This window comes from Erithacus rubecula, assembly GCF_903797595.1.
Source record: "Erithacus rubecula genome assembly, chromosome: 2".
NCBI classification, from domain to species: Eukaryota; Metazoa; Chordata; class Aves; order Passeriformes; family Muscicapidae; genus Erithacus; species Erithacus rubecula.
The window spans coordinates 5,615,660-5,686,133 of record NC_136685.1 but is presented as its reverse complement, the minus strand read 5'-3'; the positions used below and the strand labels follow the sequence as shown (position 1 = coordinate 5,686,133).

At 49.0% G+C, this 70,474-nt stretch overlaps 1 protein-coding gene across 2 annotated transcripts; it reads left to right on the top strand.

The window, feature by feature from the left end:
* Positions 1 to 21,929: 21,929 nt before the first annotated feature.
* Positions 21,930 to 55,823, top strand: TNFRSF21 (TNF receptor superfamily member 21). 2 transcript variants are annotated; one of them, XM_079328922.1, is made up of 7 exons: positions 21,930 to 22,217; positions 27,804 to 28,458; positions 30,132 to 30,614; positions 45,022 to 45,287; positions 51,622 to 51,675; positions 54,210 to 54,429; positions 55,309 to 55,823. In XM_079328922.1, the coding sequence occupies exons 1-7, from the start codon at positions 22,164 to 22,166 to the stop codon at positions 55,536 to 55,538; spliced, it is 1,962 nt and encodes a 653-aa protein (XP_079185048.1). In that variant the 5' UTR covers positions 21,930 to 22,163; the 3' UTR covers positions 55,539 to 55,823. The 2 variants fall into 2 exon arrangements, with proteins under 2 accessions (XP_079185048.1, XP_079185047.1); XM_079328921.1 differs by lacking the exon at positions 21,930 to 22,217 and adding an exon at positions 22,761 to 23,185.
* Positions 55,824 to 70,474: the final 14,651 nt, after the last annotated feature.

Below are 70,474 nucleotides of genomic sequence, written 5' to 3'. Positions count from 1 at the left end.
CACACACAGGTGTGGGTAAGGTCTTCACCCAGGGTTAGGGGACAAAGGGCTGATGGCCTTCATGGGCTAAGCTGCACACCCAAACTGCCACAACAGGTGTAAAACTATATTGGGGTACAAACTGAAAGAGGGGAAATTTAGGTTAGATAGAAGAAAGGAATTTTTTACTGTGAGGGTGGTGACACACTGGAACAGGTTCCCCAGGGGGGTTGCAGATGCTCCAACCCTGGAAGAGCTTAAGATGAGGCTGGATGAAACTTGAAGCAACCAGGTCTTGTGAGAGGTCTCCCTGTCCATAGCAGGAGGTTGGAATTAGATGATCTGTAAGGTCCTTTCCAACCCAAAACACTCTGTGATTCTGTTATATACCATACAGAGGATAAGAAGTGTGGTCCTGCCCATCTGTACCAAACTTGTCAGCTACAATTGCAGAGGTGTTCTGTTCCTGGCAGAGACCATCCATCACTCAAATTAAGGCTCTGAGCAGCAGCTCCATGATAAAGGATGGGTATTATTAACTCCAAAGCTCCTGTGTCTGAAAGGTAAAATAATTCACCAGCCTGTTCCTGTTGACTTGGTGTGCCTGGGCCAGGGAGCATCCTAGAACCAGGAGCTATCTGCATCTCAGCACAAACTGCCACCACCATCATCATCATCATCATCATCACTAGTATTATCATTATTGTAACTCCTCTGTGCCTGGCTGCAGTTTTCCTCCCTAGAAAGGGCAGATCACTAAAGCATTGGAGGAACAGCACACAGAGCAAGCACAGCTGGAGGAGCTGGGAGAGCACTTCTGTGCAAAAATGATTCCCATTTTCCAGAGAGAAGCTTTGCTTCCAAGTGGCAGCTGGATCTCATAAGACAAAACCAAGGAGCTGGGGCTGCTGATGTGCTGCATGGAGCTGGAGCATCTCACCACTGCAAGCCAGAGGTTCCAAGGAGGGCTCAGCACAGAGGGATGCCTGTGCCTGCAGGCTGCTCTGCACATTTCCAGCCCAGCCCATTGAAGGATACCTCACTCCTTATGTCAACTTGTTCCTTCATGTGTTTTCTTTCCTAGGTGGCATTTCAGGAAATACATAAACGTCACCAGTGTGTTAAATGAAAGACAGATGAAATACAATGAAAGGCTCATAAAAATGAAATGTGTGTATGCCTCAGCCTCTCTTTTTCCACTCACATTTTTCTTCCTTTTAATCTACAGTGGAGCAGCTACAGTAGGAGCAAAACCAGCAGGAGGGAACTGGCCAGACAGCAGGTGAGGAATGGGGCATGTCAAGTAATTTCCCTAAGCCCAGAAAGTCCATGGGTTAAAGTGGTGAAATGTGTCAGTGCCAGCATGACCCTGGAATGAGGTGTGTTTAATCAGAGCAGCAGACACAAGCTGTCCCCTCTCCTCCAGGGCAGGGTTTGCAGGGGCTGGCTATTCCTGCAGCTCCTCACCCCAGCCCCACACACCTCCTGCTCTCCAGGGAATCCCAAGGGACAGCATCCCCCAGCTCCTTGTGGAACAAGGGATGGCAGTGATGCTGGGTATGTCTGTCATGTGTTTATCCAGGAGCAGGGATGCTGGATGTGTCTGCCATGTGTTTATCCAGGGGCAGGGATGCTGGATGTGTCTGTCATGTGTTTATCCAGGGGCAGGGATGCTGTGGCCATCACTCCCAGTGCTGTCCCACTGCTTTCCAGGTCACTAGGAGCAAACCCACAAAGGATTGTGTGCCAGGCTGGGGCTGCTTAAAATCCCTTAAAAGGGATGCTGTAGAGCAATATCAGCTCTAATACTGGTGATTTTAATTATCCCACAACTCCTTGTAGTGCCTTGAGTCACAGCATTTATTTGGTGTCAATGAGGGGAAATGTTCACAGGCGCTGGGTGCCCAAAGAAGTTGTGAATGCCCCACCCCTGATAGTGCTCAAGGCCAGGCTGGATGGGACTTGGAGCAACCTGGGATAGTGGGAGGTGTCCCTGCCCATGGCAAGGGTTTGGAACTGGATGTTCTTGAAGGTCCCTTCCAACCCAAACCATCCTGGGATTATATCAATAACACACTTTGGGCTTTCCTGGGTGAGGCATCTGCAGTACCAGGAGATGCTGTGATGGGGTTGTATTGGGTTGGCATGGTCAGGTTTTGGCTGTGGGAGAGCTACAGGAGTGGTTTTTGTGAGAAGCTCTCAGAAGCTTCCCCCATGTCCAGCAGAGCCAATCCCTGGACCGACCTGCTGCTGGCTAAAGCCAGGCCAACTAGAAACAGTGGTAGTGCCTCTGTGATAACAGATTTAAGAAGAAGAAAAAGAAAAAATATTGGGCAGGTGTAATTGCAGCCAGAGAAGAGTAGAGAATGTGTGAGAGGAACAGCTCTGCAAACACCCAGGTCAGTGGAGGAGGAGGAGCAGGAGCTGCTCCAGGTGCTGGAGCTGAGATTCCCCTGCAGCCCCTGGTGAGGAGCATGGAGAGGCAGCTGTGCCCCTGCAGGTCATGGGGATCCAGGGGGATGCAGAGATCCACCCACAACCCATAGGGATCCAGGGGGATGCAGAGATCCATCCACAGCCCTTGGGGATCCAGGGGGATGCAGAGATCCACCCACAGCCCATGGGGATCCAGGGGGATGCAGATCCCCCCCCAGCCCCTGGGGAGCCCTCACTGAAGCAGGTGGATGCCCAGGAAGAGGCTGTGACCCCGTGGGAAGCCTGTGCTGGAGCAGGTCCTGGCAGGGAGCTGTGGAGACAGAAAACAGTGCTGGAGCAGGTTTCCTGGTAGGACTTGTGACCCTGTGGAGTTCCAGGCTGGAGCAGCCTGTTCCTGAGGGACTGCACCCTGTGGAAGGGTGACCACAGGTTGTGGAGAACTCTTTCCCATGGCATGGATCATGCTGGAGAAGTTCCTGGAGAGCTGTGTCCCAGGGAGGGACCCCAGGTGCAGCAGGGGGTGACTCCTGTCCCTGAGCCATGGAGAGGCCATGGGTGATGAGCTGACCATAGCCCTCACTCCCTGTCTCCCTGAGATGCTGGGGAGAAGAGCTGGGAAAGAGGGAGACATGGGGGGGAAGGTATTTTTAAGGTCCGATTTTCACTTCTCATTATCCCGCTCTGATTTTGTTATTAATAAATTCAATTAATATCTCTAATTTAAGTCTGTTTAGCCTGTGATGGTGTGTGGTGAGTGCTCTCCCTGTCCTTATCTCCACCCAAGAACCCTTTGTTGCATTTTCCTTCCTCTGTCCAGCTGCAGAGAGGGAAGATAGAGAGGCTTTGATGAGTGCCTGGCATCCAGCCAGCATCAACCCACAGCACCCACAACCTTAGCTGGCTGCTATTTGCTATTTGAAATTTGAAATTTGAAATTTGAAAATTAAACCCACAAACACAATGCACAGCAGATATTTAGCGTTTAGGTGATGTGTAATAATGCAGAGCTCTGTGTGTGCCTGGGGATGTTAGAGGGGGGGTCTGTAGCTTTGATTTCCCAGACCATATGTTACCCCAGATTTGCCAGGGAGTGTGCAGAGATGGACACACTTAGAGGACAGTGTTTATTCCCTGAGACCTCATCTCACCCTGCAGTATTATGTCTGATAATCCCAGAGTGATAATGGGAGTGATTTTTGCTTCATCACCTTCTTTGCTTCAGCCTTGCTGGCAGGGGAGTGGCTCTGTCACATCCTGACCAGAGCAAAGCAGGAACTCTTCTGTTCCCAATCATAGCCATGGAAACAATTTTCTAGGGTTTTTTTTTTATTTATTTCATTTTCATCTCTTCAGCCTGAGGTTGTTCTTACTGCAACGAGTCACTGGGTGCAAATATAAGAGACAATACTTGGCTAAATGCACAGAGGAGCACAAAGAAGCACTAAAATGTAACAAAAATCAATATATTTACACTAGATTTCATTTATGGTGATTTCAAGCTGTTCATCAAGCCAAAGCTGGTTTTTGCACTTTGTACATGAACATTTTATAAAATCAACATGTACAGCCTACAAGCAAATGTATGTGAGCATATTCTTGTGTCCCCACAATTTACTGCCTTCCTGGAATTATCCCTCTGTGAGTCCAGAACAGCTGTCAGCTTCATACTTCTAATAAATCCACCAAACATCCAGCCTTGTATGCAGAACTGGTGTAATTTTTTTTTTGTTTTTTTGGGTTTTTTTTGTTTTTTTGTTTTTGTTTTTTTTTTGTTTAAATTGGACAGAATACAGACAGAGGAAAGAATTTGTTATCAGCAATCAAAAATGAGAGTGTTTTTTCACACACGGGTGTGTGAAAAGCCAGAAGGCAAAGTGGAGATGGGAATCTGGTGCCTTGGAAAGTCTGCAAGCAGTTTTATGTGTCAGTCATATTTTACTGTCTTGTCCACTGTGTCATGAATCTCTGCCTGTATTTGCATGTAAAAATGTCCCAGCTTAATTATTAGCTATTAATTATATGCTGGATTCAAGCAAGAATTACCATAATGTGCCACAGCATCCATAAATACAAGGTCCAAGAGGGGCAGAATGGCCTTTTGTTTCCCTCTGCAGAATTATATGCATGACCCAGTTTTTTTCTAATACTGCAGTGGCAGGAGAGACATAGCATTGTTTGTTCCACACAAAATGGGGAGGGGGGAAGGGCTCTATTTTGAAATGTACAGTAAATAAACTCTTGCATTGCAGAATAAGAGCAGAGAAAGGATGCTTGAGTCTCTTGCTCCAGCCAGCAACAATTGCAGAGACATCTCACAGTTCATTATAATACCTCTCTGAGCAGTCTGAGGCCAATCTCAGAATCCAATTTTCATTTTAAACACCCCTCTACTACATGCTGGGTCTCCTATTTGCAATTCAGGTTGGCTTACCCTGCTGGTTTGGGTGGAGACCTGTGAGCCCCAGCCCCTGGTGCCTGTGGAGTTTGGAGGGGCTTGGGGCTCACTGGGTGGCAGTGGAAAGGAAGAGGGCTCAGTGCTGAGGCTTGGGACACCAGAGCTGGGAGATACATGATCCTTATCCCCAAACACCTTATTCTTCACACTGTGTGGTCACTGGGATGAGCAATGAGAGAAAAGGCAGCCAGTTCTGGCTGGGAGTGAAGATTCTGGTGGCTGAATTTTCACTGCTGAGAACTCCCCACCCTGGGCAGAGGTTCATAATTACAGGAGATGGGGCAGGATCCAGTTTTCTTGGAGAAATTACAGTGCTGGTCTAAACGTGACCCAACAAAGGGAAAAGGGCAATGCAGTGATTATCAACTTCCCCCAGGAGTCTGGGAGATAAATAAATACACGGTGAATTCTTAAAACACAGTCACCATGATGACATAATGCACAGAGAATGCGCAGCACAGAAACCTACTGCTGTCCTTATGGATGTCAGGAAAATTAATCCACAAACACCAGAGGCTTATGTCCAAAAAGGAGACAGAGGAGTCCTGAATAAAGGGAGAGGCCATGGGGCATTCCACAGGGATCTCTCGAATTTTTGGAGGACACAGCCTCCTTTTATCCTATTTTCCCAGCTACTTTTCCCTCTCTCTTTCCCCTCAGGCTGAGGTACTCGAGAGGTGCAGATTTCCCAAACACCTGACACCTGAGATTCCCCTCTAATGTATAACCCTCCATTTTAATTTTTAATTCTCACAGAATTCATGGTTTTTCCCCATCACTTCTTTCATCTTCCAATATCCAGTTTCATTTATCAGCAAACCCACAGCTTGTTTGTAAAGGCAAATATATTTTCCCATTCATCAATCAGTGGAATCCATCCCATTGTTCCTTTTATCTCTCAGTGCTAGTCTTATCTACCAGCAGATCCACAGCTCGTTTGTAAAGACAAATCTGACATTCCTCTCAAGGAGAAAATCTGGGAAGAGCAGAGCAAAGGAAAGCAGTCCCAGAAGGGCACAGAGCAGGACTTGGGATGTGGCCATGGCAGGAGAGCTGAGGAGCAGGAGGCAGGAGAGGTTTCTCCAGTGAAACTGGGGGACATTGTTTTAATTACCCACAACTGGAAATGAGACAGAATCCCAGTCCAGTGAGTCCCTTGGATGCTGGGATGGACAAACAAAACATTCATCAGGCTCTGACCATGAGGAGCCAGCTGGGAGCTGAAGGGACAGTGACTTTGGGGAGAGCAATCACAGAGTGGCAGAATTAATCTTTCTCACAAACAGGGAGATGCAAGAGCAGGGGTAGAGGGATGCTGAACCCAAACTAGGTGACTTTGGCACTCGTGGGGAACCTGTGGATATTCCTGGGGGAGAAGGAGAGCCAGCAGAGCAGGGAAAAGCCCTAAAGACACTGGGTGGTTTATCCTGCCAGGAGGAAAGCTGAAAACATGAACTCTGAGCCCAACACCAGGGGCCCTGGTGCACATCAGGGCAGAGGGAGGTGGGACTGGGGAGCTCTTTGTGTATTTACATCAAAAACTGCCCCATTGCCCATTGTGGAACCACACAGGAAGGCCTGAATGAGTTTCAGTGAACAAGGGTGGGAAGGCAACAGGAGGATCTGTAAATACATCAGGACAAGAAAGAAAAAGAAAGAAAGAAAGAGAGAAAGAAAGAGAGAGAGAAAGAGAGAAAGAGAGAAAGAGAGAAAGAGAGAAAGAGAGAAAGAGAGAAAGAGAGAAAGAGAGAAAGAGAGAAAGAGAGAAAGAAAGAAAGAGAAAGAGAGAAAGAGAGAAAGAGAGAGAGAAAGAGAAAGAGAAAAAGAGAGAGAGGAATAGAGAGAAAGAGCGGAAGAGAAAAGGAAGACAGAAAGAAAGAAAGAAAGAAAGAAAGAAAGAAAGAAAGAAAGAAAGAAAGAAAGAAAGAAAGAAAGAAAGAAAGAAAGAAAGAAAGAAAGAAAGAAAGAAAGAAAGAAAGAAAGAAAGAAAGAAAGAAAGAAAGAAAGAAAGAAAGAGAGATGAACCAAAGAATGCTGTGTTGGCTCCTCATCATCAGTTGACTGACTGTAATTGCCAGTTAATCAAACCAAGGGGTGGGGCAGGAAGAAACCATCCAGAGATGGTTCAGGTGGGACAGAGGAGATGGAATGAGCACAAGCAGAGGATGACCCTGTGGGAGCTGAGCAGTGGAAGGAGTTGGGATGTTCTTCCCAGACACCCTGGGATGAGAAATACCCTATGGAGCAGAAACCAGCAGGCTCAATATCTCCATTTAAAGAGCAGGATTTATACACCAGGAGCCTAACTCCGAGTGTTGGAAAAGTCCCAGAACAAATTATTAAACAAACAGTTGATCCAAAGCCAGAGGAGAACACAGAAATAAGAAGAGAAGATGAATTTGTCAAAAATAAATTGCCCAAACCAGAGTAATGTTCAACTCGGGTTCTCTTGGGCAGCTGAAGTGTGCCATGATTTAGGCCAAGCCTTTGAAATAGTCCCATCTGACATTTCACCAATTCTCTTAAATTAAGGAAATATGAGGAAGCGAATTTAGGAAGAATTTAATAAAATGCACCTGGAGTCCCTGCAGATAGTTTTCAGTCACACAAGGAGCAAATTTTGAGCAGGGTCTTCCTGGATCAGGCATAAAGGTGACTCTATTCAGCATTTTTATTTACTGACTCAAGCAATGGCCCTGGGAACACTTTTCTAAAATATGCAGGTTGTACTGGATGTCAAGCACCTGGGAGGACTGGATGAGAATTCAAAATTACCTGGAAAAATTGGAGAAAAAGCCTGCCTTGAAAAAGATGAAATCCAGTAAATAACAGCAAAAACTGTGGCTCTGACAGGAGCAATATCAAACACACAGGACCCACCAGGGAGCTCTAACCCAGTGACAGTACAGCAGAAATGGGAGGGGGATGGCAATTCACAAAGGATGGGGATGAGAAACCTGCAGTTGGGAAAACACCAGGAGAAAGAAGCAAATCTCCTTCTTGGATGCAGTACTGGACTGCTGTGTGTAAGCCAGAGGAAGTAATTGCTCAGCTTGCCTCCGTGCTGATAAGGTCTCAGCTGGACCAAGTCTCTTATTTAGGGCATACTTTGGCAAAGATGTTAATTAATTAAATAAGATTAAGATACGAAAAAGTAGAAAGGTTGGAGGATTTAACTTTGTTTTGCCAGGAAGGGGAAGCTGTGATAAAAGGCTCCTGGATACAGCCAATTCTTACAAAGAGCAGGTATTCAAGTGTTGCAAGAGGAAATCACATTAAATTGCATCAGGGCAGGAGCTCCATCCCTGTTAACCCTTTATCTGCCTTTTCTGTCCCTTGTCCCCCAGCACACCCTCTTTGGGTGCAGCACATGGGGCTGAACACAGCAGCAGGAGGCACCTGGGGCCCCATTCCCCTTCTCCCTCCCCTGTGTCCCCTCCTCCAGGGTTCCTGGGCTCTGGCAGGGGCATCTTGGCTGGACTGCCTCCCCGAGATTTGAGCATTGCTGAGCATTGCTGAGCAGGGGAAAAGCAGCCATGGCTCTGCAGCAAATGCAGCAGGACAGGAGCTGCATTGTCCAGCTTAGGCAGCAGATAAAGTGTGTGTGTGGCCACCCTTGGAGTGGGTCTTCCAGCCCCTGCCTCAGCCCTTTGGACTCTAATCTGGTCTCAAGCTGCTGGATACGCATCAGTTGAAAATAAACCCAGCAATAATTAAAACACTGTGCAACGCTTTTCCCTTTGGGGAGTGTGTGTGTGTGTAGGGGGGGGGGGGGGGAATCTGTTTGTGTTTTTGGCCTGGTTTTCCTCATTTTCTGCCACAGAAAACAATTCTTCTTAATGATGACTGTTCCACATTCCCGCTCGTGTTCCTCGCTTTTGTTAATGGGAAGATTTAAATGCACCATTTAATGCCAACGTGGGCCAGTGAACTCATGGCTCCACTGGCACTCCCAGGCTGCCAGGAGGATGCACGATTCTGTGACAGGCAATTAAAAATCCCATTATGGGACTCGGGAATAAGGAGTAGATGATGTATTGAAACAAGGAACATGTTTAATTTATAAATCCAAGTTATTGCATGCTGTGAAGCGCTAGGGAGAGAAATGAATAAAGAAAGGACTTTGTAGAGCTGCTCTCTATTAAGTATTATAAACAGCAATATATGTCTGGCTGTCAGAGCCTCCTGGCAGCTCTGCATGCCAGGCAGCCCTCTGCCTCCCCTTCCCCCAGGGCAACTAATTTCTTGTATTTTCAAGTCCAATAAGAATTTTTGCTGCATTAGCCAAAAAAACTCATAGCTGCAACATCAGGGAGTGTGACACGAGCAACCTGGCCTGGGGGATGGGATGTAAAGTGGAATTGCACAGTTTCTCTATTAAAATTCAGCCATGGTAATTAAAATTTGATAATGAAGACCTGCTCAGCACCTCAAAACTGCAGGGATGAATTTCTCAGGCATGTGCACAGCATCACTCTCTTGGTAGCTGGGTGCCTGGCTGGGAGAATAGGCTGCCAGGGGCTCCCACACTTAATTTTTGGAGGGAAAGGGAGAGGTATATCACACAGATTGTACTAATAATTGCATGGATGGCCCCATCCTTCCAAGAAGGATTGATGCAGCAGGGTGCAGTCCTGTTGTAAACCCTCCCCTAGGATGGCAGCTGGGTTAGATTGAGGTCATGAAGTACCTGAGCCAAATTCTCCATCCAGATGGGAAGGCTGAGGCATCTCCATGCTCCCTACACATATGCTGCAGTTATCCTCTGAAGAGAAATAAATGCTTCTGGCCCCAGCAGCTCTGGGGACAGAGGGATCCTACGAGGGACACTAGCCTGAGATGACCCAGCTGCCTGATCCGAGGAAATCCCAGAGAGAAGTCAGGGAGACAGATAACAGGAGGGCAAGACATCCATCCAGGCATGTGGGATCCAGAGGGAGGGCTGGGAGAGGAAACGGCCCATTAGCAGTGTCTGGGGGAATCAAAGAGCCTTTGTGCACCGGGCTCTGCATGCAGCTTTCTCAGCCTCTTTGCAGCTCCTTGGGGACGCTGCTGCAGCCTCTCACCTCCTTACGTCAATGCATTTCCCAGCAGATTTCCCCATCTGTTTATCATCTCTGGTGGTGAAGGGTCTCATGGGGAGCTCTGCCTGCTCTGCATCTGCTCTTGTGACAGGCTCCATTCTGTCTGGGAGAGATGAATGAGCAGCCCTGGGGTGGGGAAGTCCTGGGAATAAATATTCTGGTCTGGGGAAGGGACCTTTCTATGGTGAGGGTGAGACCCTGCACTGCTGCTGTGGTAAGCTGGAGAAGAATGGGAGCCAAGGGGGTCTTTGTCTTTATCCCCAGAAAAGCAATGACATGTTCCTACATGTCTCACTTCCCATGAATGATGGAATGATTTAGGTTGGAAGAAAGTCTAAAGAACATCTTGTTCCACCCCCTCTGCCATGGGATGCCACCCACTGGACCAGGTTACTCCAAGCCCCATCCAGCCTGGGCTTGAACACTTCCAGGGATCTACAGCTTCTCTGGACAATCTGTGCTAGTACCTTACCACCCTCAGAGGGAAAAATTTCTTCTTAACATCTAGACTTGCTCTCTTCAATTATTGGGAGGCTCTCTAAGGTCTCCCCAGATCCTTCTCTTCTCCAGGCTGATCACCCCAAGTCTCCCAGTCTGTCTGCAAAGAAGCCCTTTGAGCTTCTTCATGGTCTCCTCTGGACCTGCCAACAAGTCCATGTGTTTCTTGTTCTGAGGACCCCAGATCTGGACACAGCACTCCAGATGGGGTCTCAGGAGGGCCTGTAAGGATCCTGTTCTCCCTGGATACTCTTCAGGGAAAAATATTATTCTGCCTTGTCTCCACCAAAGGCAATGCCCATCTCCTGACACACTTGTTGGCCAAAGGACACACACAGCAAAGGAAGGTGATTAACACATCTTGACAAACACGCCCAACACCAAACTGCCTGAAAGTTGGCTCCAAGGGGACCTTGGCACAAGGGGAAACAACCAGCAAGCCAAGACAGAGAAATATAAATGACACAAAGCTCAGCTGCCTGCAATGCACAAATGCCCTGGCTCAGAAGGGCTGTGTGAACAGAATGGGTGTTGAGGGACAACTCACCCAGGCAGCCAAAGGGACTCCCAGAGCCAGAAAGGAACATTTCCCCTTCTCTCCTGTCTGTACCATGGCCACTGGAGGACACAGAAGCCCCTGACTCCAGAGGGTTTTGCAATGGCATACTGGTGTGAAATGCCCTGTGTCCCCCAGTGTCCCCAAGTCCCTGCCTCATCACTGGCTGGTGCAGGAGGTTTTCTTGTGAGAGCAGTTCTGCTGTTCCTCATTATATTCCTGACCCACATTCCTGCCTGAACTTCCAGCCATCACAACACCCCAAATAAGCACATTCTCCCCTCTAAGAGTGTGGGTATGGTCTCCTAGAAGGGACTTTCCAAACCATTACAGAGTGAAAGTCCCTGTAACTTGGGCACGTCCACAAGACACTTAGTGGCTCCTCACTCTCTTCAACTAGATACTGCAAGGATATTTAAGGACTTCATCCAGGGCAAATGCTGAGTCCAGTGTCTAGGAAGGAATAACCCCCAGGCTACAGCACAGGCTGGGGGTGACTGGTGGAAGAGCAGCTGTGCAGAAAGGACATTGAGTCAGCAGTGCATCACCACAGCAAAGAAGGCAAACAGGCCCTCAGGCTGCATTAGGCAGAGCATTGCCAGCAGGTCAAGGAAGGCAATTCCACCCCTGTGCTCAGCCCTGCTGACACCATAGCTGGATATTGCAACAGTCTCCAGTGCAAGAGAGATGGGGACACATGGGAAAGAGTCCAGGGAAAGGCCATCAAAACAGTCAGAGCTCACACAGCCCTGTGGGGTCACACAGCCCGGGAGGGGAGGCTGGGCATGCAGGGCTGGAGAAGAGAAGCTCTGGTGTACCTGCAAGGAGGATGTGGAGATGATGAAGTCAAGCTGTACACTGAGGTACACAAGGGGAACACAACATGCACTGGACATAAGCTGAAGTCAGTGAGGTTAAGACTGGATATGAGAAAAAATGTTCCCACTGTGAGGAGGGCAGTTCAGCACTTTTACAGGATGTTCAGAAAGTCTGTGCTGCTTCAGAGGTTTCCAAGACCCAACTCAGTAAAGCCCTGAGCAACCTGGTCTGACCCCATAGCTGGCAGGATGAAGAGGTTGGGCCAGAGACCTCCTGCAGTCCCTTCCCACATGAGCTATCCTGTCATCCTACAGTGCCCAGGGCCATCCCATGTCCAAGACACACAGTGCATCTGTGGCTCAGCAGTGCCAAACACTGGCTTTCCTCTCTAGGAACAGCACTGGTAACTGCATCTCCTCCCCTGCTGCGGGACCTCCACCAAACCCACAGCTACCAGATGGCCAAGAGCTGCCTCCCCCTGCACCAGCAGGGAGAGGGGGAGCAGGGAGCCCCCAGGGCTCTCCCAGGCATCCCTAACCACAGCACATTGTTCTGGGCACCACACAATAACCCCCGACAGAGCAGGGCGTCGTGGGGGTGTGGGACCCTCAGTCACGTCCAGGAACAAAGCCCTGCAGGAGGGCAGGGGGCTGAGTGCCTGCTGTGGGGTGCAGGAGGGGACAGGAGGGGACAGGAGGGCAGCTGTCCTTCCTCTGTCCCAGGCAGAATTTGATTATCCAAATCCAGCGATCATAAAAGTCCCCCACTCATCTGGTAACAATAAGGAGCCAGGGAACAGCTTGTCCTCGCCTGGCACCACGTCACTCACCAGTGGTGTGCAGGCAGAGCACACCTCCCCATGCTCCTGATATCCCTGTGCTCCTGATCCTCCCCATGCTCCTCATCCTCATCCTTTCTCCTGATCCTCCCCATGCTCCTGATAATCCCTGTGCTCCTGATCCTCCCCATGCTCCTGATCCTCCCCATTCTCCTGATCCTCATCCATGCTCCCGATCTGTCTGGTCCCTGAGGGTCTCTTCAGGCGTGAGACCTCCCCAGAGTGGGTTTGCAGGTGGTCAGGAGTCTGGTTCTCTCGGAGGCATCGGCAAGAAAGCAGGCTGAGATTACCTTGTGTTGTTTCAGGGCTGTTTATTTATTTTATCTTTAAAAATGTTTCTGCCAGCCCAACACAGGTCTGCTCTGCAGGTCGACCATTGCAGAAGAACCCCTGGGCGGGCTGTGCCAAGGTCTTTATACTCTAAACTATGTATACAATATTTACAAATTTTCCCCAATGCCATGCAACCACTTTACAATGTCCAGTTCTTTCCCCATCCAGTCTGTGGTCTTCAGGGTGCAACTTCAACATGGAGGGCATGAAGAAGAAGGAGGAAGAAGCCCACCACACCCAGGATCCTCCATCTTGGCCACATGGCTCTTAATATAAACAATCCAAAAACCTACTTATACTACATTCTAATATTCTAATTTACACTCTACTTGTCATCATTTTCTGTGTCTCTCTCCTCAGCGTTGGCAAATTCTCCCAAGGAGCCAAATCCAGCCCCTGCAGCTCCTGGACAACACTCGGGGGTCTCAGAGGGGTCTGCCAGGGGGGTTTTTGCATCCCCAGAGGAGCCAGGGAGGTACCCTGGACTCCCAAACTGATCCTCCCCATGCTCCCTGCAGCTCCCTACAAAGGTTGCAGCAGGGTGGGGTCAGCCTCTTCTCCCAGGTAACTAACAAGGGGCTTAGCCTCAAGCTGCACCAGGGGTTGGACATCAGGAGGAGACTCCTCTTGGAAAGGGTTGTGAAACACTGGAATGCATTGCCCAGGGAGGAGCTGTTTAAGGAAAGACTGGACATGGCACTGGTCTGGTTGACAAGGTGGTGATAGATCATGGGTTGGACTCAATGATCTTAGAGATCTTTTCCAACCCAACTGATTCCATGAGTCTGACTCCTCTTCCACTCCTGCTTGAGCACAGGGTGAGCCTGATGATGGCAACTGAAGGTCTGTAAGTTCCTGGGTGAAACTCCTCACACTCTGTGACCTTTAGATCTGGGCTCAGCACAGCCAGCATCAGAAATTGTGCATAAAAAAATGGCTGTCCTTGGGTTTTGACGTTATTTAGTGAGTCTTGTTCTGAGAGAGGACAATATAGGGCTCCTGGTGAGGGCATCACTGATGGGTAATGGGTAGTGGGGATGGATGGATGGAAGAATAGCAGATGACTGGGAGAAATGCAGTCTGCAGCTTTAGATCACTGAACTGGCACAGTGGGAAGCTTCAGGATGAAGGCAGTAGCCAGTTTTCCTAGGGGCCATGGAAAAGCAAAGGGAAAGGGAAAGATGAACCTGCCTCTGTGTACTTTGGATGGGGTTGTTGTTTGCTGCTATATTATCTGCTTTCCTGTTTCCCTTGCCTCCCTTCCCTGCAGTGGAGCACTGTCCTGTTAAGTTTCTTTGTTCAGGAAGGATAGCTGGGGAGGGAAGCAGGGGAAGGATGCTGAGGCATGGTTTGAGAGGAGGGCAGAGGCAGACATGGAAGGCTTGTCAGGCAGGAGATCCCTTGAGTATCCAGGCTGGTTTGACTATATTTTCCAATGGCTCTGGCTAGAAATTAGTGATGTGTTTTTGAGGACCCTTAAAAATTAAGGGTTCCTTAATTGCTCTCTTGTGCTGCCAGAAAGGTTACATTTATTACAGAATTACCTCGGTTGCAGCATCCAGAACTTTTAGGGCTGTGCCCTGGCTCATTTTCAAGGACAATTTGCTCCACAGACACTTCAGGACTTGAAGAAAAGGTTTCCAAAGGTGAAATGGAAAAAACTGTGCTAAGAGCAGGAGTGTGGTAGCTACACAGCAGGAGTGTGCCCATCCCTCTGCTACCTCTAGCCAGGCTCATCCATAGCCAGGCTCATCCATCCCTGGCACTGGGATCCACCACCACAAGTACCCACAGTGATGGGGCAGGGCTCATTGTGAAAAGAGCTGCAAGCAAGGCCTGGTGCAACCCCAATGCCTCAAGGCACTTCCCAGCCACTACCATGTCTCAGCAGTCATTCCCAAACTGCTGTTGGGATTGTCCCAGGACCCTCTAGGAGCCTTGCCCAGTTCCCTCAGTCTCAGGCTTTTAACCCCAGTTGTCATTGTAACCCCAAATGACATCTCTGCTTCTCCTCTGACCCCGTGTGACTTTGTAATCAGCTCTGCTGCAGCATTTGTGTCCATGCTGAGTATCTTTCACCCACAGGCTGCCTGGAGCCATCCCTCACCCCCACCCTGTCACTCTCCCTGGCATCAGCTTTGGTGTTGCGCAGCCTCCACACACCCAGACTACTAATCTGGCACAAAAATAACTGAGTGAAAAAAGGGAACAGGTTTCTGCTAAGCCAGGGCTGAGTTACTGAGCACAAGAGCTAAGATAAAGGGAGGATGGGCTGGTAGCCTGCAGCTGCAGGAGAAAGGACAGGAATGAGACCTCTGTGTTGGCAAGCTCTTAGGCTGGTTCAAAGTGATGTGTTTAAATCATGGCTGAACGTGATTTGAGCTCAGGGTGTGGGATTTATTCTTCCTTCTCCCTCACATCCAGCTGGAATATAACTGGTGGCAAACAGAGCAGAAACAATCACAGAGAGGGTCTGAAAAACTGCCAGGGAAAAGAAAAACTGCCCAGTTTATAGGAAGGACCTGGAGGCTGGTGAGATGGAAGGGATGTGTCCTTCCCAGGAGCTGGCCTGTGACCTCTGCACTGCTTTACACATCCAGCCATTCTTTCCAGCAAGAGCCCCCACTAAGGATCCTCTCTCCCACAGTCATTTAGCACAGGGGCTAATTCTCAGTTTCCTGGAGGAGGATTTGCAGCCAGTAAAATGTGTGAAGGCAGGAGTGTGCCAGACTGCAGGGAGCTTCCTGCAGGCTCCTCTTGCCTCCTAAACTGGTGTGTAATGCAAGGCTGGAGCTCTCCTGCTGGAAATCTTGCTCCCTGGGTCTCCATCTCCTTGAAACCTTACCATGGCATAACCAGCTCTCAATACAAACCCCTGGGTTACTCTAACCAGTGATAAGTCTATAAATTAGTCCTTAAGCTAAGGGTGCTTATGTGATGATTAAGTGGCCTGAAGTAATTAAATCAGCCAAGCTTGGGCAAGGCTTTTAAAGAGCTGTGCTGGACTGCGGGAGCCCCGGGGCGATCAGAACACCTCGCTAGCTCCAGGTCACTTTGTGCCACCTCCAAGTCACTCCAGGTCACTTTGTCCCGCTCCCCTCGGAGCTGGGGACACCCAGGCAGTGCCCACAGTCACTCCAGGCTCTCCTGGCACATTTTCCGCCGCCGGCCGCTCCGCAGAAAGGGCTGAGCCAGGCGGGGAACACCCGGCGCTGCCGGGGCTGGGGTTGCACAAAGCCCGGTGATTCAGAGCCCCGGCATGTTCCCAGGCTCCGTCACCTGCCCACGCTCAGGCTGAATTCCCCGATGGTTTTCTCTGTGCCATCTGGGGCTTCAGCCTCCGATTCTTCCGAGCTGCTTGCCTCCTGAGCTGTCCCCATCCCGGCTCTCCTCTGTCCCCCTCATCATCCTCTGGGATGCAGGGGAGGCTTTGCCTTCTTTGGTCTGGGTCTCGCTTTTGGGGGGCACTAACCCACACAGAGGCAGCCCTTGCCCCTTTTCAAGGGCACTTGAGTTTTATGTGTGCTTTTATCGCCTGGTCAGGCACTATTTTAAGCTTTTTGCTGTCACCCTTAGCTGCCATGAATAACTCGGTATCCAATTTACATCAAATATGATGTGCAGGGACAGTAGAGCCCCATGTGAGCTACTTCACCCTCTGATCATCCTACCCCCATGAACACCAGCACCCTGGGGTCCCGTTTACAGCAGGGGAGCAGGAAAACAGCTTAAACTGTGGCTAAGATTATCTGTGACCACTCAGCAATGAGATCTGCCCTGCTGGGTGCCTCTGGCATGCAGACCACGGTCACTTGGGAGGTGACATTCTCCCAGGGCTCCAGATGAAGCCCCAAGGCTCAAGCACAGCTGGGCTTGAGCTCTTGTTTGAGCAAGGAAAGCAGTGTGCTGTGAGTGCAATGAAGCCTGCTGGGTTAGACTGGTGAGTCATTTGCTGGTTCCCCTCTGTACCAGGAGGATGTAGGCTAATCAGGCTGTGGCTGCCCGTGCCACTCCAGTGGTCCTGCAGGTGACACAAGGCACAAAGCTGGCAGCATCACGTGTGCTGGGTAACCTGAGACAGGAGGGATCCTGCATCCACAGCTGACATGAATAACAGATATTCAGGAGGGGTTGTTTGGTGTCTGTATTTGATGTTGAACCTGCAAGAGTGTATAGTCCTTCCTGGAAAGCAATTTACTTTGGAAAACTCATACTGAGCTTTGTAGTGCTCTCTAAAGGCTCTGCAAACCTTCCTGTCACCTTGTCACCTCCCTGTCCCACTTAGACTGTACTGGCCACAGAGGAGCAAGACAACACATGATCCTCTGTTTAGCATGAAGCTCTGAGCTCTGCTGCCAACACTCTGCTCATGGCTACACCACTTAATCCTTTGCTTCACTTCCTCCAGTGTAAACCCAGGGACATTGCAAGGCTTTCTGATTCAGCCATAAAAATGCTCCTCATCATTTTTCATTTCAGCTTCATGGCCATCAAATACCCTGGCTGAGAGCAAGGCTCGGCTTTGTTAGGCTCTGTTCAAACCCCAAAGCACTTGCACCAAGGAGAAGGAAAGGGGTGAGGGAAGGGAGGAGGGAAGTGAATGAGGGCACTGGGTGAGGTGCCCAGAGCCCCAGTGCTTTTGCTGAAGTTAAGGTGACCATTCAGGCTTCTGTATCCAGACCTCAGTGTGCAGCTGAGCCAAAGGACTTCCTGCAAAACCAGGCTCCAAAGGGATAAAACCCCAAAACAACAATCTTTAAATACATCTGTTATTTTAACTTGGAGAGGTGCACATGTGGCTGCTGGGCTCGCTCCACATGCACCAAACCAGGCGTGCACAGACAAGCTGTGGCTTTCAGTCAGATAAAAGTTGTCCTGCTTGACAGCACTTGCATGGCTCAGGGGGCAGGAAGGAAACTTCTTCACGGCAGGTCAGTGACCTGGGAAGGGTGTGGGATGTCACCCTCAGGAGCCTCACTCCCTGATCTCACCAGGAGAGAAGATGCAGGGCCACCTGCACTTCACCAGCAGCCTCACCATCCCAGCCCATCTGCTGGTCATATCACAGCCCTGCCACCAGGGATAAGGTGGTGTTCATGCACATAACCTGGCCATCAGTTGCTTCTTCTCCTTTCTTAAAGTCCTCTGGGAAAAGAGGCTCTCCAGCTGTGCATCCATCATTTTCAGAAGAGAGATCAGCTCAGGTGTGATGGCAACCAAACCTGCATCCAACAGTGCCACACTTTACTTCCCATCTGCCACCCCTGGCTCCCTGGCTCCTGGCCCTGAAATCCCATGGGGTTCTTGAGGTGGGAAATCCATCAGTGATAACATACCTGGCTTGAAGTAACTGTGTTTATGCATATGTCTGTGTGTGTATATATCTATATATTCCTGCTGGGAACATCTGCTCTTGGTAGACATTTCCCTTCCCAGTTTCCTGGAGATCATAGGGAGGGTCAGAAGGGTGAGAACGCCCACCTAAACTCTCCTTCCCCTCACCCAGGGAACTCTATGGGCTTTGTTGATTTAACTTCCTAATTCATGTTAATTCAAGTTATAATTGTGGTTTCTATATGAACTGGAGTCACAAATTTTCCCATGCAGCAGCTACTTTCCCATAACAACAACACCAACACAGAAATGTTCTGTTTCTATGGGAGATGTGGGAGCAATGGTCCATGTACAGAGAATGAGAGAGTCTGAAAGGAAATGATATCTGGCCCATTAGCCTGGCGTCTTTCAGTGCAAGTCAGGGATGAGCAATCATTCTCTGGAATGTTTCTGGTTTCTACAGGGTGAAACAAGTGATGGTGCCCCAACCCTGGAAGCATTCCAAGCCTGGCTGGATAGGGTCCTGAGCAATCTGGTCTAGTGAAAGCTGTTCCTGCCCATGGCAGGGGGTTGGAACGAGGTGATTTTTAAGGTCCCTTCCAACACAAACCATTCTGCGATTCCATGGCTCTGTGGCATATTATTCAAAATTTCCCAAATAGTTTCTTTAGGTGAAACAAGTCCTCTCATTTCATGAATAGGTTTGAATAAGCCTCGGGTGACTGAGCAGGAGCACTGGCTTTCCTCATAAGACAAGAGATCTTGCCATGATAATTTCTGGTCAGTGGATGCCTACTCACACTTCTACCACCAGCTTAGTGAACCCTCAGCAGTCTTTGGTCAACATGAGCAGTGAGTTTCACCTACTCTGATTAAAACAACCCTTCTTGTTTTTCAGAGTTACCAGTTCACTGGCCTGGGTGTATTTGCATGACTCACGGGGTGGCACAAGGGGGAAAAAGGAACCGAATGCAGGGAGGCGAGGAGGAACTTCTTGAGCTGCTGCTGCTTCCAACAAAAACACTTAGCACGAAACTCGGACCTCAGTCACCCGTTCCCTATTTCCCTTTTGAAGAGTGACAACAGTGGAGAAGCAGCAAGCTGGTCACTAATAAGCAATTTATGTCTCAGCCAGTATGAACCAGTCCAGGCAGCGTGACTGGGGTTTGTCATGGCAAGGGCTGGGAGCGGGGGAGGGATGGGGGATTTACAGATCAGCTCGTGCATTTCTGGATAATCTGTGGATTGCCTTTAGGTTCTGTATAAATAATAATAATTAAAAGCGGATGTAACTCATTGGAATCCATTCCAAAGCAGTAACATGATCCATCTTATTGCCAGTCCCCTGAGTCACTCCGTCCTCCAGATGATTATTTTTCTGCTTTTCCCTAATATAATCTGAATGCTGCCCTTCACAGTGCTGATGGACCCAGTGTGGATTGGTGCTGTTGGGGCATTTCAAATCCTCTTCTAGCCCAGACACAACCAGGCCACTTAGTTCTGCAGCAAGATCTGCCCTGCATTTCATCAGAGAGCTGCATATTTTTGAACTTTAAATTCACTCCACCATCCACGAGCCCGGTGTTAACCCAGTTGTGTTATTGCCTATTATTTGCCCAATTTATTTTGAATTAAAAGCAGCAATGAGTATCTTATTTCCTTCTAACAACCTTACTGTTTCTTGGTTTGCATTTTGATCTGTCTTTGGGATGAGGCTCCCCTTCACTGACCTCCTGGGAAGAGCACATTGTTCCCGGGTTTGGGGGCCCCGAGGGAAGCAGAACAGGGCTCTGCAGCACTTGCACAGCAGCACAGCCAGCTGTGGAGGAGCAGGAACATCTTCTCCCTGCACATGTGACACACTTGGTCTTATCACCCCCTGGGAACAGCAGTCCTGCCACTGCCACCCCAGCTCTGAGAGGGAAGCTCTCCAGACTCATTCCCAGGCTCCCAAGGGTCATTGCTCCTCTCCAGCTCCCTTCCAGATTAGAGATGGAGAAAGTGTGGGGAGAAAAACTTTATCTGCAAGAGGAGCCTTCTAGCTGGACTCAAAACTCCCTGGAATCAGAATGAGGCTTCTTGTGAGCTTCAGAAGGGCTTGGATAAAATCCTCTCTTCTTCAGAGCAATAGCACCACATTTCCCCCCACCCCTCCCCTTTTATAGATAGGATTTTCTAAATCTGTGCTGTTTCCTTTGGCATGGCACTGAAACTCTCCCTGGGTTCATCTGCCTTCAGGGCATCTCCAGAAGGTGACTGTTGGTCACCCAGATTTCTACAGGCTCTGGGAATCAGGTGTTTGAGTGTTTTTCTCAATAGAAAATGCAGAGGGTCATAAATAGCCTCGGTCTCCTGCACTCATAAAACTTGAAGGCCCTGATAAGCCATACCTGGGGGTTCCCTGTTTTCCTGGTCAGACTTTGGAACAATGCTGAAGTCTCACCTCAGTTCCCATTTCCTGTAAGGACCTTGGATGCAGGTTGCATCCTTTCCAGTCCTGACTCTGCCCCCAACTCCTGTTTCCCCAGGTTCCCTGGACAAACCTGGACCTGATTCTATCACTTGCCCCAGCTATCAGTGGACACTGTGACCTCCACTCTGCTCTGCCCAGCCTGCTCAGAGGCTGCAGGATGGGCAGTGAGGGATGTGTCTGCTCCCTGATTAATTCCTCCACCACAGGGCATGTGCTACATGTTCACAGTCATAGAAAGGTCCGTGTTGGAATGGACAGTTAAAGGCTGTCTAGATCCAATCCCCATTCCAACAGCAGGGATGCCACCCTAGCACAGGCTGCTCAGACCTCTAGGGTGGCCTTGGGATGAGGGATGAAGCAGGGATGGGGCTGCCACAGCTTCTCTGGACAACCTGTACCAGCGTCTCATCATCCCTTTTCTGAAAAAATTCTTCCCTGTTGGTCTGACACTGGAGAACACGAGAAATAAAACAAGCAAAAGTCGCTCCCGGGAAGATTTCACGGTGCTGGACACTGACCCCGCTGCGATGGGACACCTGAGCCCAGCCCAGCCCAGCCCAGCCCAGGAGGGGATGGGGCACGGTGCCTGATGTGGGATCCGCGTGCCTCCTGTCCCTCCTGTCCCAAGCATCCCCTCCTGTCCCCGTGCTGTCCCCACGTCTCCTCCGGTCCCCTCTGTCCCCTCCCGTCCCACGCATCCCCTCCCGTCCCCTCCTGTCCCTCTTGTCCCCTCTTGTCCCTCCTATCCTCTCCTGTCCCCTCTATCCCTCCCTGTGCCATCCCGTCCCCTCCTGCCCCTTCTGTCGCCTCCTTTCCAACGCGTTCCCCCGTCCCCTCCCGTCCCCGCGCTGTCCCGTCCTGTCCCTGCGCTGTCCCCCTCTGTCCCCTCACTGTCTCCTCCTGTCCCCCCCTCTGTGTCGCCTCTGTGTCCCCTCCTGCCCCCTGCGTCCCTTCCCGTCCCCGCTGTCCCCGCACTGTCCCCGCACTGTCCCCGCACTGTCCCCGCACTGTCCCCCCGTGTCCCCGCGCTGTCCCGCCGCGGGGGGGCGCTCTGCCGGGCCGGGTGACGCCCCCAGGCCCCGCCCCTTTCCGCGCGCCGCCCCCCGTGCGCGCCGCCCCCGCGGCAGAGCGCGCGCGGCGGCCCCGCAGCAGGGCAGGGCTCAGGGCAGGGCAGGTGGGAGCGCGGCTGGGCCCCCGCCCCGCCCGGCCCGGCCCGGCCCCGGCCCCGGCCCCGGCCCGGCTCGGCCCGGCCCGGCCCCCGCCATGGGCGCCCGGCCGCCGCCGGCCCCGCGCCCCGCCGCCTGAGGCAGCGCGGCCGCACGGGCAGCGCCTCGCCCGCCAGCCCCGGCCCCGCCACCATGGGGGCCGCCGCGGCGAGCCGGAGCTCCGCCGCCTTCGCCGGCATCCTCGCGGTGAGTGCGTGCGGTGTGTGCGGTGTGTGCGGGGCGCGCCGGCGCCGCCCGCGCTGCATCCGCGTGTCCGCGGCGTGGGTGGGGATGTGCTGCAGTGCGGGGCAGCCTGGCTGGGCGGGACGGGGCTCGGGTGTCGGGGGCTCCGCTGCGCCCTCCCCGCGGGTGCTGCCCGCCCCAGCCCCGGTCCCGGCGGGGGACGCCGGCTGGGTGCGATATTCCCTGCTATATCCATCCTCCGCATCCCTGTGTTAGCGCAGGCGGCGGCATCCCGCAGCCGGGGCTGTGCCGCACAGCCAGATCCTTGCTCTGCTCTCTGCGCTGCTCCGGGAGCTCGGACCTGGACAGGGATCCATCCATCCATCCATCCATCCATCCATCCATCCATCCATCCATCCATCCATCCATCCATCTCCCCTGCAACTGCTTTTCTTGCCACCCTCTGGCCGGTGGTAAAACTGCCCGCTGCGAATGGCAGGCAGCTGCCCTGACTTATCGCAGAAATGTTTTCCGGCAGCGGTATCTCCCCATTTGCGTTCCCAGGTGGGGCACTTCCCCATCAGCGCTTTGGGGCTGCATCCCGTCTCTTTGGGGAGAGACAGTAATTCGGTGTGTCAGGCAGACGCCGCAGCTGCTGCGGCTGGGTTGTGTAACCGAGGAGAGCACTTGCTCTTGAACTCAAGGTGGATCTGAGCAAGCTGGCGCTGGCTCGACAGGAATCCGAGTAAACAACAAATAATCTAAAGCTGGAAGGGCATTAGCTGGGAAACAGCCCCGTTGCTCTGGAGGCGAAGGGGAACTTGGCAGAGTGGCGGAGCAGACGGGTCCGTGCTCAGCGCTGGCTGGGCGCTCCCGAGTGCTGGATTCCCGCTGGGAGAAGCGAGCCGGGAGGAGCCGGAGCTGCTGCACGTCTGGAAGATGAGATGCTGATGGGGAGTTGGAGATATGCAGCTCCAGCTGGGATCCTGGAGGTCGGTTGGGAATGGTGGGTATAGAGGGAAGAGGTGGGAAAAAAGAGTGATATCAAGGTGTGGGGAAATACAGCAGCAGCTTTGGGGCATGAAGCAAGACTGAGCAAATACACATGTAAGTAACTTGTGCATGTGTGTTCTCACATCTCTCTGTGTGTAATTATACAAGCAAGCAAGGCAAAATTCCCGTTTGCTTGTGAGCTGGCAGGATCCTCCCTGGGTTTTCATTCGGTACCTCCAACATTTTGGGCATCTCCCTTTGGTCACACAAGGAGTTCCCGTCTAAGGGAAGTACGTTCAAGGGAAGTATGTTCACATTGATAGCTGGTGGGTTCTTTACTAGCAAACCCAAATCTGCCTGGCTGGGTTTTGGAGCAGTAGCAGCTTGGCAGCGGTTGTGTGGGGCTGGTATTGCCTGTGGTTTCATTTGCTTGGTGGATTTTTTGGGACCCCCACTGACTGTTTCCACCATCTCCCCTACTGCCCTTGCTTGGAATCAGCACGACATCACCTTGCTTCAACTTGGGGCTTTTGGAAGGCTGGGGGATTTCAACTGTTTGGCTGGGGCATGCTCCCGAGCTCTGGTCCGCGCTGGCTGCAGGGTTGCCTGCTGGGTTTTCCTTCACGGGGACCACATGTTGTGCTGCTGTTCTGGCTCGCTCCACTCCCTGTGTTTTGCTCTTGAGACGGAGTGAAGGAACTGCTGAGCAGTGAGTCCCGGACTCTCATTTCACAAACCCCAAACCAGCTGAAATAGCTGGTCATGTTGCAAGAAGCAGAAACTTGCCTTGCTCTTCAGTACTTCGAGCACAGGCAACTTTTTTCGGACTCGGTAATTTGATCCTTTTCACAGTGATGGGGCAGGACGTTGGCTCCTCCTGTCTGCCGAGTTACCGTAAAACTTCCAGACCAGTTTATTTGTCTTTCTGGTGTTTTAATGTGTTTATTTCTTTTACTTTAATGTTGCAAGCACTTTCCCAGTAGTGTCGGTGAAGGGTACAGCTGGCCTCTGGGAAGGGCGGCAGGCGGTGCAGCTCATCCCCAACCTGTGGCAAGGCATTGCCACAGAGCCAGCTGCCATTTCCACCAAATTCTCCTGGCTTTGCTTGAAAACCATTCCCAGAATATCAGTTTGGCACTGTTGGTCCCTGCTCACTTGCAGGTCTCTGCTCCTTCTCTTCTCTACCAGGATCAAGTGCCCTGTGTTTAGCTTCTGTTTGTGTTTTGGAGGATTTTTATTTTAATTTTTGAAATTTTTACTTTGCTTTTAAGTTTATTTCTTTGTCCCCACAAGTCTGACAGCAGGGTAGCACTGTACACAACCCGAGATTATGACCATCTCGGTGTTGGCAGCATTTTGGAACACAAATTTCAGGACATAAAGTTGATTCACCAACTTTCTGCTGGTGTTTTGGCTCACTGTGCAGGTTTGGGTCCTTGAGTGAGACACTGTATTCATCGAATCATAGAGTAGTTTTGGGTTGGAAGGGACCTTAAGGATCATCTAGTCCCAACACCCCTGCCATAGGCAGGTATGCCAAGCACTGGACCAGGTTTCTCAGGTGTTTGCAGCTGCATCCTCTGCGTTCATGCCAAGGCAGCTTGTGGCCCCCCAGGAGCTGTTTCCTGTGCAGATTGCCTGTCAGGTCTCCCTGCAGCACAGTTCTTGAAAAAGAGTAATGGGAGCACAGCACAGAGGCACCTCTGGGATGGAGTCCTAGGGCTGGGTGGTGCTGAGGTGGGTTGTGCCCACACCAGCTGTGGAGTGCTGCTGCCTCAGCTAGATGTGAAGGTCCCCTTGTCTGCATGTTTCCTGGTGTGGGGAGGTCAGAATGATGGTGTCCCTCAGTCTGATCTGATTTCCTCACATCATAAAGCCTTCATGTGCTGAAATAGGTGAAGGTGGCTGGGAGGTGCCTTTGCCTGTGTGGTGCAGGGTGTTGGTGCTGCTCTGGGGATGCTCTTTGGTTTTGCAGCCACCTTGTCCTGCTTGACCCTTTTGGAAAGAGACCCTGTCCCATTGAAAACCCTTCCTTGTTCTGCATTGGGCACAGAGAGCATTGCTGAAACTGCTGAAACCCAAGTTTGCTCTGTAGTGTTGTCTTGCATCCCTTCTGGGTTTTTCTGTATGTTTTTGTTACCCAGTACACTTCCTTTGGTGCCAGAGTGATGAAATGAAGTGCAGTGGCTCAGCAGAGCTCACTTCATTCCTTGGTTGCTTTTTCCACTGGAACTGGGAGTTGTCAGCCAGAAAGGTCCAGGTCTGTGTGCTGCTGGGCAGCCGTGAGGGTGACACCAAACCAGCAGACACTCCTTTTTGCTGAAAATGTCCTACTGCTCCTGGCCTTCACTTTCAGATCTGAGTGCTGCAAAACCTGAGCAGTTAGATTATTTTAGGGAGCAGAAATGCCAGTCTGAATAAATAGCAGATGCTCAATGCTGCTTAGCCATCCCCCACTGGAACTTGCTGTTCTCTCTTGGAAGTGCATGTGCAGCTGAAGATCTTGAGATGTTCAAAAATACCAGCACCACTTTTCTTGAGATAAGGTTTAAAAAAAACCCTCAAAAAAACCAACTCAAACCTAGTGCTATTACAGGCTTTGGTTACCCGAGAGAGGGATGGGAAGATGATGGAATGGGAAGAACTAGAAAGGAGGGAACTCATGGCACATGCTTGTAGCGGGGCTGTCCACGGGTTTCCCAAGGTCTAGCTTGATGCAGAGCGAGAAATCAGGATCTGAGACGGCAGCACACAGCTATTACTGGTGAGGCAGGAGAGCCACTGCCTGTCCTGCCTCTCCTGTCACCCTGTCCTGCTCAGCGGCGCTGGCACCGGAGCAGGGTGAGTAACACAGGTGACCCCTCCTGCCACCTGAAGAGGCCAGCTTGCTAATTCAGGGATGCGTCATGGAGATTACAGGGGAGGGTGGCAGGCTTCTTTAGAGCCAGCTAAGCGCTTTGTTAAATCATGTCTTAGGGGAGGGGAAAAGTAAAATGCATCCTGTAAGCCTTTGCTGCCTGCCAGGGCAGCCCCGGTTTTTAATTTGACGTGCAGTAATTAGTCTGGCCGCCGCAGGATCCTCGTCAGCTCCTGCGGGCTTGCCTGCTTCTGCCTGCTCTGTAATTGCTGCTTCAGGGGCAGAAAACTAACTAAACAAAAAAATAAAAACGTGAAGTGTTTAGTACAAATCCCAAGCTGTAAATGATTTAGCAGGTGAAACAGAAATGTGCAGTGTTTCCAGGAAGAAGCGAGAGACTGCACCAAAAAGGATGCGGCGCAGCTTGCGGCTCTGCCGCGATGTGCCTTCTGCAGAGTCATGTTGTTGGGAGCCCTTTTTTTTTTTTTTCTTTTTCCCCTTCTGAATATATTCTTGTTGGCTGATATCCCAGAATAGGTAGCAGAGCAAGAGGCGAGAGATTATATAACACAGCCAAGTGATTTATGTACTTGGCTCTGCAGCTGAGCAGCGTTAGGGTCTCTGGTCCTTTTTACCTTCAGTGTAGAAAATGTTTGAAAGTTCTTGTTCCCTCTCTCCCTCTGAACTTAGCCTGTGGCTGTTTTCAAACTTCCTATTGCTTTGCATGCTGAGCGAGGTTGTGTCTGCCTTTCTTTTGATATGTCTTTTGTTCTTGGTGACTTATCTCCGTTGCCGTAACTGACATTAAATCCATGGACCAGAGGTCTGCTGGAGGAAGCAGAGATACTTCTTGGTAGATGGAGCTTCTCTTGGGGATGGAGTAGCATTGTTGCAAAGGAATTAAGGGAATAAAGCTTTGGGATTGGAAGTCAGTAGAGACAGATGGATTTATAGCAAAGCCCAGTTGTTTCCAGTTCAGTGTCTAAAAACTGGTGTCCTTTACCTGTGTCTGATGCAATGAGGAACTGAGTTACAGCAGAGTTTCTTGAAGGGTGTAAAAATAGCACCAGGTTTTTTCTGCTGTTGCTAATGCAGCTGGTTTAGAGTGGGTTCAGATGTGGTTGGAGGCTCAGAGCAGAATATCCCTTGCGGTCTCGCCAAACTCAACATTTGCACTGGGTCATAAAAAATCGTGGAAAGGCAGAAGAGCTGAGAAACAGCCCAGAAACAGCCACTAGCCTGGATTTCATCCTGGTTTGTGTTACTCAGAAAGGTAACTATTTGAACAAGTGCAGATTAACAAATAGAGAAGGAAAGTTTTACAGGTCACAGCTGCCATCTGCATGTGTTTTTTGTCTTGTCGATGAGCGCCTGCCTTGTGCTGGAGGCTCTCAGCCTTGAAATGCAAAGCTGGTCTGAATTCTCCTGGGGTGGCCAGGTAGCACGTACTGCTGAAACACAATTAGCAGTATTTACCACCCTGGCAGGGTTGCAGTGTAAATGATGCTTACTTTCACCGAGAAGTGTGGTGTCAAATGTAAGCAATTATAATCGTAGCTGGGGATGTGTCTGCAGAGCGTGCTGCCTCCTGCACCAGTTCCATTCCACTCCAGCCTTGCTGAGATCCCTCCTGTGGGCACAGTAACTTGTCCATGGTCCCACAGCTCTGGGAAATCCTGTGTGATCCTACAGGGGGTCGTTGACTGAGAGGGCTCCGTTTGCACGCTGTTGTTGGCTGATCTCTCCTGTTTGTTTTCCAGCTGCTCATGCTCCTTGGCACTGCTGATGGTCAGTCGAAGCTGACCTCTGAGCAGAATGCCATCAGCCTCTCCCCTGGCAAGTACCATCACCTCGACCGTGCCACCAACGAAGAGCTGACCTGTGACAAATGTCCTGCAGGAACCTACGTGTCTAAGCACTGTACAAAGAGTACCTTAAGAGAGTGCAGCCCTTGTCCAGACGGGACTTTTACCAAGCATGAGAACGGCATAGAGCGGTGCCACTCTTGTAGGAAACCCTGTGAACTGCCAATGATTGAGAAAACTCATTGTACTGCCTTGACTGACCGCGAGTGCACTTGCCTGTCTGGTACGTTTCAGACGAACGATACCTGCGTCCCTTACACGGTGTGCCCGGTCGGCTGGGGCGTCCGCAAGAAAGGAACCGAGACCGAAGACGTCAGGTGCAAGCCGTGCCCTCGTGGTACCTTTTCTGATGTGCCTTCTAGTGTGATGAAGTGCAAACCCTACACTGACTGCTTTGGGAAAAACATGGTGGTCATCAAGCCGGGGACGAAGGAGAGTGACAACGTCTGTGGTTCTCCGGCGTCCCTCCCGAACACGGCTTTGGCTTCATCAAGCACCGAAGCGGGTGAGCAGCCCTATGAAGTTCCACCCACTGCTGATCTTCCCAAAGGTACTGTCCACCCCTGAAGCACAGCTGTGGTTTTGACTGAGGGATTGTGTTCCTGTCTTGGTCCGGGTTGGTGTTAGGCTGTTAAAAAACAACCTGGTGTGAAGCCTGGGTGGTGCTTCTGCTTCTTGGCATCGGGCTGCCCTCAGCTCTATTAAATCACTTTTAATAACATTTTCACTGAGACTGCAGTCCTGATCGGACTTCTGGCTGTCCTGCTGTTTGGGCTGAAAGGACATGACTTTCCCCAGCCTCTTTTGCTGTCTCTGTGATGTGCTGGCACAGGTCTTTGTACAGTTGTGGTGAGCCAGGGTTGGGATGCAGCAGGAAAACCCCTGCAGTCTCCCTGCAGCAGGGAGATTCCTCCTCTGATGGATTCACGGCTTTTGTGCCTGTGCTTTCCTTGCTACATTTCACTCTGTACTGTGTCACAGTACTGGTTCAATGGGAGCCCTTGCTGAAATAGCCCTGCAGGAGCCTGTACTGGGCTGTCCTGTAACTTTTTTCCCCTACGGTCTCTTAAGATTACTATGTGGAATTCCTTTTTCTCTCACTTAATTGGAAGTAGCTCATCCTCACAGCCTTTACAGTGACTAGAGTGCTTAGCTGTGGCTGCTTTCAGGACTCCACTTAAGGTGGTATTCTGCACTCCCTGGAAAGTAGCTTCCCTACAGTGTCTCAGATGAGGCATCTTGATTAAAAAATGCAATTTTTGATGACCTCAACAGCTGAGTTAGTAGATATAGTAGCAGGAAAATGACAGTGGTAGGCTTTCACCTTTGTTAGGTCTCAAAGCTTGCCCTGACGTTGGTGTATCACTGGGAGTGTAAGGAGGGTGTTTCCTGAACTTTGAAATCAATTGTCGGCAATTACGTCGAAGTTGAAGCGTTTTCCCTGTTTGTGTCCTGATTAGGGTGTTTTGGGTAACTAAACTGAGGGCAAAAGGAGGTGCAGACAAATACACCCACTCATCTCAGCTGGGATGAGACACAGTCTGCCAAAGATGATGTCCCAAACCAATCTGTAATTTTTGCCACAACAGCTCTTCTTCCTCTTCTCGCCAGGCTTTGGCTCACATTTTGCATCTGGCTGGGACCTGACAGGTGTTGGTTGATAAGGAGACTCAGTAAATATGGAAGGTAGCTCTTAGGGGGAAGTTTGGTTGCTTCAGAGACCTATTTTATAGTTAATTCATATGCAGATGCTTGCAGGGCTGATAGAAGGTTTTGCTTCCTTAACAAACCTAGTGGAGAGACACTAAACCTGCAAATATATTTTTGTACTTTTAGTCCAAATGTGAAATTCCACAAATGAGCTAACATTAATGTTCACAAACCTAAAAACAAAAACCAGCTCACTCGAAGTTGTTGGTTTTCTGAGAAATGCTGAATGTGAGACAAACACAAACTGACAACATGCCTTTAGTAACTCATCTTTTGTGGTAAGCTGCCTCTAGCCTTAACCAGCAAGGGTCAGTTTTACCTTGAAGCTCCCTCTGTAACCGTACCCATCTGTTCCCAGAGGCAAACCTCAACTTCACCTCTACTCTTTCTCGCTGCCTGGCGTTGGGTTTCTGTCTGCTGGCCAGGCTGATGCTCGGGCAGCTCTTAGCCCGTGATGTGATGCCATATCACATCCCTGGGGCTGTGCCACTCAACTCTGCTCTCCTCCCGCAGGTCTGAACTCTTCCGTTGCCGATCTCGCCCCGTCTCCGGCGCCGCGCGCCTCCAGCAGCATGGCAGAGCGGGCGCGCTTCTACAACAGCACCTCTGCCAACGGGACGGGCGGGGCCCTGGCGGGCTCGGGCACCAGCAGCCAGGCCCAGAGCTACCGGCACAAGCAGAGCAGCCAGGAGAAGCAGCCGTCCCTGGAGATGATGGGGGGCGAGAAGCCCAGCGTGCCCTACAGGCCCCCCCGGCGAGGCTCGCAGAGCGTCCACCAGCACTTCGACATCAACGAGCACTTGCCGTGGATGATCGTCCTGTTCCTGCTGCTGGTCCTGGTGGTGATCGTGGTGTGCAGCGTCAGAAAGAGCTCACGGACTCTGAAGAAGGGACCCCGGCAAGATCCCAGTGCCATCGTGGAAAAAGCTATTATGAAAAAGTCCACCACGCCCACACAGAACAGGGAGAAGTGGATCTATTACTGCAATGGGCACGGTGAGCAGTAGTGACCGTGTGGTGTCCTCCCTACTCCAGCCCAGGGCTGTGGAGAGGCCACCCCCACAGCCAGTGACCTGTGGCTTTCCTCATTTGGCGGGTCTTGTAGTGAGAACAAAGCCCGTCATGGTTCCTCAGATGTTTCTTCATCCTTGGCTTCTCTTTCCACTTCCCATGGTGTGTCCCTGCTCCTGAAGGAAGGGTTAGTGGAGGGAGTGTCACCTGCTCACTCCAGATTATCTTCTTCTTCTTCTCACTCAGCTTCTCCAGCTTCTACCCTTCTTCCATTGGTAGAATGATTTTGAATGAAGGCACCTTTTTTTTAACCCTGTTTCCTTCCCTTCCCGCTTTTCTTCTGTTTCACATGGTCCTTATTTTCCTCGGTGACTCAGACATGGATCTGGTTGTCTTTTGTGTTGTCCTTTATCCCCTCATCCCTGTCCGTTTCTGGAAGGCTGAGTCATCCCCCACCTCTTGGCACTGCTTCATTTTCAGTTCTTAGCCCTAAATCCCAAGTGCTGGCTTGTGTCCCAAGCCCTTTGCCCATGCTGGAGCCAGAAAGGTTGTCCTTAAAGGCTGAGTTGTGGATGTGTACAGCTCCACAAGTGTCATCAGGTCTGCCTGGACTCTCTTTTTGGTAGTGTTTTCTGTTCATTTAGTGGATGATTTGCTGTCAGCTTTCTGATGAGATTTTAAGGATGATACGTTGTGATCTTCAAGTTGAAATTTGTGAAAATAAGTGATAAACTAATGGTAGCATGACTGTGAGCACCAAGCAGCCATTATCTCCCTAGTGGGATGCACAGTTCTTCCTCTGCAAAGCTCCTGTGGCAATTTTGACCTTCCCTTATCCAGTGCAGACTGACAAGTCCTTACTTACTTTGGGTTGACGTTGCTCAACCTTAAACATCCGTCCACAGTTAACCTTTAGAAAAGCACATTTAACAAGGGGGGGATGGCAAACAAAGAATGGATTGAACAAAGATTGGAAGGTTTAAGAGAGATCAGTCCTTGATGAAAGTCATCCTTGAGTGCTCAAGTACAAAGCAAAGAAAGTTTTGAATAGGGCGTCTTCTGTCGTGTACTCTCTTCACCTTCCTGCTGATTAATAGAACTATACTTTGTTTGCCTTCATTAATTCATTTATGCAACCAGTAAGATCTTGTTGGAATTGGTTTTCTGCCTTCTCTTGTGTTTGTATTGCTTATCAGTTTCCTTTTAACTCTTTTGTGTTCTTGGGTTGCAGTTTCTTAAACATTTTTCTGTTTTTGATGACTTCTCCCCATAACCCCTGCACTCCATTGTCCCTGAAATCTGTGGCACCCGAAACATGGTCCATGAGACTGTGATTAGTGATCTGCAGTGCAGTTGCAGAACCTTATTAGACATCCTTGTTTATGGGCACTGCCTTGTTTATGGGAATACATGGGTTTGGCCATGATTCATAGGTCAAAAACGAGTGGTTGTTGCTAACTTGCAGTAACCCTTTTCCCCAAGACCTTAATTACCAGCTGGTTGAATTTTTGGTGCTTTCCTATTTCTTGAAGCACTTCAGAGCAGGGCAGTTTGTATTGGACAGGGAATACTCAAGTGCAGGGACCAGACCATGCTGCTTTGAGTGGATGCAGCCCTGGATTCCATCCTGGTGTTTCAGACCATGCTGAAGTGCCCACGTTGCAGCTGATCCTTCTAGAAGCTGGCTTAGAGCTGCCTTTGTGGGCTCTGCTGTGTGTTGGGTCACTAATCATGTTTCAGTTTAAAGAAACCATGCAGGTAAGGAAGAATCATGTGGAGAGATGACCTGTTTTAACCCTTTAGATAAAGCCTCACCTCCCAGATTTTGTCATCCTTTGGGGGTGGCATCATTCACAGGTCAGCCTGTGCTTCCCAGGGTGAGTTGTTCCAGCCTTCTCTGTCACATTAACAACTGCAGAAATTTCGCAAGATCCTTGCTAAGTTCTCCCTTTGTCTTGGGAAATTAGCTGGGTGTAACAGCAAAACCACACTTAGGTGATAAACCAGCTCGGTGTGACTGAACCTCTGCAGTCTGGAGGTGAATGGCTCCGTTACTCCCAGTCATTCCTGCAACAGTCACGAACATTCCCTCTTGGCGTGGGTGGCTCGTGACTTCTCCTGCCACCAAATGTCCTCAGATGAACTGTGTGCAATCAAGGCAGGCAAACAGGCACAAACCAATTAATGCTTTGTCTTGTTAGCTGGAAGGGCCTTGCTCATTAGCTCTTACTTGGTGGTGCTTCTCTGTCTTGTCAGATATGGAAATTATTCTTCTCTGTGGTGGTGCATAAATCCCTCTCTGCCTGTCCTGTTGAAATGTCTGGCTCTTAAGACTGTTTACTTGAAAGGAGAGGTGTAGTGCCATAAAGGAATTGACCTTTTATTCAATAACTGGCTGTACAGCTGGGATGTTCTGCAGAGCTGCCGTGTCATGGCTTAGCTTTCTGCTGCTCCAGTGTTTGTTCCCAAATCATTCTTCATCCTGAAGCTGTATCTCAGACAGGGGTGACTTTAGCCAGGAGCAAACTTCAGGCTGTTGCAGAGGGGAAATCTTTCCCCTCTTGTGGTACTGTGTGGATCCCTCCATGGTAGGCACCCAGAGCAAAGCTCCTGAGGTGTGAGTGCCACAGCTGCTCCTCAAGTTCACTTGCCAGCCTGGTGTTGGTTGCACAAGGGGTGTAGAGAGCAATCAGATGTAAACCATCTTTGTGGCTGGGGGTGCAGCCCCTGGGCTGGGTGCTGGGCTGCACCCACATCTGTATGACCTCCATCCAGAGGCTGGCTGGCACACCAGCAAGGGGCTGGGGTGTGTTTATTGCCTGTTTACATAGCTCTTGCAAACAGGCTGCCCCCGTTTGTTCCTAGTTTACCATCCCCTCCCTCCTAATCCTTTCAGTAAACATCTTTAACCTTTGAAAGGAAAGTCTGGGTCTGACGTAGGCACTGGAGCCTCTCCTCAGAGGAGCTGTCCTGGGGCTCCTGCCCTCACACTGGCAGCCCCCTGAGCCTCCCATGGCACCAGGTGGGCATCCAAGGCCAAGGTTTGGGTGACTTTATTACTGATTTCTCTAAGGCTATGCTGGGTGAAGTGTGATCAGGGTGGCACTAGCCTTGCTCAGTGCTGGAGCAAAGACATGACACTGTGGTTGGGCTCCTTACCAAAAGAGGAGGGGTTTGGGGGAAGCAGGGGCTCAAACTCTTGCCCAGTTCCTGAAGGGACTGAATTCCTGAATTGTTTAAATAATTGAGATGGGTGTGTGATCCTGATCAGCAGTTGTCAGGAGGAGATTCACTTGTCCTCACCTCCCCATGAGCTGGTATCTGTACCCTGTCCTCTTTCTGGTCATAATACATGCCTTAAATATCAGCCCAAACATAAAAATAGAAGTAGCTTGGAAGGCTGGTGTTAGAACTAGACCCGTGTCCTCAGCATGGATATGTTCCAGCCAAGGCAGCAAATGCCAGTGCTTCTCACTGGATTAAATGGTTCAGAGGTCTGGGAAGAGCTGGCAATGACTAATGGCCTGAGTTAGCAGGCAGCCTACCTCCACGTCTGTCCTCGTGTCCACCCTCACAACTGGGGCTGTCCAGAGACATGGAGAAGGTAGAACAGTGCAGCTCTGGTTGGAGAAGCTGGACCTCTTGCTGCCTCAGCTGGCTCTTGCTTTGCAGCCCTGCAGATAGGAATCCAACAGTTGACAGTTTGTCAAAGTTTTCCTGAGAAATTATCCACGTGGTGTCTGAGTGATGTGGGCACAGGGCTGATAGGGCTCTGTGGTTTAACCTTGTGTGACTTTTTTCTTTTAGAAGATAAAGAACAGCCTACACATTGGGTTCATGCCTTTATTTTAGCAAATACCCATTTCCTTTCTTCAGACTTTCCAGAGTTGAGAGAATGGGCTTGCAGAAACCTTTCAGTAAAAACTGAGAATTGGAGTTTGTCTCTCAAATATCTTGGAAATGCCAGATTTACCATCATGCCAAACACGAAGATGGGCTTGAGTTCTTTCTGCAGAAATTACTGATACTTTTGCCTTTGGCTTTCATCCATTTAGTAGCAGATGAAAGACAAAGATTGCAAAATGTTAGGATAAAACCTGTGTGTAGAAGCAGCTGTCTGAAATGATATGCCAGGAGGCAAGAAAAGAGTTTGGTGATTTTTGTTTTTTGGAGACTGAAGAATAGATCTTGGCAGCACTGGCCTGGCATGACATGCCACTTCCCTTTTATTTTTCTTCAAGTCTTGTAATTGCACATTATTGCAGTGGGTGGTGAGAGCAAAGCCAGTAAGTCTCTGGTTAAATAATCAGAGAAATTAACTGTTCTGCAGAAGCTGTTTGCAGCTGAGGTGGAGCTGAGACTTGACTGCATATAGAAGAGCATATGCTTAAAATGGCTCAAAATCAAAGTGGGGAGTTGAGATGTGATGCTGGAGAGATGGGAGGTGTTGGGATTTGGGGGGGTTGGTTGGTCAGTTGTCAGCATATTTTGGGGCCAGGATCTTCCTGGTTGGTGATGTGTATGGAGGAGTCCTTGGCTCCCATGCTGGTTGCTGAGGACCAGGGCTTGAGCTTGGTCTGCTCCCAGGGGAGTCACTGGGGGTGTTGAAAGGGGACCATGTCTTATACCTTGGAGAGCCTCATGCTGTACTGCAGCTCCAAATCATTCCCATGTGAATATAACCAGTGGGGGTGTGGGGATGGCAGGGTCATTGCAGGCTGGTTCTCAAATGGAATCAGGTTCTCATCTATGGTTAGAAAATGCTTTTTGAAGTAAAATTACACAGGTCTTTGCAAAAGACAGCACATTAAGGTTATGTGTGGGATTTTAAAGTCAGTCTTTTCTAGAGATCAGTCATCTAATGAAGGGAAGCAAGTGCATGGAAACAATCCAGCTGAAGATGTTGTTCCTCAGGCCTGTTTAACTGCTGTTCTGAATAAGGAAATCACTGCAGGCTTGGCACTCACAGGTCTGTGGGGTAACACTGAATTCTGCTTTAGGACCCCTATTTAATGCTTGTGTGGGTAAAACCTCACTTAGTGTAGAGGTTTTGTTTGGTAGAAGTTGTTTTCCCTGTGATCAGCTCCTGAACAGGTCCCAGCTGGTGGCAAGAGGATCACTCTGGGAGGCAGGGTACGGCTGGAGGAGGTGCTGTGAAAACAGCTGGGCAAACAAACAACCTTTTCAATCACTAAAGCTTCACCAGCCTCAAGCTGTGGTGGCCTGGAGGGTTTGTGCCCAGGCCACAGGTGGGGCAGAGATGTCCAGAGCATCCCAGGAGGGCAGGTGTGCCCATTGCTGCTGACACAATTGGGTAATTGCGGCTACGCCTGGAGAGGAGCAGCCCTGGGCTTGCGTGCAAAGCCTGATTCAGCTCTGGCAGGCAGGGCATGAGATGAGGGATGGATGGCTGTCCACCTGCCAAAACAGAGAGGCACAAGGTGTTGTGTTTGTTTTTGCTTCCCTAAGCAGTCTCTCCTCTGGCACCTGCAGCTTGGTGATGTGCAGATGGCTGCTGGGCCTCTGATGACAGCCTGTCCACCTCTGCAGGGACAGACCCAGGCAGAAGGGGAGCTGGTTAAATTAGAAGAGGCAGGAATGTGCTGGGCACCACAAGAAGTATGGATGCTCCCTGACTGGAGCTTGTTCTGCTGCATTTCATGCTGTATTTGCTCCTACATGGGCCCAGTGCTCTGCTTTGGAGGGATGGAGCAGCTCTTCATCTGCAGCACAGACCTCTGCCACAGAAGTGTTGGGATGACATCTGACAAGTTCACAACACCATCTTCCTCAAGCCACCCAATGTAAAACATTGCTCAGGTTTGCCCAAAAATCATTTTGTCCTTTGGGAAGTTATGTGATTCCCAAAGGGTGTATGCAAGAGCTGACCAGGGCTTCAGGATGAAAGAGAGCCTTGAAAAGTGCAAATGTGGGAGGCTGCTGTTCTGCTTAGAGAGGAAGAAACCTAATCATGTGCAGGTTTTATCATCTCCTGTTCCTCAGCCTTATTGCATTAGCACCAAAGATTGGTGCTTGATCACTTTTAATGTGTGTTGCTACGTGAGCCATCCATCTGCAGTATGTACAGTGCTTTGAGGAGCTCCCCTTGGAAGCTGGAACATTTGCTTCCAAATCTGCTTCAGAAATGAAAACCCAAATTATGCCATGGTCAACATTCCTGGGTGGCCCCTGTATTAATTTAATGAGGGATTGGGATTTGTGCCTGCCCATTAAGGTGTAGGGCTGAGTGTGGGAGGCAGGGCAGCTCTGCAGGAGAGGAGGATTGTCCTTGTAGAAAACCACTCCAAGCCCAGGGTGTTTTTGCCAAAAACCTGACACCAGTTTCAGCACTGGGAGAGCTGTGATTTCTCACATCAGTGAGCCTCTCACATATCACTCCTTGAATAAAGAAGTTGGAGTTTTTTGGTTTTTTCCTCGCTCTCCAAGACTGGGAGAAAAAAAAAAATGCAGGAGGTAAATTTAATCCTCAGGTTGGCATCTGTGGGTGTCTGGATATTTATATGGCTCTGGCTGTGGCAGTGTGTCTGCTCAGGGTTACCAGCTGTCCCAGAGGGTTATAATGAAGATTAACTCTGCAAAAGCCGTTTAAAATTTAATAATTACATAAAATACTTATGCTGGCTATTCTCATGCAAACTAAAGCAAGAGCAAGGCCACTCAGCAGGTCCCTGGTGTAGCATCCTGTGATGGTGAGCTGGAGTTCACATGGGTCCCAGGAAGGTTTGACCAAGGGGCAGTTACAAAGGTGACTTCCACATAATGTTTTGGGAAAAGAGGTCTTATCTCATGATGATTTTCAAGTTCCCAGGTTATAAACATGTTCATAACTGCATGTGGCTGATAACAGACCTCTCTCCACTGGTTTGGTTATTTTCCCAGAAACATGTGGAAAGTGCTTGTTAGAAGTCCATTTCTGCCTTGCAAGATTCTCAGTTTTGTCTTTGAAAAAAAACCAACAAACTCCAAACATATCATTTCGTGGTTTGTTGCCCAAGCAGTTCTTGTTAAGGATATGAGTCACTGGGTCCTGGGAGGGTCTGATAGCAACACTGTCCTCCATAGTTGGGAAAACTGTTCTGTCACTAACAAGTCTTCATGAGTGTGTCCTTTCCAACTTTCTGACAAAAAAAACTGTAGATCATCTAGTTTCTACCCCTGTAGAACTGTGAGCAGGGATGCCACCCACTAGACTAGATTGCTCACCTGTCCCACCTGGCCTTGAGCACTTCCAGGGATGGAGCAGCCATAGCCTTTCTGAGCTGCCTGTTCCAGGGCTTCTTCACCATCACAGGGAAGAATTTCTTCCTTATGTCCCATCTAACCTTGCCCTTTTTCAGTTTAAGGCCATTCCTTCTTTCCCACATGTCCTGTCACTACGCCCACGTTCAAGGTCCCTCTCCAGATCTCTTGTAGCCCCTTTAGGTATTGGGAGGCTGCAGTAAGGTCACCCTGCAGCCTTTTCTTCTCTATACTGAACAAACTGAATTCTTATGAGAGGTGCTTCAGCCCCTTTACCATTTTTTGTGGCCTTCTCTGGACCTGATTTAACAGATTCACATCCTTTTTATACTGGGGACCCCAGAGCTGGACACAGCACACCAGCACCTCCAAGTCCTTGGCAGAGCTGCTTTCAGCCCTTTCATCCTCCAGCCTGTGCCAATACTGGTGATTATCCTGAGCCAGGTGGGTCAGGACAATCTTCAAACTTCTTAATTTAGGACCTGAAGTATATTTTTAGTGGCAGGGGGAGGAATTGAGTTTCCAATAACTTTCCCTTTTTGGCAGCGGTTGGTGAAATTTTTGCATTTTGGAAAAGTATTTGTGTTGCACACTTGGTATTTCTAAGTCCTGGTTTGGTTGAACTGTGATATCTTGTCAGCTGGAGTGTGGATGTGCTGCATCCTGGCTCTCTTGTCCAGGCTCTCAGTGTGTGCTCAGACATAAAAATAGGCTGCTGTGGCTGTGTTTCAAATGAGTCAGGAGGATATTTGGAGGAGGGAGGTGGGCTGAGCTCAGGAGTAGAGCTGGCTTTGCAGTGATTTGGAGCTTTTATCTGGGTGTAGGGGAGGGTTGGGCTGCATCACTGTATTTTCTGTCTGACTAGTGTGTGCCCTTGGGCTGTGCTCTCTTATCTGTGATGCTTCATCCAGCCTGCCTGTCACAGTCAGGACTTGTCACAGCATGTGGTGTACAGATTAGTATTGCCCATCTCTGGAACACCTCTGTATGTAAGTTGTAGAAGGTCAGATTGGTACTGGGATGGTGGAGGTCAGTCCCCCAAGTGTAATGGGTTAACTGGAGGGACCTCATCCCTGGTGATGAAGGGCTGGAGCATGGAAAAAAATAAATCTAAAATCTAGCCTTTCATGAGGCTGTCTGTGGAACCCTGGGCTGCTGAGTTGCTCACTCCATGGGACTGTATATGCCTTGGGTCCTGGGAGATCGCCTAAACTTTCCTTCCCAGCTGGATAAGGCACCTATAAAACTCAAACTGATGTTGTGTTAATCCTTTTCTATGCACTGTGTCCCTTTGTTACTAGTGGGGTGAAAGGACACATGGCTTGGAGGGGTTCTGAGCATGAGGTTTCCCCTTAAAGGTGAAATTTTGTTGAGGAGCACTCTTGTGAAAAATACTGTTTGACTTGAGCTCTGAGAATGAAAACAAGTGACATTGTGAGAGGGTGGGGAGAGGAAGGAGCCTCAGCACCTCTGTGGCTGTGGTTTGACTTTCCTGCATCTGCTGCTGGGTGTGGGGCAGCTCTTCCTCTGCTCTCAAGTTTGCTTGAAGATGTGAAAAAATAATGGCAGAGAAGAGAAAGGGTGCCTTGCAGTGCTGTATGTGAGCGTGCCAGCACTGCTGGTCACAGCCCCACACCACACTGGCTCCTTGCCCTGCTCGAGGCCAAATGATGCTGGAGAGCTGGGTCTGTGTCCAACCTGCAAATAGCACAGCCTGGGAGAGCAGTGAGGCTTGTCCAGAACAAGGCATTAAAGCTCAGCCAAGTCCCAAGTGCGTGTTTGGTGACCACCTTGGTGACGTGGAAGGACTGATGGCTCTGTCTACATCAAACCATTCCGCAGGGAGGCGGGGCACACCAGGAGGAGCAGGAAGCAGATGGAAAAAAATCTTGAACCAGATTCAAAACAAGCAAGTGGAAGTCACTGAATAAACTGAAATGGTGTTTATGGGGAGGATGAGACAGAGGTGAGCAGTGTCCAGAGAAGGGCAATGGAGCAGGCGTGAAGGGCCTGGAACACAGGTCTGAGGAGTGGCTGAGGGAGATGGGGATGTTAAACCTGGAGAAAAGAAGGCTCAGGGGCACCCTTATCACTCTCTGCAATTACCTGACAGGAGGCTGTAGAGAAGTGGAGGCCTTGCTTCTCCAGGAAGGTCCTTCTTCCTGGAGCTGAATGGGAGGACCTTTCTGGAGAGGCAGGACTTGTGTTTGCTTGTGCCACTCTGGAGACATTTGTCCATTTCCAGGCTTGTCTCCATTTGTCCCAGTTTGCTCTGGCTGTAGATGTGCCTGGTTGTGCCTGTGTTCCATGTGTGTATGTGCTCCCTTGAGTTTCTCACTGGCCTGTGCACAACATCTGGGCTTGTCCTGGCTTGAAGATGGGGTTATCACCACCTTAAAATATTAGGGGTAGTGATACATGGTGTAGCACAGCATTTAGATACTTGCAGTGTTAAGGTAATGGCAATTGAAAATGCCACCTGCTGAGGTCCCTAAAACACAGATGGATATCTTGTATCCTTCAGATCTGTCCTTGCCTGTTGCGGTGTTGACCATGGAAAACACAGAAACACTCAGCCAGATACAGCTGTGGTGTTTCTGTTTAATTCCATTGTCTGGGGTATGAGCAAAGCTGAGTGATCAGTGGTGATGGTTCCTGAGATGATGATGAAGAGGGGAGGAGCTGTCTCCCACTTCAGCAGCAGGATGGTGACAGCTCTCCCAGGCTGTTCCTGTGGCTTGTGATAAAAAAGGAGGGAGACTCAGGCTGTGGCAAGCCTGAAGCAGCTTTAGCATAGCACCAATGTGGCTGTGACCAGCCTCACATGGGAAGCATGAAATGTGTGGGGTAAAGCACCATCTTTGCTGAGCTTGGCCATTCTAGTTGCTGTGGTCTGGAGGTCTTTGAGCACCATCTCCATCCCTGCTGTGCAGATGGGCGTGGTGGGAGAAGGTCCACATGGTTCAGGAAGGAGGAGATCCAGGACCTGTGGTGGAGCTGGGATTTTTGCTGCACACACCGTGGTAGGCACCTTATCAGCCCAACAGGATGTTCCAGCACTCTTAGTGCCCTGCAGAGTAACTTGTAGGACTTCTGGAAATATGGAAGTAGTAGAATGATAAGCTTATTATAAGCATTACCATTTTATTTTAGTGTGAGCAGTAATACTTGGCAGCGTGCAGCCACAGCTTGTCATGTAGTGGTTTTAATCTCATTTTTTAAGAACAGAGGGAGCAATGTTTTTGTTACTGACTGGAGCCAAATCTGCACTCTTGCCTGCGTCTCTTCATATCTCTCTGGGTTTTGTTTGCACAATATTGTAGTGGATGTAGTGAACATATGGGCCTTAAATTCATTTAATAGTTGCAAGAAAATGAGTTTAAGGTTCTTATGGTATTAAGGTAGACATTTCCAAATTCATTTTTAATGGAACATTTGTTCTCCAAAGATTATTACGGACCATTAAGTCCTCTGCTGCCTGGTGTGTTCTCGTGCCCAGGGATGTTATTGCCAAGGGATATAAACATGTTTATGGGCCCAATTTATTGAACGGTGAGATTAAATGTACTAAACTTGAAAATGTCAGTAGAAGCTTGAGCGCTTTGTCATAAATCCTGAGCGAGAACATTTGGACATAAATGTCGTGCTGCTGCATAAAACCGGTGCAAATCAAGTTGTGAGCAGCTGAAAACTTCTCTCACCAGTACAGCAGTTGTAAACACTGGGATTTGTCAGCATTAAATACCTACATGGGAGCTGGTAGTATATGGGTTTTTCCTTTTCTGGGCTGACTAGATGTGCCACGTGGGGGTCATAAACTGGCAGATTATGTTTTAATACTTCTGTGTGTTTGATGTGCATGGGAGTGGGTGTGGGCAAAGCTCCCACTCAGCCATAATTCATTGTCTCACTGCAGGGTAGCACTGGCAGGGAGACCCAATGCTGCTCACTTGGTGTGTGTGTGTACATCAAAAAAATGGGCAGCATTATCTCTCTCTGTCTCTCTCTGTGTGTATATATATATATATATATATATATATATATATATGTGATTTATATATTTCTCAACCTAGCAAAAAGTAATGGCTGAATATGAGAGTAAAGAAGCTCTGCAAGATTTATACAGTGAGATAACATATATACTTTCTCTACATATATCTATCTATATCTGAGTGCATAAACCTTTATATATAGCTGTATATGGATATATAATAGGCAGCACCACAGATGCTCATCCCTCTTTGCATTGCTGTCATTACCTCAGTGCACAAGCCTTGCAGAGCTTTTTCTACTCTCGTATTCACGGATTTCTACTTCTTTTATCCCCTGGATTGAGTGATAAAATCAAGCAGCACTGCATAAATCAGGCATTTTGCTGCTTTTATGCAAAAAGCAGTTGGGTTCTCTGCTTTAAAGGGACTGACTCCAAACCTGAGTTGTCTTTTGAGATCCTTACCAATCCGAGTATGTGATACAGGAAGGCACAAGGGCTTGGCTTCCAGTGTGATCTGGGCTGCTGTGCTTCTGCACTGCCAGCCTGCATGCAGAGTCATGGAGGGAGGGGAATTTGGGATTTACCTGGAAGCACACAGCTCAGTCCCTTGAACTGAGGGCCACTGGGTCTTCATCTGAGTAATGGGAACACCATTAACAACACCAGGCTTAATTCCTGCTGCTCTATTGTGATGCAATGTACACCAGTATCTAATGAGCTGAGTCATATCAGTAACCCCAGAATAAATCCCAGTAGCAGGTTCACAGCCTTTTCTCTAGAGTTAGAACCAAGCCCTGTGGTTGGCTTTTCTGGTAAAAAAAAAAGCTCTCCCCAGGTCTCAGAACTCCATGTGAGCTGGTACAAACACGTGTCTGCAAACAGCTGGGGAGGGAGGTGTGGTGGTTGTGGTGGGAGGAGGGCAGGGAACTATCAAATGTGGTTTGCACTTTGGTGTTCCTGATTTAGAGCAGGTTTAGCACTGTCTTTGGATGCTCCAAGAACTGTGGGCTCATGGCTGCCTTATCTAGTTTGGAAGTGAAAACTAAAGTCTATATATAGCAGGTTTGATAAGCTTTCCTTAAGTGAGAAGAGGTTTGGTCAAAAATATCTTTGTGAAGCTTTAGAGTTTTTTATATACTTCTTTTTATATAAGCATATGTACATATATATGTAAAATACCTATATTATATATAGAGATATACAGAAGTATGTGTAATATATACACAGATATGCACAAATGCATATAAAAATATATCAGGCTGAATAGATACTTCAGAGATGTGTGTAAATTGCATTGGGTTTTTACAGTCAGGTTTTGGTAGCAGGGGGATACAGAGGTGGGTCCTGTGAGAAGCTGCCAGAAGCTTCACCCATGTCCAAGGGAGCCAATGGACCCACCACTGTCCAAGGCTGAGCCCATCAGGAATGGTGGGAGTGCCTCTGGGACAACAGATTTAAAAAGAGGGGCAAAAAAACCCCCTGATAACTTCAACCAGTAGAGAGAGGAGTGAGAACATGTGAGAGCATCAGCTCTGCAGACAGCAGGGTCAGTGAAGAAGGAGGGGAGAGAGGAGGCCAGGCTGGAGCAGGTTTGCTGGCAGGACCTGTGGAAGGGACCTATGCTGGAGCAAGGGAGGAGTGAGGATCTGTCCCCCTGGGGAGAAGGGAGCAGCAAAGACTAAACATGATGGACTGACCACAGATCCCATTCTCTGCCCCCCTGCACTGCTGAGGGGAGGAGAAGGAGAATTCAGGAGTGAAGTTAAACTTGGGAAAAAAGGGAGAGGTGGGTGGGAAGTGATTTAGTTTTTATTTCCCATTAGCCTGTTCTGCTTTGATTAGCAAAAAGTCAAACTAATTTCCCCAAACTGAGTCTAGTTTGCCAGTGACAACCAGTGGTGAGGGATCTCTCCCTGCCTGTATCTCAACTCACAAGCCTTTTGTTACATCTTTATCCCCTGTCCAGCTGAGCAGGGCAGGTATAGACTAGTTTTGGTGGGCCCCTAGTGTCCAGGCCATATACATATATATACACACATCTTTATAAAGTATCTGTGTAATACATAGAGAGATACAAAACTGTGTACCATGTATCTGTGTGTGTATATACACATGCACATGTGTAAAAAAGGATATCTATATCAGTCTGTATAGTTTCTATAGATTTTTTTTTTGTATGTATATATTTGGCTAAATCGGAGCTGTGAACTGAAGGTGCAGTTGGGAGGTTTGATCTAAACTGCATTAGAAAGTGTTAAATTTTAGGCCAGCTGGAAAACCCCCAGCTATGATACTCTTCTGTAAGCAGCTATTTTTGCTGTTGTGCCTGCAGAGGGAAAGAGAAGTGCTCTCTGTAGCCAGGGGGGCACACTGGTTCAGGAGGAAACCTGAGTTTATCTCTCTGGAAAAAGTAAGTTTCTCTTTGCATCTCACAGATGCTGACTCTTCATGTTGCTGTTTGAAACAAGGTGTTGCTCAGCTTGATAAAACAGGGTTAATTAGTTATTTTGGAAGAGATATGGCTTTATTTGAATCTTGAACTCCTGACCTGTAGTAGACTCAAGGTTAAGTGTGCTGTTTGCATTTCTCCCTGACCTACACAGTGAAAATCCTCACTGTCTTGAGCCAGGATGTCTTAAGTGCTTTTCTGGGGGAAACTCTGCCTTTTTTCTCTCTAGTTTTCTACCAGATCTTCCATTCACCCAATGCTTACCTGGCACAGCGTCTCCCACCCCATCACTGAGTCATCCCATCTGTCTGCACTGGAAATGGCTCTGAATGCAATCCTAGCTGCTCTATGTGCTTGTTATGGAAATGCTCATCTTTCTAAGAGGTGCTCTGGTGACTCACCTCTTAATGCAGCTCTCTCTCAAGGCAGTGGCTGCAGTAGGTGAGCACGTGCTCTTCTGCCCGGTGGTGGCTGAGTACCCAGGGTCTTCCTGTGCTGGATAGTGCACACATAGTGATAGTCTGTCACCCTTTTGAGCCACGTTATGGGTGCTGCTTCTCTGCAGCCTCAACTCATAAAAGGTGTAAATCTCAAAGACCTACCCGAGAAAAGCAAAGACTAGAGAAGCTTTGCCAGACCTGATGTCTGCAGCCCCCCCCAGCCTCACCCGTGGCTCCTCTGCCCCGCAGGCATCGACATCCTCAAGCTGGTGGCGGCGCAGGTGGGCAGCCAGTGGAAGGACATCTACCAGTTCCTGTGCAACGCCAGCGAGCGGGAGGTGGCGGCTTTCTCCAACGGCTACGCGGCCGACCACGAGCGCGCCTACGCCGCGCTGCAGCACTGGACCATCCGCGGGCCCGAGGCCAGCCTGGCCCAGCTCATCAGCGCGCTGCGCCAGCACCGCCGCAACGACGTGGTGGAGAAGATCCGCGGCCTCATGGAGGACACGGCGCCGGTAACGCCGGGATTCGGGCCGGGCTGCGCCTGGGGGATGGGGTGGGGCTGGGCATGGCTGCGGCCTCGAGCTTAGCTCAGTGCCAGTAGCTCCCTGTCCTCGTGGAGGGCACTGGGCTGGGCTTTGGGGCAGATCACACCTTGTGGGATGTGATGGTGCTTGAGCTTAGCTTGTGGCCAATAGCTCCCTCTCCTCATGGAGGACACTGGGCTGGTAATGCTGGGCTGGGCCTGGGGGCAGGTCAGGCCTTGTGGGATGTGATGGTGCTTGAGCTTAGCTCAGTGCCAGTAGCTCCCTCTCCTCATGGAGAACACTGCACTGGTAGTGCTGGGCTTTGGGGCAGGTCAGGCCTTGTGGGATGTGGTGGTGGTTAAGCTCAGCTCATGGCCAAAGTAGCTCCCTGTCCTCTTGGAGCTCCATGGGCTGTGCATTGCTTTTGAGCAAGGTTTTGCCGATGTTTGCTCAATTCCCAGTCAAGATTTTGATGGGCTCTAGAGTCCCATGTGCTTTGAGGATCACCAGGAGGATCTGGTATCTGAGCCCTCGTGCCAGGGACATGGAGGATAACACATCCCCCTTTAAATTTGCTCTAAAATGCCATGAATTTGTGAGAAGGGACAAGTACCCTTGAGCACTAAATGTTGCTTCCTTCAAGATGGTGACTGGTGGCATGGGGGAGGCCATGCAGTCCTCCAGAGTTGCTACTGTTCCTTGGCAGCTCTTAAACTCTTAAACTCACCTATATTTTGGGAGAAGAAATAAATCGCTGCAGAAAATCCTGCAGTAGGTTCTCAGCTGAGTGTAAGTCATCAGGAGGTGATTCAGTCACCTTTGCAGTTTTGTTTTGGCCACTGCTGCTTTACATATTTCATTTTTTTTGGCTCTGATTACTTGGTGGTCTGCTAGAAGTGTTTGTATAGGTGATTGTAAAGTGGGGTTTTTTCAGAAGTTGTGATGTGCTGGCAGGAGCCCTGATCTTGTATTTTATAGAGACCCTGAGTCAAGTGTGTGCTGAACATCCTGCCCAGATCTTGGATAGTCTGGCTTTGCCAGCTGCTTGATCTCTCCTGCTCCTGCTCAGTTGCTGGTTTTTCCTTTCAGCTCCTGGTAACTAAGCAGCATTTGGGCTTCTCATTGATGGGAAAACTAAAATTTAAAAACCCAAGATAAAGCTATGTTTAGGAAGAGAAGAGAGGCAGAGAGAATTGCCATTTTGCACTTATGAATTAAAGTTTCCAGCATGTGCAGTGTCCCAGAGGGACATGTTGTCCACTTGCTCTCCTGGAACAGGTAGTAACCCGTGTCCTTGCAGTTACTGCTTTGACTTTGAATATTGTGGCAAAGCTCTGGGCAAGGACATTGGATAAAACACAGGGCTCATTCCTCAGCACGACACGTAATTAACAGACTTGGGCTGGGTAGTGCTGATTGCCCTGGCTCTTCTGGCCAAAACCATCAGGTTGTGCTTATCAAACAGTACAGAATGCAGGTGGTGGCTCCAGGAGCAGGGTATATGGGGTGACCTGTCAGGTGGAGGATTCCCAGTGGTGGAGTAACCACAAGCTGTGCCCATAACTCTGAAAATACAGCAAGCAGATGTTCCAGAGAATGAGTGAACCCAAGTCTCAAGGATAACTGTATGCAAGTTTCCTGGATTTCACAAACAGCTTTCTTGTGTCTCTTTGGTTTTTAAAACAGTGTGTTGTCTTTTCCAGTGCCCAGCACACCTGGACCCTGGGGTGGTTCCCCATCAGTTTCACTTGTTTTTCTAGAAATAAGTAAAATTGGGTTGTTGATCTTTTGAGCAGGTGGCTCCAGTCCACATGAGAAATTTGAATTATTTCAGCAAGGGAGTTGTTTTTTACCAAATTCACCCAAGCTGTCACATCCTCTTTCCCTATTCACCTGACTGGGCTTTTTCAGATGAGCATCCCTCATGATCAGCCTTAGGAGCTGGCCATTGCCCTGCCCTGGAGATATCCTGGGGCTGTGTGTGGGATGTCACAGCCTGGCAGCACCCCAGGGTACAGATCCAGCACAGCAGCACATTGTGTTTCTGTGAGGTGCTGCCTGCTGGAACCTGTCTGCCTCCTCTCCCTGAGCTGGCTCCTGTGCTGTCGATGTGGGTGGTGATACAATGGCCCTGCAGGGAATGTGGGAAGCAGTTTGTGCATGGGAGACCAAATCCCTGCAGGATTGTGCTGGTGCCTCATCATCATCACAGCAGTCCAGGAAGCCAAGAGCTCGCTGCCAGGAGCAGGCATGGAGGTTGGTCTTTGGGGGTTTTTTAATCTGCTGGTTGGAAAGCCTTTAATTAGAGCTAATTGAGGTTTGACTCTGAATCACAGAATAATTTGTCTATGCAAACCCAGATAAATCAAGGCAGTTTCTCTCTGCACCAGAGTGGTTTGATCCAGAGGTGCTGGTCACCCTGTTGGTGGCTGTGCTCTTCAGCCCTGAAGAAGGAGTTCTGCAAAAAAGCCTCCCAAAACAGCAAAAAATAGTAAAAAGTTTTTGGTGCTGCAGGGGGAGTGAGGACTCTCATAAACAATGCAAGTGCATGCATCCTCCCTGTGGCTAAGTTGCCCAGAGAGGTTGTAGATGTCCCATCCCTGTAAATGTTCATGGCCAGCTGGACAGGGCTTGCAACAACCTGGTCTAGAGGAAGATGTCCCTCCCTGCCCCTGGCAGGGTGTTGGAACAAGATGAACTTTAAGATTCCTTCCAACCCAAACCCTTAGGGTGACCTGAGCCAGCAGCGAGTGTCCAGTGCGTGCTGGTGTGTCCTACATGAGCCCAGGATGGATGGATGGATGGATGCATGGATGGCTGTGCTGTCTGGGATGTCTTTGGCTCTGCCCAGCATCCCTGGGTGCAAATGGAGTTTCCCCATCTCTCTGCATGATCCCTGTGTTGTAACAAAACACTGACACCCTCAAGTCGTGGGTAAAAATTGTTACTGAATGCTGTAGTTCTCAGATGGCAAATCAGTATCCTAAACTCATTTCATCCCACCCACTATTGTATCCTTCTCTTAAATCCTTTATCTGGTGTCTGCCTTCAACTTGTAAAACCTCTGGAGGCAAAGCTGCTCTCTCCTGTAGCTCCCTGTTCCCTCCACAGCCTTTTGTGCTCTGAAATACAAATATTTACAACCCCTGATCGGAATAGGGGAATTAATGGGAGTCTCTGGAGTGTTACAGCATGAGGCAGGAATATTTTCCTTGAGGCAAGGAACAGCTCCACTGCAGACTTGCCTGCTTTTTCAGCTGTGGGAGATTATGCTGGTTTTGCATGGCACTGGATGAATTTAGGTTAAACCGAGATTAGCCCTCTGAATCATTTTACTTGGAGTTTTTTGCAGCTGAGCCAGAAAATACAGTGAATGCTGAAGCTGTGGGAAGGTTTTTAGGGGTGCATTTAACTCACAAGGCTCCTGTTAAAGCCTGGCCCTGGCCATGAATGTTTGTTGGACTCAAGGTTTGTAAAATCTATCCCCTCGAAGGCTGGTTGCCTGACAGTGGCAAGCCTGGGCACTGCTTAGCAAGCACAGTTACATCCCAAATTAGTAGTGCTGACAGTAAAAATAGGGGAAAGAGTTGGGGGGAAGAAGGGAGAGGTTTCTCTCTGCCAGTCCAGCAAATTCTCATTTTTTGGGGTTAAAATCAGAAAAAACTGATTTTTATCAGTATCCACTGAGTAATGAGATTTTTTTTTTTTTTTTTTTTTGTGTGTGTGGTGCAAAACAACATTTTGCAGCTACCAAGGGACTCTGTGCTCACCTGGGCTGGCCTGGGGTGGAGCTGGCACAGCCAGGCTGTATTGGCTCCCCTGAGTGTCCTGCTGTGAGCAGTGCTTTAAGCTCTTATCGTTTTATTTATGGCTCTGCTGGCCTCGGCTGGAATATTTCAGGGGCTGGATGGAAGGGAAGCAAACAGCCTCTCTCAGGGCATTCAGCAGCACAGCCTCAGCAGAGCTGGAAAACAAACCCAAACCATGAATAAGGGAGATGTTGAAAGTGGAGAGGGGAAGGCTGCAGCCCTGAGATCAGAAGGGTTTCATTTTGTGGCTAATTTCATGCTGGGTGTAATCCCATGAGTCAGCAGATGTGTCAAGGCTGGGGCTGGTGTGAGGTTAAGCTGTGGGGTTTTGGGGTATTTCAGAGGAGAAGAGGATGTGAAAGCAACCCCATGTCCAGGCACGTGGCTGTGGCAGTGCCTTGTGGCTCTGTTTCTTGCTCTTTCACAAGTCAAAACCCTGAGGGGGTAGTCAAGAGGCTGGAGCAGCAGTTCCTCAAACTCTGCCCCTGTCAGCTCCCACCCATCCCCTTCACTTCCTCTTCCTCCTGCAGGACTGGGCAGTAATTAGGAATTAAGTTTGTTCTGCATTCATGTGCCAGCAGTGGAGTGAGAGTAAAGCTGTTGGATGGATTTCCCAGCCAGAGGGGCCTGTGGTCTGAGGGCTGGGAAGTGCCCAGGCAGCCAGGAAAAGAACAGAATTGCCTTCTGGACTTGCATCAGATTTTATTTGAGGTACACAGCTGTAAGGTGGAGTGGCCAGAGCCCTGGGGAAGGCATAGGGCTGGCTGGGAGTGGGCATCACTCCAGTTTTGCTCTAAGCCATGACTTGATTTTCAGCAAACTGAGGTTGGGTTTGAACTATTCTGGAGAATGTGCAATAAACAAAATGTAATAATTCATAAAGTAATGCAAAAGAGAAATAACATAAACACAAAAGTATAATACATGCAGTGATACTGAGGTTTCCCTGCTGTGGTGGCCACATCTCCTGGGGTCTCTGTGTTTGCAGTGTAATGGGTTTGGGAGCATAAGAGGAAACTAGAATGGTTTCTTCTGCTAGCCAAACTCAGTATTGACTAACTCAGCCTGTAATTTGGTTTGGAACCTCTTCATCAGGGTTTCATTGCCTCTTCATTATGATTTGAGTTGAAAAAGTGAGTGAGCAAATCCACAGAAAGGAGAAGCACCAGAGGCTCTCCTGGAGACATCATCTACTTGAGAAGCTCTCAGCCCACAGACAGCCAGGGCTGGGCTGATGGAGAAGAGCTGCTCCTCTGTGGCTGGCTGCAGTTTTAGTTGTGGCATCTAAACCCTCCCCAGACCCAGCATTGCTCATCCTGAGTTGTGTGAGGCTTGACTTGAGCAGGGAAGAAGCACCACAGAGATGGGTTGAGCATTCTTCTGAAACCACACGGGTGAGGTGAAGGGCACAGAGAGGAAATTTGGGCTCTCCCACCCCAGCACCCCATGGATTTCCCATGCTGGCTGGGACATGCCTCCTGCTCTGCAGCACCACACCCCATCACTGCCCTGCTCTGGGACCTCATGGTCCTGCCAGTGGTGTTGAACCTGCCAGGGTCTGTCTGCCCCAGGGAACACCCTGTGCACCATGAAGCTGCAGATCCCTGGGGATCCCCCTTATCCCTGTGTGATCCACAGCAAGAGCATTCCACAGCAGCAGCACTGTGCCTGCAGCATCACCTGTGCCAGGCTGCTGCCCTGCCCACCCTGCTCCGTGTGCCGGGGCTTTTCCTGCTGTATTCCCTGCAGAGGCACCACAGACCTGGGAATAAGGGCTGCTGTCAGTCGGGTGTCATCTCCTGGCAGGGAATCTGACTGCCTCGGTGCTAAATTTATCCCCCCACATCCCGAGGGTGCTCAGCAGCCAGCCTGCCACCCGCTTTTGTTCCGCCTGCTTGCGGCAGGAGGAATTGCTGGGAAGCATCGCCTGAGGGAAGGGTGTTTTTTAGTGCCCGCTGCTGCTCCTTCCTAATATTAGCACAGCAGCTGCAGTTTCTGTTTGTCTGAGCTAAGCTTTTATTGCAGTACTGTAAAACGGAGGCAGCAAATGGGACCAACCCATTCAAACAGAGCTGGTGAGAGCAGCTGTGAAAGAAAACAAAGCCAAGCCTATGTCTTCTCCTGCCCCTATCCCCTTTTCTTCCTTTTAGGAAGAGCCTTCAAACACCCTGAGCTGCTTAGAGCACCCTCCCAACTGCATTGGGATCCAAGAGGATGCTGGTGCTTGAGCTGCAGTCTAAAGGGCTGCAAGTACACAGGAGCTTTTAGGATATTTTTTTATTAATATTTTTGGGCATTGAAAAGCTCTTGGTGCAGTGCTCAAAAAAAAAAAAAAAAAAAAAAAAAAAAAAAAAAAAAAAAAAAAGTAAAAAAGAAAAAACCTGGAAAAAAAATCTGGCAAAGCACCTCTGATAGGTTTTAGGAGGCTGCTGATATGACAAAGCAGCTGCAGTGCCTTTGGTTTCCATGCTGGACTGTGCATCTCACAGTGTCCCACATGTCTCTTTTTTCAGGTGCAGATGCAGCCCCAGTGGCAAGCGCAGGAGCCCAGCAACGAGGATGTAAAGGTGGGAAATCCCATGGCTCTGGAAAGGCAAAAGGGATGCAAGAGGGTTTTTTGTGGGTTTTTTTCCCTAGCTAGAGCTTGGTTTCACTCAATCACTGCTGTTCATAAAAATAGGAATGGCCAAGATGGTTTCAAGGCAGTGAGTCACAGGCTATGAATAGTGTGTTTTTACACCTATTCCACAGGCTTCACCTCGCAGCAACCTTTCACATTCCCTGGTCTTTCAAAGCTCTCATTCCCAGTTGCTTTCCTCCTGTGGTTTAAACATTAACACACATCCAAGCATCCTGTTTGCTTTGCCTCAAGCTTGCAACTGTTCAGCTGTTTGGAAAGCTTTGGGCTCCCGGGACAGCTACAGTCAAATAACCTTGGGTGATTTTGTCTTTCCTGGCGTGTTTTAGCAGCTGTTTAATTAAACTCCAAATGAGTTGGTTCTGGGAAGACAGAGCTGGGGCAGCTGTCTGCTCCCTGCCCTCCCTTGGCCAATTGTTGCTCAGTCATCAGGCTCCTTTTTGGGAATTGGTAGGTGGGTTTGTGGTTTGTGTTAGGTAGATGAGCTGCACAAGGAAAAACTAACCCCTAAAGTCTGTGTTATTTTTAAAGGGGATATCAGAGCATATTACAGTTTGGAAAGTGGCCAGCTGCTGTCCTGGTCCTTCCCTTTATATCCCCCCTTAATGGCCATAGCTGATTCTCTATGATGAGCTGTACTGGAAAGGGAATTTCAGAGGAGAAGGCAGATTCTTTTAATTAAAAATTAAAGCGGACTTTTATTTTTAACATGCTTATTGCGTAATGCACTGAGCTAGAACAAATCCTTCCCTGTTTATTTTCAATGAGGGGAGAAAAAAACCCCCTTTTATTCTACAAGGAACAGGCTTCAATGTTAATTTTATGTGAACTAATGGGTGTCCCAGCAGGCATGTGATTTGTGGGTGGCAAATTCCTCGACACGGATGAGGAGTGTTCAGGCACATACATGCCAGCGCGGAGGTGGCTCAGCAGCACCCTTTCCCACAGCCTTTAATCCCAATTTTGCATTTTATCCCTGGGTTGTAGGCAAAAGCCTGTTAGCAGAAGTAGCCTGATCTTCCCTCTGTAAGAGAAAATGGGATTGTGAAATGCTGTTGGGAGAGGGAATTGCATGGGGGACAAGGGTTTGCAATTCTTTTTCCTGGCACGTCAAGCAGGGATGCAAAGTTGGGGAAAAAGGTTAAATATTGGACAGCCCTTAAAATAACATGGTTAGAGGGACCTGGTGACCTGCAGAAGTGCCCAAGCTGCCAGCCAGTGATGTGAGGATGCTGGCCCAGGCATCTCATCCCTGCAGGAACTGGGAACTAGAAATGCTCTGCTTGAGATTTGCACCCTGAGGGGATGTTAAGAGGTGGAGGAGGGTAGATAATGTTAGCTGCTGTCTTGGAGATGGGAAGGAATTTCAAGAAGAAACATGCTGAGTACAGTCAAATTAGGAAGCAGGTTCACACCAGCACCCAAATTCATAGAATCATAGAATTGTTAAGGTTGGAAATAACATTTAAGATCATAGAGTCCAATCCTAACCCAACACTGCCAAGTCCACCACTAAACCATAGCCCCAACTGCCACATCAACACTTTTTAAAAATGCCTCCAGGGATGATGATTTCACCACTTCCCTGGACAGCCTATTATAATTCCTGGCCACTCTTCTGGTGAATAAATTTTTCCTAATACCCTTTCTAAATGTCCCCTGGCACAACTTGAGGCCATTTCATCTTGTCCTGTCACTTGTCACCTGTCACTTGTCAAATGGTGCTGCTTTCCAGTGCAGTGCTTCCCAGCAGTGCTTGCTGCTCCTGATGTCTTGAGAGCAGTAGAGCTGAACCTTTGCTCTTGGCTCACATCAGGACAGGAAAAAGCAAAGGCACTTGGGTCACATTGTGGTCACTGCCAGCTCCTGCCTGTCTTTCCTTGCTCTGAACTTGGAATCTGGTAGGATGGACTTTTCCATCAGGCTTTAATGGGATGTTCACAAGAGCAAGGGTGAGATGGGGCAAACAAATCATTAATTTGACATGGAGCTGGTCAGGGCCATGTGCTGCACTGGAGATCACTGGAGGGTCTCACAGCCCTCACCCTGCTGCCTTGGCACTGGTTGGAGCTGTGGAGCCAGGCTGTGCTTTGCTTTTAGCAAACAACAGGTGTGGAGCAGGTTTTGTGCATCATCACCTCTTGCCTCCAAGAGCTGTGCTTTAGGTTTTAATATACTGAGTCTGAGAAGGAAAACCCAGCTAAAATGCTCTGCTGAGGTTGCACTTGCCATCCTGGTGCAGTGGTTGCTCCTGCCCGGCGTCCCAAGGGCGTGGGTTGTGTTACTGCTCCTGCCTGATGTGCCAAATACCACTGCTGATATCCACCCCAGGTCATCTCCTGTGCCTGTAGTGGGCCAGCAGAACAGGCCACCCCTTGCCGAGGGTGAGCTGGAATGTTCAGGTGGGTTCAGACCTGTTGCACAGTGTCCCCCGTTAACTTTCCCTCTCTTTGCTTCCCCCAGCTGGAAGGTGAGCAGCTGGCGCTGCCGGTGAGCCCCGGCCCGGTGAGCCCCGCGCCCACGCCCAGCCCCAAGCCCCCCGAGGCGGCCGTGCTCACCGTGGAGCCCTCTCCCTCCGAGAAGAAATGCTTCTTTGTCGACGAAGCCGAGCCGCTCCTGCGCTGCGACTCCACCTCCAGCGGCTCCTCCGCGCTCAGCCGCACCGGCTCCTTTATTACCAAAGGTACCGCGCCAGCCGGGCATGGGGGGAGGACGGGAGGGGCGCCGGGCATGGCCCGTGGGGGCAGCACACGTGCTGGAGCTGCCCAGCTCATGATAGCATTAAAGTAAATAACTGGGAAAACTGGCTCTCCGGGATACGCTTATCACATCCTCATTCCCGGCCAGAATATCCTGTTAGCAAAGATGATAAAGATTTGAGACAAAAAAAAATATCTTTAAAGGCTTTTAGCTCTTTGAAGTCCTGCCAGGGAAGTTGTAGCATCCCTGGGTGTTTGGGAGGGTGTTGCTCTTGAGTTTTGGCTCTTGCTTTGGCCTGTGCTTTTCTGCATGAGATGAAACCAGAGAATGTAATTTCCAGATTGATTTTTGTTTCAGGTTATTTTAAATTTTTTTCATTCTTGGTCCTCTTTGCTGCAAATGTAAAGTACCATTAGCCACCTCCCTTTGTTTAAGGGGCTTTAATTTACTGCATTTAATTTGCTGCATTTAATCATCTTTTAACTTCTGATGAAGGTGAAACACTGAGCTCAGTCAATCTACCAAATTTATACTTGAGTGTGAAAATAAAGCTGACCTAACGAAAACAACTTAAAAGAGCAGAATTCAGCTTTTTTGGCTCGCCTTCTGCCCTCGCTTTTCCAAATTGGCCATTCAGCATTTACAAATGCTGTGTTTGCTCTTGCAGGATCCTGGCTGGTGCCTTGGCAGCCCTGCCTTCTCCATCTTCTCTCCTCCCCATCACTTGTCACCCTCCACCTTTTCCCTTGGTTCTTGTGGTGTGTCCCAGTCCATAGGTGGTACCAGGGGATGGACTGAGATCAAGCCCTGGTTAGCAGAGGTTTCTTGAGGAGGTTTTTGACAATCCCCTTTCCTCTTACAGAAAAGAAAGACACCGTCCTGCGCCAGGTGCGCTTGGACCCGTGCGACCTGCAGCCCATCTTTGACGACATGCTGCACATCCTCAACCCCGAGGAGCTCCACGTGATCGAGGAGATCCCGCAGGCCGAAGACAAGCTGGACAGGCTATTTGAGATTGCTGGGGTCAAGAGCCAGGAAGCCAGCCAGACCCTCCTGGACTCTGTCTATAGCCACCTTCCCGATTTACTGTAGGCACCGGGTCACCGCACGCTCTCCGAATATCTGCTAGAGCTAGCTTGGCACTTGTTAAGATGACCAACAATACGCAGGCGGGATTTGTTGTAGAATATACGGCCAGTATTTTCGTTGAGGTGTCCTTGGTTTTTGGAGGGGGTGCAGTTTGCCAGCCTTGCACCCCTCCATCGTAACTCTATCGCTCAGTCCAAGTCTTTGCACCCTCTGCCCCCTCCCCGAGCCTCTCTTCTCTCTGTTCTCATTCCAGTCAGATCAGCCGATGCACTTTAAAAAAAAAGAAAACAAACAAAAAAATCCAAAACGGCAGTTAACAAACTAAAAGACCATGAAATCTGGTGTAATTTTAACACATCAAATTGGGGATTGCTCTGTAACCCCCTTCTGCTATCAAAGCTGTCGCTCGGAGTGACTGTCTCCCACCACCCCCCTTTGCCTCGGGGCAGTAAATGGCAAAATCACGCAAAAATCCCACCCCAATTGTTGCTGGTTGCTGTCTCTTAACGCAGCTAAGCTTCCCACTCGAGCTGACTTTTTTTTTTAAATGTACTCTGGCTCATATCCATTGCTGAGATTTTACTAGCACGGTTATTTATTGTATGGTTTTCACCTGGACAACGCATCGCGCTCCTAATACGCTACAGCAGAAGCGCTTAAACCACAAGGAAAAGGGTCAAGCCCCACCAGCCTTGGAGGCAGTGGGAAGGTCCTTTGCCTCCAGTTGAATGTAAGGAGTTTTCCTGCAATGCCACGTGTGGGAATGGTGGGGCCTGAAGGGAGCTGGTGCTGGACGTGGGGAGGCGAAGGCTGCCACTGGTGCCGCTCTCCTCGTGCTGTAAGACTTAAACCAGGCTATGCTTTTACACTCGTGTCTCTTGTTTTTTTATACAGACGTGGCCGATAAGTTCTCCAAAGACCTTATGTGGTCTCAATAGTCTCTTCAAATCACACTTCACTTTTTATTGAAAGAGGTCGGGGGTGGGGGGTGCAGGGGACAAAAAGCTGCATCGTAAGAAGTCTGTCTGATTATATTTGCAATTATTATGCTCCCATAACGAACAGTCTGTACTACGCTCAATTTGAAAAAAAATAATGGTATGAGGGTGGCATGAGCTGCCCCGGGGGAAGGGATGGGAGGGGGGGAAGAGGGGAATTAATTGAAAAATTGCCTTCCGGTGTACTAATTTATTAATAAACTAGGTGTTTGTTATTTGACACGATTCTGCGTTAACCTCCTTAACAGCTGCCTCTGCTTGGGCTGGGCAGGGGTGTGCTTGGGGTGCCTGTGGTGATGAGGGGGATTTTGGAGGTTGGGGCTTGTGAGGAGATAGCTTTGAGGCCAAACTGTGATTGCTTTCTGTTGGTAGCACTGCCTGGAGTCCCCACGGTTGCTGCTGGAGCTCCTGCAGGTCCCTGCCCTGTGCTGGGCTGGGGGACCTGTGCTAATCCCCATAGCAGTGACAGATCAGATGGCTGGTGGGCCTTCAAGGCTTGGTTTTTGCAACTCTCAAAGGCTTTGTGGGCATTTTGGGAAGGCTGAAGTATAAATTTTCCAGGAAGCAGCTGCTGTGCTGAGTCACTCCTGAGCGAAGGTCTTGCAGTCACAGCGTTTCTGTCGCTGATACATTACCCCTGTCCTTAAAGTCTACACTTCCAAATAACTCATCCCTTGTTACTGTGTCTACGAATTGAATCCTTAATGGGACAAATGCTTCTGGTTTATAAGACTGTCACTTTGTTTACTTGGCTTCATAGTGATTTCTGTTGCTCAGGGTGCTGTGTTTTCCTTTTGGCTGGCACTGGAAATGGCTGGTGCAGAACTATACATAGGTACAGGATTAAAACTTTTCAACACATGCATAGATGAAATACAGTGAAAAATAGCAAGAGCCTTTATTGGGAGCTCTGGGGTGGAGTTTTCCCTCAGTGGCAATGGAACATTTAGCTCTTGGTGCATGCAGTTCTGAGGTGAAGCCCAGTATAAGCCTATTGGCAAGAGGTGTTGGGACCAGTGGTGGTTGTTGGAAATTGGTAAGGGAATGCAATTCTGAAGAAGGAATGCAATTCTGGGCTCAATCAATAGTTGGCTTTAAATTACCCTTAGCAGATTCTTGGAGCAAGTCCAACTGGGAAGTTAAAATCTGTCCTTTTCTGGTGGTCCAGGTTCTGCCAGGTAAACACATGGGTTGTAAGCACTGCAGCCATCATGCCACCAACCCCACCCTGCAGCTGCATTTCCTGTCCTGGCAGCCACTCACATTTTCTGATGGGCTTTGAAGGTAAAGCAAAACGAAAAACAATCCTGGGAAGAGGATTTAGCCAGCTGAAGAGACACCTCAAAGCTGGTGATGGTGTGGAGGTGCCTTGGTCTGGAGCTGCTGAGGAGGCACAAGGAATCTGTTTGCTCCCTGGGTTGTTGGGATGAATTTAATTCATCTTGTTGGCAGGTGGTGGAACAGGCAAGACTTGGGCAATCCTTGGCTCTCTGGGCTGTGCACACTTCCAGCATAGTTCTTTTTTTTTAATTGCACCTGGATATTGACTTGTTCCCTGGCTCTGTCATTTCAGATTTCCAACTTTTTGTTGTATGCATATGTATACGTGTGTACAATATATTGATTTACTATATATTTATCTATACAATATATATTTAGATATACTACATAAATATTTTAATGTATTGTGCTATTTCTATATTTACATATTTTCCTGTATTACTATGTATTTTTATAGGTGTATAGTATATAAATATCTTCTGGCTCTTGGGGTGTGTAGGAAAAATATCTGAGAGCAGCTGAGCCCCATGTACAGGCAGGGTATTTCCTGGCAGTGTGGGTGGTGTGAGGAGCCACAAGCCCTGTGCCCCCACCCTTCCTATGAGCCAGCTCTCTTAAGCCTTAAGAAAATAAACCAGGCAGGTGGGATCAGTGGGTTCATGACCTGGAGGCATAACTCCACAGGAGCAGATTGTCCTTGTTCTCATCTTTGTTTTATTCAAGGCCTTGTGGGCAGTGCACCAACTGTGATGTGCAGCTCAAATGGGTGAAATCTTAGTCTAAAAAGGTAAAGGTATGAATATAAAGATCTTTATAAATACATGTAATATGCATAAAAGTGCATTTTATACAAAATCTACATTGAAAATGTACTTGAGGCGAGATGAGAGGTGGGGTTTGCCCCTTGGCTGGCCCTTCTCAATCAGGGTATTTGAGGGGTGGGATTTGGGTGCTGGGGTGGCACAGCCTGTGAATTCAAAGGGCAAAGGAAGCATGATGAGGGCACAGCCTCCTCTGCCTGCTGTGAGCATCTTGCTTCAGAGCAGAGACTGAAATTTCTGTGTGGGTTGCACAAAGCATTTTCTGCCCCAGCCCTGCTTGCTGGGGCTGGGATATGAGGTGTGAATATCACATTTACCCTCACAGTGACTGTGTTTGCTGGGACAAAGCCCTCCAGAGATGCCTCCAGCACAGCCTAGCATCCTCAGGATGGGCTGGCTCTGCTGATCAAAGCCTTTTAATTCCTGCAGTGCAAGTGAGCATCGGGATTGTATTTTAAAATTCTCTTTCTTTTTTTTAAATCCTCATTAATTGCAGGTGCTCTCTGCAGAAGAACAAGACATCTTGTGCACTTTGCTCCTACCTTAGCCAAATTGGAGTTTATCCTAATGGGGAATTAATTGCAAGCCTCTGGGTGTGGCTGCTTACATCCCAGCTGGAAAAGCACCCCCGGGTGTGCTGGGAGGTCATTCACCCCTGTGGCTCCTTTATTTCAGCCAGCTCTCTGTGGATTGCAGCAATGTCTGTCTAGGAGGGATGGTCTGTGCAGCCTTTGTGTGAACAACTTGTGGGGAGATCAGAGGAGATGCTGAGGGTGTCCTGTGGGATGTGGGGGATATTTGGGGGTCTGTGCCCATCACTGGGGCCACAGGGCTGAGCTGTGCACTGTGTGGGAGGGAGGCAGGGTGGTAAAGGCACAGCTCACCCCAAAATCCCCCCCTGGCATGGATTGGCCACAAGCTTTACACCATGAAGGGTTTGCAGCTGTTTTTTTCTCCTCTTGGACTTTGCTCCTGTGAATGCCTCAAGGGGGAAGTTTCCAGGGCAACTGTTAGGAAATGGGAAGATGGAGGAGAAATAAGAAGAACTGTAATTTGTGTACTCATTAAGTACCTGCCTGATGGCAACCCTGAGGTGTTTATCAGACTATTTAGGATGTGGCTGCTGCTTCTCTGTGTGAGCATCCATGAGCTTTATAGTTTCTTTTGGGATACTCTAATTTAATTTTCTTTTCTTTCTGGGGAGCAGGGTGGATAATGGGGGACCTGCCTATTGTGGAATCCGTGGGTGTTTCTGGCAGCTCACAGCTGTTGCACCATGCCCAAGCCCTCGTAGTCAGTGCTTGTGTCTCTGTTCCTGCTCCCCAATTTCTGCCCCCAACCCCTCAGGGGAACCCCTTGGCTGCTGCACCAGCTTCTCCTGTCTGCTCTCTGCCCTCTGATGAGATTAACTTCACCTGGCTTTCATTTGAAGGGAATAATCTATAAGCATGGTCTCAAAATACATTTCTGGGCTGAGGAGCTTTTGCCAGGACCTGCCAGGCTCAGTGGGAGCTGGGACTGTGCAGGATGTTAATCTGCCTGATTTTGCTTCTGGCAGCTCTGACCTTTCCAGGCTAATATATGGCAATAATGATATTAACTAAACCATTGATCTTCCAGGGTCCTTCAGTAGCTGATGAATGTTTTTTGTGGCTTCTCTTACTGATAATTTATTTTTAGAATAACAGGCTGTCTTACCACTCTCCCCAGTGAGTAGAGATCCAGGTGCCTTTCTACTGAGGCTGCCAGTGCTACTGTCATTTTGCAAGTGAGGAAACTTGACAGAAATCAAACTCCCCATTAGCAAATGGATCAGAAAAAAATTCAGGGTGAAATTCAGAGAAAAGTCATGCCCCAACAGCTCCCATACCAGCCTAACTTGAGGAGTGTATGGGTGAGATTTGGGGTGTAATGGGCCCCAGCAAAAGGGGAAGGATGGAGGCAATGTTCCCAAGCCATGCTCTCCATTAATTAATTTGTCCTTTAAATGAGATTTTTGAGCTGGGAATAAATCTATGTCCATGCTGGCTGCCTGGTTATATCTTCTGCCTTCCTCTTTCCCATCTCAGCAAGTGCAGCTGGGAGGAAGGTCCAGCTCCAGACCTGAGACATCAGGCCTGTCCTCTGCTTTCAGTTCCTGTCCCTCTCAGAGAAAACCATTCCTTGCCATTTCTCCCAGCCTGTCCTGTCTCCCCAGAGCAGGGATGCTCCTGCTCTCTGCCCTGTGCAAGGGACATGGCAGTGATGCCCATAACTCTGATGCAAGAAAGACACAAAATTGGGGCATGGAGCAATTTGGGTTTGTAAAGCAAAACAGCCCCATGGATGAGGCCAGGGAACTCATACCTGAAAACCACAGCTGTCCACAAGTGGTGAAAACCTAATCTTTTCCTCCTTTTGTATTTTTCCTCCTTTTCTTCCTTTCCCAAGGACCTTCCCCTGCACCTGGCCATCATTTCTGTGGCAGGAAGATGGTGGAGCAGGGATTGGAATTGATGGGAAGAGGATGCACTGATGCTCTGCCAACCTCCAGGACAGATGGCACCTCCAAATTGCTCTGTGAGCAGGGAGCACCCACCTGCCCTCTGCTCCCTGGATGGGCAGGCTGGCAGCCTGTGAGTTGTCCTAAGCTGAAACCAGGCTTGGGAAACACCCAAAAATTCAACAGTCTGGACAGTAAAGATGAATTTACCCACCCACAATAGTCACATCCCCTAAGGAGGTGCAACAATGGGACATCAGCCCTTTTCCCTACCCTTGCTGTTGCCATCTTATCAAATTTTCCTTTTTAAAAATGCCATTTAAACTTGAAAACAGCTTTCCTCTTTTTTCTTTTTCCTCTCACCTCTGCTTTCTTCTACTTGATACATGGGAAGTCTCTTTTAATTAAATGTATCTGTGGACAGATAATCCTATTTTGCTCAAGTGTCAATATGGTCCTTTAGCTAAACTAAATATTTTCCCTGCCTGGCATTTATCCTCCCCTGGCTGTCCCTTGGCTCCTTCCTGGAAGTATTTGAAGACTGTGATCCCATTCCCTAGCTTGTTTTTAATTTCTCTGGGCTCAGGTCAGGTTTTCTCAGGGTTTTGTGTCATGCCTGGGCATTTAAGAGGTTCTGATTTTGCTGTTGCTGCTGTGGAGCTCAGTTCTCCTTGGTACATCCAATGCATGGAGACAGCCACATACCATCAGCACATGTCACTGATAAAAGCTGAAATAACATCCACCTCTGCATTAACCTTGGCTCTTGCAGAATCAGAAAAACACAAAATGGTTTGGGTTGGAAGGGACATTAAAGTTCATCCTGTCCCAACACCCTGCCATGGGCAGGGACATCTTCCACTATCCCAGGCTGCTCCAAGCCCCATCCAGACTGGCCTTGAACAATTCCAGGGATGGGGCAGCCTCAGCTTCTCTGGGCACCCTGTGCCAGGGCTCCACCACCCTCACAGTGAAGAACTTCTTAATAACTGTTCTCAATTTCTGCTCTTTTAGTTTAAAACCATCCCCCTTTGTCCTATCATCATTTCCCCCTGTAAAAACTCACTTTCCCTCTTTATTATAAACCCCTTTGAACACAAGAGGTTTCCCTGGAGCCTTCTCTTCTCCAGGCTGAGAAGGTCCTGATTGTCCTCACACTGGTGGCATTTGCAGCCAGCCCTGGTGGTGCTGAGTTTGTGAGCTCTGCCCTTTTGAAATGAGGAGCCTTCCTTGCTGTGCTTTCACTGTGCCTCCATCAGCCACCTTGTTTGGACTAATCCAGCCTTCCCCTCCTCTAACTTTCTCTGATTGTGATAAATAATTTATGTAACAGGCTGAATCAGGATTTGTTGCCTGGTATAAAGTACACATGCTTCTGCAAAATATCCCTTGGTCTTGCTGTTAGCCTAGAAATAGGGACATTAATACAATAAACACATAATAGCCCTGGCTCTTCTCCCTCCTGCAGTGACACAAATTGGGGGTGACACTTGCTCAGCAAATGCAGCTACTCCATCATGCCATGAGCATGAGGGATGAAGAGCCAAAGAGTCCAATCAAGGAGATTTTTTGGATCTGGCAGGGGAATAAAAGCTGGTCTGGCAAGAACCAAATTCTGCAAGTCCCTGGCAGACACAACTTTTCAACTCATGAGTGTGGGCACGTGCTGTGGAAGAAGCTTACTGTGTCCCTAGGACACCTGAGCAGTTCCATGCTGGGGTTAAAAGAAGCTGTTTTGATGGCTAAATTAAAAGTAACCTGGGTTTTGTGCATCTCTCCTGAAAGACCCTCGAGTCATTACTTTTGTTTCCCACTCCCTTTGTCTTGCTCTGCTTTCCCCTGCTTTGTGTCCTACAGCTGCATCCCTGAGGAGCTCAGGGTGGAAGGATGAGGGGTGGGAAGGGCTGGGGGAGCTGTTTTCCTGCATCCACCCCCAGGTGATGCACTCCTGTACACGACCCCCATGGGTGAAGGATGCTAGCAGTGCTTTGCTGTCATGGGTGGCCATGTGAGCTCTGGACTGAGATTAACACCCCAACACATAGGTGTTCTGTCCCATTCCAGACCCTTCTGAGGGAATCAAACTAGGATGGCATGCCAGATTTTCAATGAATAGATGTGTATGAGTGCAAGAAGCAGTGATACAGCACCTGGTGTGCATCCTAAAAGAGCTCTCCTCTTCTTTTGGCAACTTGCCCCAACATACAAAAACCACGGCTCGACCCTCCAGTTTGGGGTTTGTGTGTTTGAAGATGTAAAAACATCTTCCCTAAGGCAGCAAACCCTCCCTTTGGGGTTAGCACCTCCAACACTGCCCCAGAGCTGCCCAGGGAGGTCGTGGCACCTCCCTCTGGAGACATTCCAAACCCACCTGGATGCATTCCTGTGGCAGCTGCTCCAGGTGTGCCTGCCTTGGCATTGGGTGAGCCCCAAAGGTCCCTCCCAACCCTGACAGTTCTGTGATTCTGTACTCAGTGCTGCCCTGGGATGCTGACCCCAGGCCAGGTCCCTTCTCAAGTGTCACCCCCTGGGGTCTCCATACAAACCCCACAGGACCCTGTTTCAAACTCCAGGAGCATTTCCCAATCAGACTCATCAGTTAGTTGCTATAAAAAACCCACCACTGCCATTACATGGTAAACCTGCACTGAGAGGGGATGAACAGCCCCAGGGACAGTCCATGACAGGCAAGTCACCTGAAATAACCCCTCATTTGTCTGGAGTTCCAGCAGCTCCTGGAAGATGAGCTGCACGATCATCACTGTGGCGTCAGCACTGCTGATGCAGCCCTGTTAATTATAGAGCTGGGGCTCCAGCAAGCACAGCACAATTAACATCTCTAAGGTGAGGCATGAGAGCTGCTGGCTCTCCCAGCCCTCCTCCAGGCTGGAGGTGATAGCAGGATGCCATCAAGAGCTGCCACCACGGTGGTGGTCCCATGGTCAGAGCATGGATTTACACCCTGCTGCTCCTAGGGTGGTTTGGGCTCACAGTCCAGCCTGTAATGCTGGAGCAATAAATTGCAGGTGGCTGTCAGAGGAAGGCCAGATGCTCTTCACTGGCAGCTCCAGCAGAAGGGAGGGAAGGGGTGACAGTGTGACATTAAGGTTTGCAGCACCCATCCTCTAGTCATTAATTCACTTTTTTGTCCTGAGGCCTGGATAAACAGTAGAAGGTGTTATTTTCAGCACTGAAATGCTGGCATCTTACACCTCCCATCTCTGCATGTGCAGCCATTTCCTTCCAGGGGAGACTTTCTCTGAAAATAGAAATAAATGCATTTTTTGACCAGAGTAAGCAGTTATTTTCTTGCACTTCTTGGGTTTTGGTGCATTTGGCAAGCTGGTGTTACCACATTAAAGTTGCTCTATGTACTCCCCATCCTCAGAAAAGCTGCATGGCCAGGGACACTAAAACACCTGAAATTCCTCATTCAATTCCTCATTCAAGGGCAGGACAGTCCCTGTGTCCCAACACTGCCATGTGCCCAACACACTCCCAACATTACCAGCCTGGGCACCAGTTCCAGGCTGGAGTCTGAGAGGGTCCTTTTTAGAAGATCCTGTTGTCACAGAACAAAGGGTAATGTTTTAAAACTAAAAGAGGGTAGATTTAGACCATCCTGTTGTTAAATGCCCCAACCCTGGAAAATATTCAAGGCCATGTTGGGTGGGATGCCCAGCACATCACCACATCCCTTCCCACTGCTTCCCAGGGCTCTTGGCAGTGCTGGAGCTGGTTAATGGGTTCTACTGGAGAGTTTGATATTTAACTCACACAGTCAGCAGAGGCTGGAGAGGTGACTCAACAAGGTCTCACCCTGGTTCAGCCAGGAAAATCACATCCTGTTCTTTTAACTGGAAAAACACTTGGCCACAAGCACATCATGTTGTACATGGAGGCATCTGCTCCTTGCCCAGGCTGGTGTCACCTCCCCTGACCCCTACAAAGAAGGGCCAAAACCTGTCACCATCCCATGGGCTCGTTATTGATGCACACAACTGCCCAGGCTGCTGCAGTGTCTAAGGGGGGCCCTCATGGTGCTCAGAACTGCAAAACTCCTCACCCTGTGCCCAGGACTGGGCTCATCCATCTCACCCCAGTGTCAGGTTTGGGTTTGTGCCTGTCCACATGTGCTACTGCACATCCCCACCACAGCTGGTTTAATGAGTCTGAGGAAATAAGCACAAAACCATCGAGCCCTACTGATTTTATGTCACTGCCAGGTTTTGCACTCAGCTTGGGAGCCAGGGAGATAAAATACAGCTCATTTTGCTGATGCCAGTGAGGTTTAAAACTCAAGACAAATTAATTGCATTTGTACTTTTTTTGATCAATTTTGTGAAGCATTTGTTAAAGATGCCACTTAAGGAGGAATTTCCTAACTGCACAAGTTAATAACTTTAAAACTGCTACTCAGCCTCCCTGCAAACGGGGCTTTGTGCTGCAAATCTCTTTGAGGCTCATAATTCAATCCTATTTAAAAGCAAATTTTCTTAGCTTTAGAGCAATGAATATTTAAATACTACCAGTTGAACAATTTTCAATTTCGAGATCATTTCAAAGCCAGGAGAGTTTACAATGTTCAGCTGCTCTGTGCCATGCTTCAGCATCTGAATTGATCTGAACCAAACTGACTCTTAAGCAGCTTAAACAGCTATAAAGGGTTAGAGTAGTTTAAAGGGTTAGGGTAGTTTAAGCAGAATATCGTGTTTTCAGGGCATTTAAAGAAATGAGAGTTCACAGGCTGTCAAGCCCAGCAGCTCTAGAAGAAGGACAGGATAAGCTTTGGTAGAAAAGCCCTCTGAAGCACTCTGCATGTTCTCTCCCTTCAAACCTAGTCTGGCTTATTTTTTTTCCCGAGGGAAAAATAAAGAAGAAAAAAGGAAATGAAAGGAGCATGTTGAACATTGACACAAAATGCAGAACATAGGCAAAATGGTTGGGAAATGCTGTGAAGGTGGGTTTGCACTGACAACAGCCTTGTTTTCCTCCCTGTGTTTGACACTTCTTCAGTACAAGCCACTTCAAAACACAGTAATGCTCTGAAAAGTGCCAGTGAAAAACCACATGAGCTTTGCTGTGCTAATATTTAACCCCTCTGATGTCTGATACATGCAAATTAAAAACTGAAAGATGGAGCTTTTAAAAGCTCTGTTGTGAGCTCAAGCCAGATCTGCACAAGCTTTTGGGCAGGGTGATTGTTTCAGATGGGAAAGCAGACAAGGGGAAAAGGAGGTGTTTTGGGGTCTCTTTTGTTTGGGTTTTTTTTTTGTTTGGCTTTTTGTGTTTGGTATTTTTTTTTTGTTTGTTTGTTTGGCTTGTTTGTTTGTTTTTTGGTTTTTTGTTTTCTGTTGTTGTTGTTTTTTGGGTTTGTGGGTTTTTTGGGGTTTTTTTGGTAAGAAATATTTATGCCACTCTTATCCATAGAAATGGCCTCTGTGCCCATTATAATTTATTCCTTTTGACTAAAAGCCATGCCAGTACAGTTGCTCCATCTGTGCTGTTAATGCTGGACTGTGCAAAAAACAGTTCAGGTTGTTGGATAAAAGGGGCAGCTGAGGCAGAGGGAAGACCCCTTAGCTTGGCATGTCACAGATGGATGAAGATGGGGAATCTGCTCCCAGGTGTTTCTCCATCTGCACTGGCATCAGGACAGCATCTGTGCTGGCACAAGCCTCCCACACCTGTGCCACAAAACAAGGTGAGAAACAGGGCAGCTGAGGTGAGCTGCAAAGGCCCTGCCAGGGCTCTCTCTGCTGCAGCCTGAGGGGGACAGGAATGGGACAGGGCTGATGTACCAGGCTGCAGCATGTCCCAGTCCCCATGGTCCTGTCCCTGCCTCCAGAGGCAGATTTCTGAAATGCATAACCACAGGTGATGTAATTTCCTCTGCAAGCCCTCCAGGATGTTTGTGGCTGGGAGAGCCTGCAGCTCCTGGGCTCTCTGGGGGCTGGGTGACCCTCTGTGGGTTCCTATCCTGTGACACCCAGGGTTCTCTGGACAAGCCTTTGCCACCCAAAGATTCTGTGTCACACCTTGTACCAAACACTGGCTGGTTTGTCTGCTTTGAGCCTGGCAACCCCAGCTGATGCCCTTATCCATCTATTTATTTATTTTTATTTGTCATTGGCTGAAGCACTGAACAGCTTGTCCTCTCCCAGTTCCATAAGCCTCACCATGATTCCACCCACCTCTTTTTGAGGACAAGAAGTCCTGACCTACTCATGTTTGATCTTCCCCACATCCTTTCTTTGAAATTTTCCCTTTCTGACCATGGTGAGCTGTGATGATGGATGAGGCAGGGCCACTTTCCCATCAGGGTGATATCCTGACAGCATTATTGCTGCAGAAGAAAATGCAAGCCCTGACCAAATATCCCTTCTGAGGGAATTGCCAAGGTTTCATGAGGGATGGGATATTTAGCATCACCACGGTAGGATCCAGACAATCACTCAACAGGAAAAATAACTCAGGTGCTGTGTAATGAGATCTGACAGAAATGTAGCAGTAAATGATTTAATTACTCAGCCTGTTTCAGTGATGGTGCCAGGATGGATGCAGTGGTGCTGTGTCACTGCTGCTGATAGCAGCATCCTCCCACAGCCCAGCAGCATGCCTGGGGCAAGCCTGTGGCTTGTGACCTCCCATCTCACCACAAATACACTCCAGAAGGAATTACATTATTTAGAGCAGGTTTATTAGTGGTATAGCTGATCTGTGTGTATGTATACACTGAATTATTCCTTGCACTGAGGGCCCCAGCAATCCCATTTCTTCAGTCTTCTTCCTCCATTTCCCTTCTCCTCATTCCCAAACTTCTCCTGTCTCATTCCATCTTATCTCCATACTCTCTTGGAACACTTTTTTTCCAACAATAGCATCATTGTCCAAGGCTATGATATTCTCACCCATCAGTTCCCACTTTTTCCAGTTTCTCTGTAGACATACACAAAAGATCTGGGTTGGTTTTGGTTTTTTTTCAGAGCAAGCACTCAGCACTTCCAGGAACTGGGTGTCTTCAACAAGCAGTGATGTGTGTGTTGTTTTAAAAGCATCCCACCCTTGCTTTAACTAACTTTTAATATGTTCCAGAACTGGGTGTTCTGGGACATATTTCTTCATGGCTTTGAGCTCTGGGTTAGGGTTAGAGCACCAGGATGTGCTGATCTGGCAGGATTTTGTGCCCCCTCTGAAGCTGGTAAGTGGCAGATCCCCTTTTTTTCCCACAGCACTTGGCAAGGATATTTGGAAGTAAATAACTTCTGTCTCACCAGCATTAGTACTTTTCCTGCATCACCTGGGGTTTCTGGCTTGTGAAGCACCTTTTGGGACAAGCACCAAAACACTTCCCACATGATGAACACACCAGCCAGTGTCATCATCCCCAAAGCTTTCCAGGAAAACCCGACTCACAAATTCATGTTCCCCTTCCCTCACCCCACCCAGCAGTGGTCAGGCTTGGGAATCAGAGACATCATCACAGAAATGAGTCAGAAATTGCAGGATTTTGGGGAGGGGAATTCTTTATGATGGTTTTGCAAGCAGATCACCCCCGGCTTGGCTGGAGTCATTCCCAGAGTGTCTCCAAAGGGTTTTCGCCCTCTGGAGGCTGACACTAGCAAATCAAATTTAGCAAAATTTAAAGAGAAAAAAGGTTCAAACCTTACATTTGCAGAAGTGCAGCCCCCATCAGAATAAATGCAAAGAGGAGGTGAGCTCCAAAGTGCTTGTAGTGAAAAGCTGGGCACAGACTCATGGCAATAACAGAATCACAGAAGGGTTTGGCTGGAAGACACCTTAAAGATCAGCTTGTTCCAACCTCCCTGCCATGGGCAGGGACACCTTCCACTATCCCAGGTTGCTCCAAGCCCTGTCCAACCTGGCCTTGAACTATTTCAGGAATTGGGAATCCACAGCTTCTCTAGCCAGCCCATGCCAGGGTCTCACCATTCTCACAGGGAAGAATTTCTTCCTAATAATCAATCTAAATTTCTCCTCTTTTATTTTACAACCATCTCTCCTTGCCCTATCACAGTAAAAAGTCACTGTCTTTTCCATCAGCCCTCTTTAGGCACTGGAAGGGGCAAAAAGGTGGCACTGAAAACATAAGCTCAGGCTTGTTTAGCACTAGGCTTGGTTTAGCCATGTTTACTTATCTGTGTTACTTTATTCCCCTATGTATTTTTGCCATGACTTCCTCCCAGTTCCCTGAAGGCTGTGATAACCTTCTCGTGCTCCTGTGGAGTTTCTTGTCAGCCTCCTTCCTCCTCTGTGAAGCTGGGCACAGCTCAGCCTCACGAGTCCCAGAGAACAGAGAGGGCTGTGATGGGGGCACCGTGCCAGGAACATGCCCTGGGCTCTCCAGGCACGGGTGATCTGATTCACTGAGCTGCAGGCACAGGCACAGAACATTCCCTCCCAACCCTGCTCCCATGCAGGACACCCTGTGTTTTGTGTTTGCTCCCTTCCAGCCAGCCCAGGTCCCTGCACTTCTGCCAAAAAAACAGCTGGAAGCCAGATGTGTGAACAACAGCTAGCACCCAGCTCCTACCAGGGACAGGAATTCCCATGGGTGGTGGCACATGTTTGGAGCCTATATAGGAATGGTGCTGCTAAACATATTTTTGGACAGGATCTTTTTGTCTAGAGCATTATTGGAGGACAAATTTTTAGCTGTGTGTGTTGGAATAGTACACAGGGTGATGGTTTGAAACTGTAGGAGGATTGATTTAAATTAGATAGAAGTGCTTTACAATGACTATGGTGGAACAGATTGCCCAAAGAAGTTGTGGATGGCCCATCCCTGGAGGTGTTCAAGGCCAGACTGAACAGGGCTCTGAGAAAACTGATTGTTTTCTGATCATTGAAGGTATCTTGGACAAAATGACCTTTAAATGTCCCTTCCAACTTAAATCATGATATAATTCTGTAACACAAAGCACCTAACAGATGTGAGGGGTACCAAGGATTATCAGATTTCCACGGCCTTTTGTTCTTTGCTCCTGACACCTTCTGTTCTTTCACCTGTAAGAAAGAAATGCCTATCCATGATCTGTACACACCAAGAGCTCAGAAAGTTCCCATATTCCACCAATATGTCACTGCTGAACACCACCACCCATGGCTGAGGGAGAAGGGGTGCAACACCATGAAGCAGCACCCTCTCACCCTGCTCATCTTCATTCCCAATCTTCAAAAGGTGTCCACCTCCACCTGAGCAACATTCATCCCTTCTGCATGGGGTCAGCTCCATCCCACAAGGCTGCTGCAGGGAAAGGCACACATCTTTTCCAAAGGGAAAACCAAAGATTATGGGAAAAGGTCCAGACAGGAAGGGGGTCATAAGGAAAACCT

Bases quoted from the DNA above. Each gene is read 5' to 3' on its own strand.
- TNFRSF21 (XM_079328922.1), top strand. From the start codon at position 22,164: ATGGGGGCCGCCGCGGCGAGCCGGAGCTCCGCCGCCTTCGCCGGCATC. The intron at 22,218-27,803 runs GTGAGTGCGTGC...TTTGTTTTCCAG, and splicing joins CCTTCGCCGGCATCCTCGCG to CTGCTCATGCTCCTTGGCAC. The intron at 51,676-54,209 runs GTGGGAAATCCC...TGCTTCCCCCAG, and splicing joins CCAGCAACGAGGATGTAAAG to CTGGAAGGTGAGCAGCTGGC.